At 39.0% G+C, this 72,089-nt stretch overlaps 1 protein-coding gene, 1 long non-coding RNA gene and 1 pseudogene across 4 annotated transcripts; 2 read left to right on the top strand and 1 right to left on the bottom strand.

Annotated features, from left to right (window-relative positions):
* Window positions 1–18,578, top strand: part of LOC122074191 — a 68,461-nt pseudogene extending 49,883 nt beyond the window's left edge.
* Window positions 18,579–30,132: 11,554 nt separating this feature from the next.
* On the bottom strand, window positions 30,133–34,526 carry LOC122073862. The gene is made up of 2 exons (XR_006138893.1): window positions 34,077–34,526; window positions 30,133–30,508 (listed from the first exon to the last, which is right to left on the bottom strand). It is a non-coding gene; the product is annotated as an uncharacterized LOC122073862 (long non-coding RNA).
* A 5,307-nt stretch (window positions 34,527–39,833) lies between these two features.
* Window positions 39,834–69,449, top strand: LOC122073861 (formin-like protein 18). Of its 3 annotated transcripts, XR_006138892.1 has the most exons (18): window positions 39,834–40,377; window positions 42,034–42,734; window positions 46,976–47,197; window positions 47,284–49,040; window positions 49,176–49,302; window positions 49,439–49,510; window positions 49,905–50,003; window positions 50,210–50,251; window positions 50,699–50,779; window positions 50,873–50,923; window positions 51,028–51,109; window positions 56,749–56,843; window positions 58,845–58,916; window positions 59,253–59,369; window positions 59,776–59,844; window positions 59,956–60,022; window positions 68,555–69,087; window positions 69,210–69,449. XR_006138892.1 is itself a non-coding variant. In XM_042638532.1 (17 exons), exons 1-17 carry the CDS (start codon window positions 40,305–40,307, stop codon window positions 68,830–68,832), a joined length of 4,005 nt encoding a protein of 1,334 aa, XP_042494466.1. In that variant the 5' UTR covers window positions 39,834–40,304; the 3' UTR covers window positions 68,833–69,449. The 3 variants fall into 3 exon arrangements, 2 of the variants coding, with proteins under 2 accessions (XP_042494466.1, XP_042494467.1); XM_042638532.1 differs by having other exon boundaries at window positions 68,555–69,449; XM_042638533.1 differs by lacking the exon at window positions 42,034–42,734 and having other exon boundaries at window positions 39,838–40,377; window positions 68,555–69,449.
* Window positions 69,450–72,089: the final 2,640 nt, after the last annotated feature.

Genomic DNA, 72,089 nt, shown 5'->3' with positions numbered 1-72,089 from the left:
TCTGGCCCAGTCAACATCGGTAAAGGATTCCAACTTCAGATTGCCATTGTTGGAAATAAAATTCCCTTTTCCTGATGCTGATGTCAAGTACTTCAAAATCCAGTATACAGCCTTGAGACAGGCAGTTTGTGAATCATGTAGAAACTGGCTAACAACTCTTACAGCGTAAGCAATATCTGGCTGGGCAGGGGAGAGGTATATCAACCTTCTCTCAAGTCATCGATATTTCATTCTATCTACCGAATCACCACCTTTGCTTCTGAGTTGATGATTGACCTCAATAGGAGAATCTGCAGGCTTACATTTAATTATACCCATCTCACTAAGAAGGTCTAGGATATACTTCCTTTGGGAAATGAAGATACCGTTGTTGGATTGGGCTACTTCAATCCCTAGGAAGTATCTGAGAGGCCCTAAATCTTTAGTCTCAAACTCTGTAGCCAAGTGAGCTTTCAATTTGGAGATTTCTGTATCATCATTGCCCATTATTACTTTATCGTCAACATTCTTGTGTTTGACAAATAAGGTGTGATCAGCATGACTTTGCTTGTTATCCAAACTTCTGCATAGCCTTCAGGAACCAGCCAAACGACGCCCATGTTGACTACTTAAGACCATAGAGGGATTTCCATATCCTGCATACCCTACCAGTTGTAGATGATGCAAAGCGTGGAGGGATATTATGTATACCTCTTCTTCAAGATCCCATTAAGGAAGGCCTTTCTTACCTCTAGTTGTTGGAGAATCTACCCAAGATTTGTAGCACATGATAGCAACGCTTGAACAGAATTCATTTTTGCAACAGGGGCAAGACTGGGAGGCTCATTAATGCCCCCAAAGTATGGGTAGAATCTGATGGACAGATTATCTTTGAGTAATATCGATTTCATCCAAAAGGGCCCCAAAACAAGGCTGCCACCAGCTTCTATATTGTGGTTTCTTGCTGTAATTCAAATACCACTAATAGCAGCACTTAACATCAGTAACAATAGATGAAATGCTTCCCAAATCTCAGCATCAAATAACTTCCAGAAAGCTTGAAAAGACAGTAGCAGAAATCAGTAATTACTTGAAGAGAAAACAACATAAAGACACGGATATGACCTTTGATTTCCCATGAACAGGCCTAGATCAGAATCTCTCTAATCCCAAGAGTTTCTCGTCTTCACTGAGTCTCACAGAAGCATATTTTCTCCTCATCAAAGAGGCAAAGCCATGGCTTCATTAATCAAAATCGTTGGATGGGAAAAATACCCTATAAGCTGCTCTTGAAGAGGAAAATTTTTCCTATTTAAGAGACTTTTCTAACCCATCTTACATCACCAATAGGAAAAAAATAAAAAGAAACTGCTCTAGGCAAAGGTCTTTAAGTGAAACAAACCAACTTAAAATAAAAGACTTAAAATAAGAAAAACAACTAAGTAGGCCATGATATAGGCTGGTAGATAGGCCCATTGCCGACATGGAAGAAATAGGACCCCTTCTTTTAAAATCAGGGCCACTAACTAAGTGGCATGTGTCGTGGTTTTCTTCCTCTTACAGGAGTAGGTAAGAAACTCCCCCACATAGACTCTCCCTTCCACATGTATTGCTTGTAGAGATCCAAGTTGAGTCTCTTGAGATCGTCTGTATGGATCCAAGTGCAATCAGCCTTCAGTCGTCCCTTCTATTTGACATATCTTCAATCTCTTGCTTGAGTGGTGTAGCAAACTAGGGGAACTGAAGAGAATGCTCTGTGTCACCCTCATCTAAATGGTGACCCACATAAAGAATCAAATCTGTGAAGACATTACTGATAGTCATATCCGGTGGCAGGTCAAGAGCATGAGCAACAACAACAAAAATAACAACTCAACCTTATCCCAAATAAATGGGGTTGGCTACATGGATCCGATCAAAGGCAGTAGAAGAAAAAACAAAAGACGTGAAAAATAGGTAAAAACTCACCCCCCAAGTGGGGTCGTTTACATCGATTCTAGCCCTCCAATCAGGTCTATTTGAGGTCATATATGGGATACGACCTAAACTATGCATGACTTTCCTCAGCACTCCTATAGTCATTTTAGGCCTGCTCCTAACCTTCAATCTGAATTAGATCATTCATCAATACTGGCGCATCCCTAGGTCTCCATTGAACATGTCCATACCACCTCAAACAGCTTTCTTGGAGCTTATTATGAATCGGGGCAACTCCGAAATCAGTCCTAATATGATAATTTCTTACTTTGTCCTTCCTAGTTTTGCCACACATCCATCCTAGCATCCTCATCTCTACTACATGTAGCTGCAGATGTGGCAAAACATGTGCATTAGGGTTATTCTTCTTCAGCACTTAGACCATCTTCTGTGGTTGAAGCTTGTGTTAGTGCTAGGAGCATACGTTTCTGGAGTTATTTATACTATCACCATATATGTGTTTTTGAACTCGACATAATGCTGATAATGACGATCAGTGTAGCCCTATATAAATATATATATATATATATCTTTATAAGAGTAATGCGTCAGCATCCATCAAATATGGACCTCAGTGATGTGCATAGTTGTCACGGCGTCAAATCGTTCCAAGGCGGTCGAGGGGTGACTAATCGATTTGGCGATGAATCGCCCATTATGGCGTTGCCATGGCGGTTAAATCGCCCATGTGTCATTTTTTATTTTCCCTATTTTCTAAAGTTATTTAGTAAGCTACTTTTTTATTTCCCCTATTCTCTAAAGTTATTTTGCATGCTACAAGCCTACAATATATACCCTATAACATATAAAACCAACATTAAGCAACATCAAATCATCAAAAATCAACGTAGCCCTATCAAAATCACCTTGCATTTTACAAAAAATCGACCGCCTAGTGAATCAGGTGTGACCTGGCATCCATGGCGGTGCCATGGCGACACCTATCAGCCAATGGTGACCGCCATTTGTGAGTCACGTAAATCGTAGCACTGCCATGAACTTTTTCCGTCAGGACGCCAAATCGCCGCCTTGGTGACTCCATGTCAACTATGGTGGTGTGCTAGATAAAATCATCCAGCTGTCCTTTCAACTCAACATGATCTGTGGGAATGAGACATTGTGGGAAGATTTGGTAACACTAACCCTGGTATGATATCAATTTCATGTTGGATGTCTCGCTTTGGGGCAGCTCATTTTGAATCTCCTTAGGTGCTAGATCTGCAAGATCAGATAACAACTCCTGAATGGGTTTTGGAAAATTAACTCAGGTGGAGCCGTGGAGGAGTGCTACCTTTGTGACCAAGGCTAAGACAAAAAGCTGGTCTCTTTGCTGGTTTGTAGGAACTCTCTCTGTGGTAGTGCTAATAGCTTAGTTCCACTGGACTTTCATTCTCCAGTTTTCTTTCTTTCTTGTTGAGCACAGGATGCATTGTGCTAGTGTTGTCATTATTTTCAATACACCCAGTCAAGAGCAGAGAATTTCTAAGGTTGACTGAGCATGCAGTACAATTGTTGGCCAAGCTTGCAAAAGCATTGAGAGCAAGCTAGTGTTGTCATTGTTGTCATTTGTCAACACACTAGTCAAGAGCAGAGCATTTCTAAGGTTGAATAAGCTAGGACTACAGTGGATGGCAAAGCTTTCAAAAGCATTGAGAGAAGTGATTTTAAGGTTGACTGAGCAAGGCCAAGCTTGCAAAAGCATTGAGCGAAGGGAGCATATTGTCAAGTAGGTTGGAGACCAGGGAAGCCATGGATTGTGCTAGTGTCATCATGGGCTTCATATTCAGTTGTCAGTACATTGGGCCGCATATGTGGAGATGTGCGAGATGACCAGAGATGATATGGCAGTTTGTTTTTGTTGGGTAGCATCAGTCAGTAACAAATCGGTGACATCAGGCAAGATTGATGAGTTGTCATGAGTTGTCGTTGTTGGAAACATTTTGTTCTTGTGAGACCAACGCATACTCACAGAGAGCATATATGATGAGGTAATAGAGAGTGAAATGGATCAAGGTGAAGCAGCCTAGTCAGTATAGGTAAAACTTCAGAACACTGGTTTTTGCATTGACATCTACTTAGTTTATTTTTCGAGCCATTTTAGAGATTGAATCTGTTGAAGCTCAAATGAAAAGTATTAAAGGCCTTCAAGTCCTCTTTCTAGTGTCTTTGGAATTAGGTAAAAAGACATGAAATATGTAGAGCTTTGAGTCCTCTTTCAGGGGACGCAAATTTCAGGTCATTCAAGCATCCCATTGGCGCGCAAAGCAATAGAGGCCAGCGGGAAAAATGTTGAATATCAAGATATCCCAATGGGAATGTGAGATGAGATTCCAGCAGTAGTGATGTGTTGGCAAGGTGTTGCAGTTAAGAATTCTCTGAAGTAGGGTTGGTGGAAGTTTCCACTAGCAATGATGAGCAAATTATTGAAAATTATCATCTTGCTTTTGCTTCATAGAGTCATAACTATGAAAATCCTGGGTAGCTGTTTTGGGATCTTCCCTCTCAAATAATGATGTCTTGTTGTCAAAGTCTGAAGGGGTTTTGAATTTAAAAAGAAAAGTCTCTAAAGTATGTAACAAATTTTTATTTTGGAGAATAATGTGTCTGAAGTAGTAAGGAAAGAAAAAGAAGTGGAGAGAATACTTGGCTGCTGCATCACTCCTTGTTCTTCCCTTGTGCTTTAATGGTGATTTGAGGAAGGACGGATGAGATGTATTTGCTGCTCTTGTCACTTAACAATAGACAGTTCCTAATGTACCCCTAACACAAATATTCTAACACTCCCACTCAAGCTGGTGAATAAATTTCATACATTCCCAGCTTGCATAAGAGGGTACTGAACTAGTGAGGAATGAGTCCTTTGGTGAGGATGTCTGCCAATTGATCACATGTCCTCACAAAGGGTGTGCAAATTTTACCAGAATCAATCTTTTCCTTGATGAAATGCCAGTCCACTTCAATGTGCTTTGTTCTATCATGTTGTAATGGGTTGTGAGCAATGCTTATGGCTGCTTTGTTGTCACAGTAGAGTCACATAGGTCCTTCAGTGTCATGCCCCAACTCGAGAACCATCCGACGCAGCCAAGCGAGCTCACAAACAGCATGAGCCATAGCTTTATATTCAGCTTCTGCACTGGATCTAGCTACAACCGACTACTTCTTGCTTCTCCATGTAACCAGATTTTCACCCACAAATGTGCAATAACCAGATGTAGATCTTCTATCGGAAATGGATCCAGCCCAATTAGCATCGGAATAGCCTTCAATCCTCAAGTGATTGTTCATGGCATACAAAAGTCCTTTTCTTGGAGAGGTCTTCAAGTATCTGAGGATACGGTACACAGCGTCCAAGTGCCCACTCTTGAGTGCATGCATAAAGCCATAAACTAGCTCACAACTCCCACTGCATAAGAAATGTCTAGGCGAGTCAGAGGCAGATAAATCAGTTTCCCCACTAGCCTCTGGTGTTTCCCTACATCAACAAAGGAAGGGCCACAATCCTCTCCTAGCTTATGATTCTGCTTAATATGAGAACTTGCTGGTTTGCAACCCAGCATTCCTGTTTCCTTCAACAGATCTAGAACAAATTTTCTCTGGCATACATTGATTCCCTTCATAGACCTTGACACTTCAATACCCAAGAAATATTTCAAGTGTCCTAGATCCTTGATCTCAAACTGTTTAGCTAAATAAGCTTTCAGCCTAGTTATCTCCTCATTATCATTTCCACTTACCACAAGATCATCAACATACACAATCAGTGCCGCGATGGTTCCATTACCTCTCTGGGTAAATAATGTGTGGTCTGCTTGACTCTGGGAGTATTCATTTTTCAGAATGGCCTGTCTGAACCTCTCAAACCAAGCCTTTGGTGACTGTTTTAGACCATAAAGTGCCTTCTTTAGGAGACACACCTTCCCATCTGCTGCCAGAAACTTGAAGCCAGGAGGAGGCTACATATACACTTCTTCCTCTAAATCTCCATGGAGGAAGGCATTCTTCACATCTAACTGATATAGGGGCCAATCTCTATTTGCTGCCACAGATAAAAGAACTCTTATAGAGTTATGTTTGGCCATAGGAGCAAAGGTCTCCTGATAGTCGATTCCATACACTTGATTGTACCTTTGGCCACCAATCTTGCCTTGTACCTCTCAATAGCACCATCTGATCGGTACTTGACTGTATAGACCCATCTGCATCCAACTGGGATTCTCCCCCTGGGAAGGTCAACCAGTTTCCAGGTACAGTTCTTCTCAAGAGCTATCATTTCCTCTAACATGGCTTGTTTCCACCTAGGGTCTGACATAGCCTCAGTAATAGCTTTGGGGATGGAAGCAGAAGAAAGAGCAGCTATAAAAGCAGCACCTGTAGGAGAGAGAACATCATAGGAAACAAACTGGGCTATAGGATTAGTACAAGCTCTCTTACCCTTACGAACAGCAATAGAAAGATCCAACTCCAAATGAGAGGAGGAGATGTTACCTGACTGAGGAAGAGGAAGCTCAGGATGTGGAGACAAGGAGGACTATTGGCAGGTCTTCTTTGTCCTTCTTGTGTACACAATAACAGGTGCCTTCTCCGTACAAGGTTTATCCACAATAGCAACATCATCCACCTTTTTATTTTTACCAATAGCAATGGAAAAAGGAGTAAGAGGCATCGGAGTAAGAAATGGGATGGCATCAATAGCCTTTTCACTTTCATTTCCATTCTCCCCCTGAAAAGGATTTTGATGAGGTGCAAAGTAAGCTGTAGACTCAAGAAAGGTGACATATTTAAAAAGAAATCACCTACAAGAGGAAGGGTGATAACACTTGTAGCCTTTGGTGGTGGAAGAATACCCAAGAAAGAGGCATTTTAAAGCCTTTGGATCAAGTTGTGTGAGAGGATTTGTTAAAATGCACATAACAAACACAACCAAACACCTTTGGTGGGAGAGTGAAAGCAGAAGACTGAGAGATAAGAGTGCAATTGGGTTTTGAGACCCAAGAATTTTGGTAGGCATGCGATTGATGAGGAAAGCCGCAGCAAGAATGGCTTCAGACCAAAAAGTTTTAGGAACATGCATACCAAATAAAAGACTTCTATTAACTTCTAACAAATGACGATTTTTCCTCTCAGCTACCCCATTCTGTTGGGGTGTATCAACACAAGCAAGCTGATGGATAATACCATTGTCAGTAAAAAAAGTCTTGTAGACCACCATACCTGTACTCCCCCCCTTTATCAGACCGGACAATTTTGATCCTGGTTTCAAACTAGGTGTGGACCATTTGATAGATCTTTTTGAAGGCATCATAAACATCACTCTTATGTTTCATAAGAATGGTCCAAGTACAACGAGAAAAGTCATCCACAAAAGAAACAAAATAGCGATGGCCAAATAGGGAGGTAGTAGGACTAGGTCCCCAAACATCAGAATGCATAATATGAAATAGGACAACAGATCTATTACCTTGATAAGGATAAGATGAGCGACAATGTTTAGCAAAAGTACATGGTTCACAATTAAATACATGAGTAGAAGAAAAAGATGTAAAAAAATGAGGTAACTGTTTCCTTATAACAACAAAAGATACGTGTCCCAAACACTGATGCCAAAGCATCACAGAGTCAATAGAGCTGGCATCACTACGACCACATGCATAGGACTGTGGTGTAGACAAAAAAGATAACTGCAGCTCAAGACGGTATAGGCCGCCCTTGTCACGTCCAATGCCAATAATCCTCTTCGTCCCCAAATCCTGAAAAAGGCAATGAAAAGGAAAAAATGTGATACAACAATTCAAGGTTTTAGTTAAAGTGCTCACAGACAATAGGTTCAAGGTAAGGTTAGGGACGTGAAGAACATAAGCAAGTGAAATGAAAGAGGTAAGAGGAATACTGCCTTTACCAGAGATAGAAAAGGTTTCATTAGCAACCTGGACCTTATTCTTACCAGAGCAAATGGAGTAGGAGTCATAGTAAAGTGCCGTACCAGTCATGTGGTCAGTGGCACCAGAGTCGATGACCCACGACGAAGCTGTGGAAGGTGCCAAGGTGGAGACATGCATAGCAGATGCTAAGGCATCCTGTGAGGTAGACGGGTTATCAAGCTGAGACATGAATCGGCAAAGCACTGCAATATCATCCCTAGAGAAGAAATTGGTATCTGTTTGTATGGGACCTCTAGTATCAATCCCTGTCATAGTAGCATGGGACTTAGCCCCACCTCTACGGCCACCACGTGTGCCAGTAGATCCCCCATGTGTACTAAGACGACCATGAAGGACCCAACCTCTCTCAAGTGTGGCCAGGTTTTCCACAATGATCACACTGCCGTCTATCCCTGTCATCTCCACGGGAGGGCCCTTGATCTCGGCCGCCTCCACACCAGTCTCTGTGAGTAGTAACCTCTCTTGGTTTCCTCACTCAAAAGGTAGCTACACACCTCATCAAGTGTAGGTAGGGGTGACCTGCCCAAAATTTGTATCCGGATCTACTCATATTCTGAATTCAACCCTCCTAGAAGCACCAGAACACGTTCTTTTTCAAGAGATCTATAAACCTTGGCTTCATCATTAGGATTGGTCAAATAAAGATCTCGATAATGGTTATACTCCTCCCAGAGTCCTACAACAGTATTATAGTAGTCAAAAATAGACTTAGTCCCTTGCTTCATGGAGAGTGCCTGCTCCAGAAGCTGGTAGACCTTCACAGAGTTACCTACCCTATCATAGGTCCTAGAGCCACTATCCCAAATATCCTTGGTAATTTCCTTCCTTATAAATCTCCTACCTATATCAGGTTTCATGGAGAAAAGAAGCCAAGTCATAACAGTAGAGTTACAGTTTCCCATTTCTGGTATCCGGGGTCTGCGACAGCGGGAGCCTTGATAGCCCCAGTAATATATCCTAGCTTCCCTCTACTCCACAGGGATAGCTTTATAGAATGTGACCAATCCAAGTAGTTGGTACTATCCAACTTCACAAGGAAAATTTGGGTGTTAGGATTGTCGAAGACAATCGAACAGGGGTTGGTACTACTCGACCCATCCGATGTAGCTTCCAAAGGTTCCGTGAGATCAGACATAATGTAAGGATTCCCTCAAAAAACACTCCAAGGGGAAATCCAAGGCAAGGGGGAACACCAGCCCCAAAGAAAAAAAAAAAAAAAAAACTTCTTCTCGGAACTCAACAAAAAAGTAAGCTAGTAAACCATAGAGACTTGATGCAAAACCAATATAAAACCATTTCAACCATGGAGCTTCATCCAACAACCACACACAAGCATTATAGGAGAGAGAACTTCTAGCAAACACAACCAATACATAATCTACCATCCATTTCAGACCATATATTCTGAAAAAAAAAAACAGAATCTGGCAGTACCTGGCAGCGGGTGGAAAATGGAGTAGTGCTCCAACAGCACCCACCGACAGGAAGCAAGGCTTGGGGGGTCAAATATAGACCCCTAGGCAATTCCTTTGAGCCAGTCCAATCTCCCAACGCAGCATGGATGAGAGAGAAAAAAGGGGTCGAACCAGCGAGGGGCGGTAATACTGTTTTGGTCTTCTTCTCTTCGTGTGAGCTCCAATCCGTGTGTGCTGCCTTCAAATCTCTCTCCAAGTGTCTTCAACTGGTTTTCACAGCTTCATTGAGCTTTCTTGTATACTCTTTTACATAGTATATCCTCTAATGGACCCTTCTTTCTTTTAGGGTTCCATAAGAGACTTAAAGAATGGAGCAAGAAAAAAAAGTCAACTCTCAAACCTTTGTACTGCTTTGATACCAAGTTAGAAATGAGGGATGTTAAGGTTAGAGATGAGGGAAGAAGATGGAAGAGAGGAAGGAAGAAGAAGGAGAGAAAATGAGAGAAAGAGAGACACGGTGGGAGCCAAAATCGTGAATGAGCTCTTGCTCATCTCACCCACATTAGATTTAAACATTGTTTAGGGAATTACATATTCCTCCCTAAGGGAGGTGAAAGGTAAATAAGAGAAATAAAGAAAATTACATATAGGGACCACTTAACAATAGACAGTTCCAAATGTGCCCCTAACACAAATATTCTAACAGGGTTGTAGCTCCAAGACAGTTGTGGCTGTCTAAAGTCAGGTGTTGCAGCACCCTCACTGTTGTAGCTGTGTAAAATTGGGGCTGTAGTTCTAGCCTTTGTTGTAGCAAGAGTTGAAGCAAGAGTGGGTGCTCCTAGATCATTGTAGCGATCAAAATCATAGTAGAGTATTGAGCATTATATGAAGTCTGATCAAGGCATTGCTCTATGGATGTAGGCATCATTGCCGAACCACGTAAGACTTGTCTTATGGCTTTGTGGATATTGTGGATGCTTGTCTTGCTACATTATCTATTGCAGGATGGTTTGTGTGTGGATATATGTGGGCCACAGGTGATGTATGGATGTGTGAATATTATGTGCATGTGCTTTAAGTAAGAGTGAAGCCAACGAGTGGTGGAAACGAGCGAGTTGGGATCATTTTTTAGTCATCAATGAATCGTCCCTCTCATTGACATCTTAAGACCAAAATTGCTTCTTCACAAGCTTGGTGATGGTTTTAGTATTATGTGTTACACAATCAAAGAGAAATCAAACCAGAATCTATGAAGAGAAAGAAGAAGAGGAGATTGAAGAGAGATGATGGAAAAGTTATTAAATCTAAGATAGACAAAGACTGTAGAGTTCTAGTGTGGGTTATACCTTTAGTTATAAACTCATAAATACAATTGTAATTTGAATAGGAAACTAAACATAATCTAAATAGGAAACTTACTCTTCTTCTCCCCCCTTTAGGGAGAAAAGAGGGGACTCCTTCCCTTGCCTCGCTCTCCCAGCAGCAGCAACAAGGCCATGTTATGTCTTCTTCAACCTATTCAACCACCGACAATGTCTCTGCCACGTCTTCATTGCAGCATCTCCTTGATGCGAGCATCCCTGCCACGGTTTCTTCGCCACTAGCAGTTCCACTACCTCAATAGTTCCCTACATCCATCTCTCTGACAGCACCACCCCTCCTCCGGCATCAAACGCGCTTCACTTAATTCGTTCACCCCCTCTTCTGTTCATCCCCTTCCCCTACGTCACCGTAGCCAGCCCTCCTCCTGCCTTGGCCTTGCTAGCCCCAGCTCCTCTGAGGTCCAATTACCCCTCCCATCTCCTTTCCAATGAACTATTGGTCCATTTGGAATTCCCGGGGTCTCAATCAATCCAAGATCTAATCCTGCATCAAAGCCTTCAGCTTTATTCTCTATTGTCTCCTCGCCCCTGAAGCTAATGCCATTCACATAGCTTCCTCCATTGCCCCTTTTTTGTCTCTTCTCTCTAACTATTGATATAGCCCTGATGGTATAACTTGGATTTTGTGGAACCCCTCCAGGGTCCAAATATCTGAAATATCTTTGTCTTCGCAATTCACCACCTCTCCATCTTAGGCTCCACTAGTGAAAGGCCCCTCTTCTTCTCCGCTACCTACGGTCTAAACTATGCTCCGATCAGGTCCCCCTATGGGATGACCCTAGGCTTCTCACCTCTCAAGTTGTTTCCCTCCCTTGGGGCTAGGGAGGAGATTTCAATGTGGTCAAATATGCCCATGAAAAGAAAAGGGGCTCTTCTATTGATGCCTTTTAACTCTTGCATTGAGGACTCCAGTTTAAATGACCTCAGATGGTCTGGCATCAAGTTCTCCTGGCATAACAAGATCGTTGGTGTCAATTGATTGCTTGTAAACTCAACAGATTCTCATCAATGAAGCCTAGCTTTCCTCTGTCCTCTCTTCCTATGCCACTTTCGAACCTCATAGAATTTTTTACCAGAGCCATATTTCCCTGTCCATCCATCCCTATGTCTCCTTTGGTCCTAAATCTTTCAAGTTCTTTGATATGTGGTCCCTCCATATTGGTTTCCTCCTTATTGTTAAGATGGCCTGGGAGAAAGTCGTCCACTCCTTTTTCTCCCCCCTCATTGCCTTTACCCATAAGCTAAAAAATGGAAATTAACCCTAAAGGACTGGAATTCCTCCACCTTTGGCATCATCTCTTCATATGTCTCCACTTGTAGGAATAATCTAGAAACCATTCAATTCTACCTTCAATCTAACATCTTCAATCACTCCCTTGCCTTTGAAGAGAAAGAAACCTCCCTTGAGCTTTCCTCCTTTCTGGCTCAAGAAGAAAGCTTCCTCAAGCAGAAATCCCACATCAAATGGTTAGACCTTGGAGATTCCAACTCTCCTTACTTATACAAATCCATGATAGCTAGGATTAATTCCAATTTCATTCCTTAGCTAATGGCCAATGATAGGTCCCTCCTTCTGGACCCTTCTGCCAATAAAGTTAAAGTTTTGTCCTACTTCTCTGATATCTTCTATCCCCATCCCTCCCCGTCCCTATGCCTTTAACCCCCTTCCTCAACAAATTTAATTCCTGGCCACATCATCCCCTCTGACCTCAAAATCCTTATCGTTTTTTGTGCCCATAAATCTAACTAGGCCCCTGGCCTTGACGGTTTTAGCATGGACTTCTTCTCCTCTTGTTGGATATCTTTGGTGTTGACCTCTCTATATCCATCAATAGCTTCTTTTCAATCCTTCCCAAATCCATAGCATTAATCACCTATTCCTTTGCCTCTTCCATGGCCGACTTCAGACCCATTTCCCTTTGCAACCTTCTATACAAATTTATAGCAAAGATCCTTGCCAATCGTCTCCAAATGAGAGAGCAACCCAATGCACGAGGTTCCCTCTACTACAAGGTCTGGGAGAGGCAAGTGTACGCAGTCTTACCCCTGTTTCACAGAAGAGGTTGTTTCCAAGTTTTAAACCTGTGACCAACATGTTGCAATAGTGCTTCGCTAATTGTCTCCATCTTGTTATTATTTCCGTTGTCAATGCCAACCGTCTACTTTCATTGCTGGTCAGAGTATCACTGCCAATATCATTCTTTGTCATGCAATTGTGTATGGGTTTGATAGGAAATCCCATTCCACCGCTACCCTTCTCAAAATTGACATTCACAAAGCATTTGATTCCATCGACTGGGATTTTATTTCCAGAGTCCTTATTAATCCCCCTTTTTTTTTCTATCAATTGGATTCACTTTTGTATTTCTTCTTTCAAATTGTCAGTCCTTGTTAATGGTTCCCCGGATGGTTATTTTTCCTTTGTGGGATTCATCAAGGATGCCCTCTATCCCCTTTCCTCTTCTGTCTTTCCCTAGAAGTCCTCTCCAAATCCATCAAATCCCACATTGACAATCTCCTCATCTCTCTCATTCCTAAGTGTAAATCCTTCAAGCTTACTTATCTCACTTTGTTGATGATCTTATGATTTTCTCCAAAGTTGATCAAGTCTCCATTGAAACCATTATGTCCTCCCTCCATCTCTTCAAATCTCTCTCTGGTCTCTGCATCAATCTCCTCATATCCCGTCTCTTCCTTTTTGGGTTTCTGATTCTTCCAAAGCTCGTTTGCTTGAGTTTACAGGATTCCAGCTTGACCTTGGCCTTCCCTTCATCCCCTCTAGGCTGACGGCCCATCACTATCCCCTATGCAGAGCCAAATCCGAAAACATGTTGGACTGCTAGGAGAAGCCCCCTAGGCCTTCAAAGAGAATGGATATGGATTGACTTGACTTTCACCGGTAGATCTATTTGTGATACCTCTAGGAAGCTCGCCTTTGGTGCTGCCATTAATCATATTTGGATGCAACATAATCTCCGTAGATGGACTTCCAACTCTAAATCTTTCGATAAGATTTGAAATGTCATCTACTTTGACGTTTCCTCCAAACTTGGTAGGATTACCCATGGTTTGGTTATTGGTTCCCCAAGGAACAGGCTTATTGTTGTCTCCTGGGGTATACCTTTGTCTATTTTGATTCCCCCTCTGCCCTCAAGGGCAGTTTGTCTCCCTTAGGGGCTTTGTATGCCCCCCCCCCTTTTCCTTTGGTAATACATTATTTGTTCAACCAAAAAAATATCAATCAAAGGCATAAAGCAATCAAGGAAACCATAATAGGGACACTCCCCTATCGTGATACATATCTTGACACTCCACCTCAAGCTAGATTATACATGTCAAAAGCTCCAGCTTGTAACAACAACAATAGACAATAAAGGAAGCACAAATCTTGAATGGCAGTTATTGACGTCAATGAGCTTGGAGAGAACTTCAATCAACCATCATAAATTCAGTAGCAATATCAGCTCAAGTACATCAATCATCAACAGCATCAGTAGATAAAAAAAATATCATGTAGAACCATAAGCAACGAAGAAAATAGGCAGCAGAGCAATCCAAAATATCATAGCAGCAACAGCAGCATCATGGCTCTTCCCAAGGAAGGCAGGTAGTAGTTAAGGAAGTAGTAGGTAGTATAGGTTACTGCAAACCAAGGTACTGTTACTGGGGACCAATTAACAGCATCAGGTTGTTGAGGACCAAGTAAGTTGCACTGTTGCTGAATATAACCATTTGTAAATTTAGAAAACTTGCTTTCTTCTTCTTCACGATAAATAGAATACCAAGGAGGAAATTCAATCCAGCCGCCTAACCAAGGTTCCAAACCTCACAAAAATTTGGGAATAGGATCACCTCCCCAGCCGTGTTGAATCAAAGTGACCAATCTTCAAACGGAGGAGCTGAAAAACTTGAACTACACTGCTGCATTCAAACCTGGTGCAAGTTGTAGAACCAGATTTGGTTTCAAGTCAATATCTCACAAGAAGTGTTCCGGGAAGGGATACTCCAGGGCTTGGGCTGCCTATAGGTAGGAAATCCTCGACTAGAGTTTCAGTTCAAGCAGATCAGTCAAGAGGGAGATCTATCAACCTCACTAGCTGCCACTATTGCCAGAAACAGAGTATTTCCAAGTACAGGGAAGAACCAAGAACAAACCCTAGTAGAATGGGGTGAAAGCGCTGCAACAGCACTAAACGATACCATAAACGACACCAGATAACAACCCCCCCTTTTTCTTAAACTATAAAAAGAAGAAATCGGAAAGAAAAAAAAAAAACTCTTTTTTTTGTTATTTTTATGGTTCTGATACCATGTTACAAAATCAAAGAGAAATAAGAAGAGGAGATTGAGAGAGATGATGAAAAGTTGCGGAACCCACAATAGACTTAAATTGTAGAGTTCTATTGTGGGTTGTGCCTTTATTTATAAACTCTTAAATACTATTGTAATCTGAATAGGAAACTAAACTTAGTCTAAACAGGAAACTTAGGCTAGGAAACTGACAACTAACTCCCCCTAACTCCTACTAGCAATTAAAGACAAAGCAATGAAGGAACCATGATAGGGACACTCCCCTATCGTGGGACATATCTTAACACATGTTATGCCTTCTCTGTTGGGACATTTAAAGAGTTGAAAAATATATGATTACCCTCAAATGTACAAGTGCATTGGTTATTCTTGCCTCCAAGCATCACATTATTATTGTAAAAGCAAGCCTGCCAAGGAGAACGTCTATCAACTGTATAGGCATAACGTCATACTAGACTTCTTCGTTGAAGGAAGCCAAAAAACGCTTTTGGTTGACTTCTAAAGTGATTCCATTTAGGAGAGAAACCATGTAAGGTTGTGGGTGTTTTACTTTTCGAAGATTTTCTCTTGAGACAAAGATATATGAAATTACGTTCACGCAACTACCATTGTCCACAAACACTTATGCTCCCCTGGGTCTACTGACCATTCTATTGTAGAAGATGTAATGTCGCATCCCGTCTTCTCCCTGTGATTGAGCATCCAGAATACGATTGACAATGTTAACTTCATAATATCATCATCATCCTTAGTGGCTGGCAGTTCTTCAATATCATCATCTTGGAGGAGCCCATCATTAATCTCTCTGTCTTTATTAGATTCAAGGACAACAACGATAAAATTTTTACTCTCTGCTTTCTGAGGATAGAATTTTGCAAAGTTTCCATACTTCTTGTAGTAATAGCACTTCGTTTTGCTGTTGGCATGCATAGGAGCTTTCCCTTTATCAACTGTTGTGGAAGTGTTGCTTTGCCTACCCATATATTGGGGTGGCCAAGTAACATCCAGTGGTCTCCTGTACTCTCCTGCTTGATTTCCATAAGGTTTAATGGGAATCTTTAGTAGGTCCTCTATTTCTGTAGAAACCTCATTTTGTGACCCCTTGGAAAGCGTGCATGGTGGCGATTAAGTCCCTATGGGCGTGGGTGTGTTTCTCTAGAGTAGCTTAGTTTCACTGATGCCTCTTGGTTCATTTCGAAACATTCTTGGACAATATGGCATCAATGTCCAAAAATGCTGTTGGCATGGTTTCAGCGGGTTGGACCAATTGGACGGCTCATTGACATTTTGAGCTTTAAATTGATTATGTTTTACGTAGAATACGCCAAGCAAATTGGTTTGGACCCTTAACAGTTTGGGTGTGGCTGAATTGGAAGTGACAGGGCATTCCAACGAGGAGTCCACATGCAATATATAAACATTGACCTTCACTGATGCCCGTTGACCATAGACCAATCAATATTGACTTTTCCCAATGACCATTGACCAGAGGCTACTCACAGTCAACTTCGGTAGTATTTCACCCCAGATAGGACTCTTATTGACTTCCCTACTTGTTCTAGATGTTTCTTATGGACTTGGGGAAATGTTCAAACACGTCCTTGGGGTCCTTGGCAAGTTGATTTGGGCAAGGAAACCTTGCCTGTCCCAAATTCCTTCTCTCTTTGAGTTTTAGAGGGAGTTTTCACCCGTATTTGGCCATTGATGCCGTAATGGCCATATCTCACTCAAAATCCAATGAGGCTTGTTTCTGCTTGACCCATAGAGGCTCTAGGAGAGTCTTAATATATAAAAGATGGTCTTTCCCACATTGAGGGGGATCCCGAGCTTCAGTTATTGACAAGGGAGGAAAGTTCGATCGAAGTAAAAGGATAGGAAAGCCACACATCCAAAGTCGCACGACTCGCACTACAATGGCAACTCAAACTATTCAATTCATTCCATATCTGGAAAAATCGATGGATATATCCTAGCATATAAAGAAATAAAAAACACTCCTAAATAGAATGTAACTGACACTAAGTTGAACTCAAACTCTATCTCATTTCTTAAAATAGAAGTTTACAAAATTATCCCAATAGAGATATAAGTCCCTACCAACCCTTGTTGATCCAAAAACCCGGGGTTGGTTGGTTTCCATTTGGTCTGGATTTCTTGATCCGGTCATGCCAGTCTAACCATGATAGGACTATTGCATCAGGTAGTATGCTCAAGAAAATTGCTGGTAATCTGTTAACAGGGGAGATGTTCCTAATAATGGAATGGTTGAGTAAGAGTCACGTAGCTTTACCCTAATTAGGCTAGGAAGAGGGTAAGATGAGGTTACATGAGGTTACTTGTTGATTTTCAAACTCACATAAGGAATAAAGACTTGGCCTTTTCATTGGTCAGCGAAGTTCCTTTGAGCTGTTTCCTTGGGAAGTCTGTGCGAGAGAAATGCAGCATAGTTTAGATTTATATATGTATTGTCAAGTAGAGCCCTTTGAAAACCTTTTACTAATTTTCATGGACATGAAGCAAAGGCAAAACAGGAAAATGATGTACCTAATTGAGGTGTCTAGGAGTTGGATCTGGTTGACTGTGGGATCTTAGGATATGTGGATGCAACTGTATGGACCAGCCAAATTGGCACAATAATACTGTTGAATGTTGATATTTCTCAACATCCTTGGTAATCAACCCAATCATTTACATCCATATCTAGATTTTCCTTCAAATGTTTGGTGCAAGGTTTTCCTTGCTTCCCATTGAATGTCTAGCTTTATGTACTTTTTTGCAAGTATCTATTCCTAGTCTTTACTCTCTTCATATGTGCCACTTCAGTTGTTTCTACTCTACTCAACTTTGGGAGGATGTTTGGACGGGCCCACGAGGAGAACTGTAAACAGATTGAGCTTGACAAGAAGAGAGTACAAAAGGAAGCAGAAAACGAGAAGATGAAAATTAGTGGTTCAAAAAAAGGAACCAGAAAGTTTGTGGATTGAACTTGAAATTAAAGGAAGAGAACACAGAAGGAAGCAGAAAATAAGATGGAAACTGCTGGTGCCAAAAGGAACCAGAAAGCTTGTTATTAACTCCGATTGAGAGTGGCAACATCAAATGAAGTCAATTGATCAACTTGAGCAAATTCCCTTCTTGGTGTGAAAAATTGTACACTGTCCATCATAATAACTAAAACACTCCATATGACAATAATGCATAGGCTCTTGTTGATAATAAAAAGGGAATGAGTATCTAATGACTAGGCATAAGGGATGAATGGGATGAGATATTTATGATTATCCTCAAAATCCATGAAGGCTGAACCTATATTTTAGAAGGTAATCTTTCTTATCACAACCCCCCCCCCAACCCCCACACCCACCAAAAAAAAAAAAAAACGGAAAAGAAGAAGAAGAGAATAAAAAAAGATGTTCTTCTGTTCTTTTGCTCCACGCCATTATCTAAATCTGGTTGTCTTTTGGAATCTAGAAGGGGGAATTGGTACAGTCCTTTTCAGATTTAGATAGGCGAGTTGTATAATATTCATGTTCAATCATTTGTAAAAATGTATCTGAATTTTTATTTTTTTTTCTGTCCCCCTTTTTGGCTGATTCATATTTTTCCTCTATTCTTTTTGCAATCAGACCTTTTGTCTGTATAAGAATTATAGTGATCTAAATGTCATGTTGACATCTGATGCAATTGTTCCAAAAGCAATCCTAACCTTCCTTTCTCGGGGTTTACATTTTGGGCTACAAGATATGAAAACAAAAGTTGATTCAAGGTTTGCTTTTCCCTCTCAGTGCCCCCTACATTTTTTTGGTTAGTTGTACTGTTAGGTTGTGATGGTTTGTGATTTTAAATGGCCTCGTAACTTGGCAGGGTATTCCATGTTTGTGAAGTGTGGGCAGCATATCCCCTCTCCCCTTTGGATTCTGCTCCTCTCCAAGTCTAAGTTACCCAATTCTTGCCCAATGCTTTCTGTGCGCATGACACAAGTATATTTCAGAATCCAATTGTTGTCGGGTAGAGAGTCATTTGAGGGATTAAAATGTTTTTGAATTCTAAAAAAAATTTCCACAATCGTTGGATTTTGATATGTCATGTGCATAGAGAGAATTGGGCGATTAACAATTAGAGAGGAGCTAGATCCTGCCCCACAACCCCCGACCCTAAAGAAAAAAAAAAAAAAAAACAACTTACATATGTGTTTTCTCAGCTCTTTTTGTCAAGCACTCATTAGGAAAAGAAAATGAGAATATTTTTAAATTCTTTTAGGCTTGAAAATAAATCTCTCTAACTTTCCCGTATGACTTTCTCGAATGTCTTCTAGTGGTTGTAGATATGAGCCCTTGCAGATTCCTTTTGTTTTTTACAACAAAAAGAACACTTGATTTTTTTTTCCCCTTGGGAAGATGGATAGATTTGAGTCACACACAGAAATCTTCATCAAAAGTAATGCCCTCTACTATTTAGTCTTAGGTGTGGAAACAAGTGTTGGCACAGATTAATAAACGATTTATTATGAATTGTTATAAAAGGATTCCAAAGTATCAGCTTATGCAGTCAATTGAAGATGTTTTTGCCCTTCTACCAAATAGGACTAAACTATGAGCAGGGAAAGATTAACGATCTAAGTTTTTCTATTACAATAATCCCAGAAAAGCATTCAAAAGTGGAGAGGATATGAATGAGTTGAAAGATCTCCCAGGGCCATGGCTTCCCATCTTTTTTAAACAACCAATCCTTGATCTCTTGTGAATCTGTCCAGATCTCTAAGAATCCTCGCCATCCCAGTGATAATGCTCTGTCAATCATTTGCTTGATCCCCTTGCTCCTGCTTCTTGAGGGCTTCCTGTATAACCATGGTTAACAGTGGCCATTTTGAAAGGAGTCTGGATCCTCTATGGCGAGCTATAGAGGCCGTTGAAGGTCCCAACCGTTGGATGAACCATGGCATGTCTTGGAGTGTATGCGGGCTCATCCGATGGCTGGGACCCTCACCGCCCTCTACAGCCGCTAGAGGATTTTTTCACTTTTGAAAGAGTTATTAGAAATAAGAAGTGCACCCAATCCTACATCATTGGTGGAGGGGTCAAAGCTTCTGTCAGTAATGAGTATAGACTTGTCATTGGATGGTAGGTTGAGATAGAAGGCAAGGTGGTGGGGGGTCACTACGAGGGTTGTGGTTGTCTAATACCTGGTTCGGGTTATGTTGGTTTAGCTTCAGTTCTGCTTCCCAGTGCTAGATGCTGGACAGCAATAAAGTAGGATTGAGTTTAGTGTTTCTCAATAGGTTGGAGTTACGACCATACTAAATGAAGCACACGGTGATTGAGCATATGGAAACCATGCATTTGAGGTCCTGAATATGAAGAGTATTAAGGGTAATAAAAATTCATATTTAGATCCTCTTTAATTTTTAATTGTACAATTCTTGTGTAATTTTTTTTGTGCACGTGATATTTGTACATTTTTAAAATGCAATAATTATGAAAATTTAATAATAAAATAGATTTGAATTCTAATAAAAAGGGAATGAATATCTAATGACTTGGCATAAGGGATGGATGGAATGCGATATTTATGATTAGCCCCAAAATACATGAAGACTCAACCTATATTTTAGAAGGTAATCTTTCTCATCACATCACCCCACCTCCTCCAAAAAAAAAAAAAAAAGGAAACAAAAGATGTTCTTCTGGTCTTTTGCTCCACGCCATTATCTAATTCCATTTTTGTCTTTTGGAATCTAGAAGGGGGAATTGGCACAATCCTTTCAGATTTCAATGGGCTGAGTTGAAAAATATTCATGTTCAATCATTTGTAAAAATGTATCTAAGAAATTTTTTCCCTCTCCGTTTTGGCTGATTCATAAAAAAAATATATATATATATATATATATATATATTTTTTTTCCTCTTTCGTTTTGCAATTAAACTTTTTTGTCTGTATAAGAATTATAGTGACGTAAATGTCATGTTGACATCTGATGTAATTGTTTCAAAAGCAATCTTTTCCTTCAAAAGGATTTACATTTTGGGTAGCAAGATATTAAAGCACATGTTGATTCAAGGTTTTGTTTTCCGCTCAGTCCCCCCACATTTTTTTGGTTAGTTGATGTGAGGTTGTGATGGTTTATGATTTTAAATGGCCTCGTAACTTGACAGGGGTATTCCATGTTTGTGAAGTGTGGGCAGCATATCCCCCTTTCTTCTTAGGATTATGCTCATCTCCAATTCGTAATCGCCTAATTTTTGTTCAATTCTCTTTGTTCGCACAACACATGCACATTCCGAAATCCAACTGTTGCCATGTAGAGAGGTGATTGATTCCACACGCTTGACCCAATGTGGCGGGTCAACCCAGCAGGGTTTTCGGGTTGACTTGGTGAATCGGTGAGTTAAATTGGTTTGACTCGACTGAGTCAAACCTAACCCTGTTTGACCTTTGGCCCGAATACCTGACCTGTTGATCGGCCCGAAAACACAATCTGACAATCTGATTTATTGACCTGATTTTTACTCGAAAACCCAAACGGCTGACCCCAAATGGGTGAACTGGGTTGAACCAAATCAAATCGGACTGGCCGGTTCACCAGAAACAAACCAACCCGATAATGATTTCATTGCATTTTCAAACAGCGCATGAGGGCACGTGGAGTGGTATTTTTTACCCCCCCTTTTTTTTCTTTTTTTTGTGTTGGGTCAAGTTTTTTATGCTCTTCAATTCGATATATAATATGCCTACTTTTGGTTAAAATGTTTTCTCGATTTTGGGAAAAATTGTATGTATAGGTACTTCTGTAATTTTTTAGTATTTCCTTAAAGAAAGAGGAATCAAAAGGACAACCTATCATGTAACAGTTGCATATTAGCAATAGAAATTTATGGGTTGTTGTTGACCTATACATTTTATCTGCACATGTTTCATGGTTTACATTTAACTTAAGAAACAATCCCACATTTTGTTTGCCGGAATATGATTGTAGACTATTGCAGTGATATTGGATGGAACCCACAAAAGTGGTAAAATCCAGCCTTATTGTAAAAGTAACAAACCAAATGTTTTCTTGTTTGAAAAGACAAAGAAAAATGGTTGGCAAGAAAGTTGATAATGTTCGCCCAAAGGCGACACTGTCAAAAATCAATAAATGTTAATACAAGTGTAATAAGAAAGGAAATTCTCAACCTAGAGGGTACTATCCATCCAAAGATTGTGATGTTTTTCGAAGGTTGGAGACCTCTCGCAGTAATGGCAGAACCTTGAGTGAACCAGTGCATTTCAAACCCAAAGGTCAGGGATGTAGTTGAGGTTGACACTCTTTAAGTAATTAATAATTGAGTATTGTAATGTTAAACTTTATCAAATATGACATGCTTGCTCTTTTACATATATTCTTTATATGTTGAATGGAACATATTTTTTTATTGAAATATTCAATAGGATGTCTTCCAACTTTGGTGTGCTTGACATTCATAGGCTTATTGGTGATAATTTCAAAAGGTGATTGGAGGACTTAGAGGTCTACATGTGTCTTAAGAACCTAGACCTGTGTATTAAGATTACCAAACCTATAGAATCTACTGAGACTAGTACCCGACTCAGATAGGGGATTATGAGAAGTGAGTTACTGCAAGCAGGAAGTCCTTGGCGGTTATAAAGAGTGCATTGCCTAAGTCTATCAAATATGGTGTGGAAAGAAAGGATACTACTTTTGAATATCTGAGTGCTATAAAGGTAAAAGTTGACAGCTCTAAGAAGTCACAAGTTGGTGATCCCATGAGCAAGTTGACTAGAACTACTTTTGATGGAGTAGGGAGTGCTAGGGAGCACATACTAGGATTGGTTTGCTAGGAGAACAAGATCAGGGGCACAAGCATCTAATGACTTCATAGTCACCATTGCACTGAACTCTCTACCTGACAGCTATAAGACCCTTCAGACCACTTATAATATCCTTAAGGATAAGGGGGGTCTTGATGAATTGATCAATGTAGTAACCTAGGAAGAGGGAAGGATTAACAAGAACAAAGTGGAAAGTGCTTCTAGTGCAAGGTCAAGGGGCACATGAACAAAGTAAGACTTCATCTTCACTAGGGCCCAGCAAATGAAGCAAGAAGTTCTCCAATAATGAAAAGTACACTCCATTCAAGGGAGGTAAGAACAAGAAAGGAAAGCAAAGCTTCAAAGAAACTAGAAGACATAAGAGCATGAGTGGCATAGAGTGCTTCTGGTGCAAGGTTAAGGGGCACATGAACAAAGATTGTTTCAAGAGGAAGACCTATCTCAAGAAGAAAAATGATGATGGGATTCCTAAATAAAAGGGTGCCAAGCAAGGATGAGGTGACATTGTTTGTGGAAATGGAGCTAAAGTTGAAGTGGAAGCCATAGGAACAATTAGATTTTTTTTTTTATTCTAACTTATTTATTGATTTGAAGAATGTTGTTTATTTTCCCTCTATGGGAAGGAATTTGAAATATGTTTCTAGACTTTGTTCCTAAAGTTACTTTGTTATTTTTAATCAAGCTGGCTTCTCTTTGTTATGTGATTCAATATCTATTGGTAGTAGTTGTCTTATTGATGGTCTTTGGAGATTGAGTTATAATTCTCTATGGGTTCTAAATATGGGACTGAAACGTTCTCTAATTTATGAGAAGTCTTCAGTTTTGTGGCATAGACGGTTGGGTCACATTTCTAGAAAGAGGATGGAAAGGTTGGTGAAGAAAAGGATCTTGGATGATATTGATTTTTCAAGACATGGGAACCTATGTAGATTTTATAAAGGGAAAAATGACTATTTCTAGGAAGAAGGATGTTACTCATAGTATTGAAGTATTGGACCTTATTCACATTGACATCTATGGGCCTTTTCCTATGCCTACGCTAAGTGGCCAACATTATTTCATAACTTTTATAGCCAATGGGTCAAAATATGGGTCTGTTTTCCTTATCAGTGAAAATCTAGTGCTCTAGATGTTTTCAAGATTTTCAGAACTGAAGTGAAACTTTTTCACTCCAAGAAGATCAAAGTGGTCAAATCCGATAGGAGTAGAGAATGTTATTGAAGAAGTGGTGACTTTGACAGTTACTTGGATCATTTGCTAAGTTTTTGCAATAGCACTTGTAGACACGTGCGTTAGACACTTGCGAGTGTGGGGGTGTTAGGTAGAAGCCAAACTATTCAATCCTTAAGGAAAAGTTTTTTTTACTCCAGGACTGTAAGTTACCATTTTTGTGATATCCTAAGAGGTCAAAGGGGTATAGATTCTATTGTTCAGGTCCATGGTATAGAATTGTAGAGACCACTCATGCTAGATTCATTGAGTGTTATGGAAAATCAAGTGTACCTCATTTTTTTTTTTTGGAGGAGAAATTTGTTATTTCCGAGGAAGTGCTTAATGTGGCCAGAAATTTATAGCTAGACCTTGATCCCATCTTGTCTCAGGGTGTCATTACTCCGATAGAGATTGGTTTGCCAACTGAGATAGATGTTACAATTGTAGATCCATAATTACCCACTGACACTATTGATGTTGCCAATCTTTAGCCAAAGCCTATAAGGAAGTCCACCAAAGTGCATAAGTCTACCTTACACTCTGATTATGTTTCTTATTTGAATAAATGTGAGTTTGATATTGGACCGTAAGAAGATTCTATCACCTTTTTGCAAACTCTAAATCATAAGTATTCAGATAAGTGGGTGGAAGCTATGAAGGAAGAACCATTGTCCATTAGCAATAATGGAGTATGGGAATTGGTGCAAATTCTAGAGGATTGCAAGGCTATTGCGTCCAAGTGGTTTTTAAGACCAAAACTAATTCTCAAGGAAGAGTAAAACGCTACAAAGCTAGACTTATGGCAAAAGGTTTTACTCAAAGAGAGGGAATAGGCTACAAGAAGACCTTCTTACATGTTTCTTTAAAGAGCTCATTTAGAATTATTATGGCTATTGTTGCTCATTTTGACTTCGAGTTACATCAAATGGATGTGAAGACAGCCTTTCTAAATGGTTGATTGAGTAGGTTTACATGAGGTAGTCAAAGGATTTTGAAGAAAAGGGTAAATAAGACTTTATTTGCCAGTTAAAAAAGTCTTTTTATGGACTGAAGTAAGCCTCAAGATCAGTACTTGAAATTTGATCAAATTGTCACCTTGTTTGGTTTTGTAGAGAATCCAATAGAACAATGCATATATCTGAAGATCAGTAGGAGCAATTTTATCTTTTTTGTGCTTTACGTGGATGATATTTTGTTGGCTAGCAATAACAAAACCTTATTACTAGAGATCAAGGGTTTTCTGTCTAAAAACTTTGAAATGAAAGATATGGGTCAGACTAATTATGTGCTTAGGATTGAGATTAGTCGCGATAGGCAGCACGGGCTTCTTTGGCTATCACAGAGGGTATATCTTGATAGAATTATAAGGAGATTCAGCAAATCTAAGTGTTCAAGTGGTGAAACGTCTATAAGCAAAGGGGATAAGTTGAACAAACAACAATGTCCAAAGAATGATGTTGAGAGGAGTTCAATGAATGACAAGCCTTATGCTTCAGCGGTTAGAAGCCACATGTATGCACAGGTTCGCTCTCATTCTAATATTGCTTTTACAATTAGTGTCCTTGGAAGGTTTCAATTAGATGTTGGTTTGGCACATTAGACTACAACTAAGAAGGTCATGCATTATTTTTATCAGACAAAGGACTTCAAACTAGTGTTCAATAAGTCTAAAGGTTTGAAGTGGTGGGATATTCTGATTCCGACTTCAGTGGATGTACTGATAACAGAAAGTCTACCCCTAGATATATTTCTTTTTGATGGGTGAGGGATCCATTTCATGAAAGAGAGCCAAAGAAACTATTATAGCTTCTTCCATTATGCAAACTGAGTTTATGGCACTCCATGAAGCTACTAAGCAGGTAGTGTGGCTGAGAAATTTCATCTCTAAGTTGAAGGTTGTTGACTCTATCTCTAGGCCTATGCAATTGTGGTGTGACAATATCTCAAATCAAGTATCTTCTTGTCCGTGAAAAGGTTAACAGTAATTAGAAGACTATTGTTGAGCATATTACAACTGAAGAGATGGTTGTTGATCCTTTAACCAAGGCTCTCCCAGTGGGAGTTTTCAAGACTCATGTTTCAAGCATGGGAGGTATAGAGTCTTTTAATATGCTTGTTTAATAGGAGTTTTCTTTTCCCCTTTGATTTTATTAGAAGCATTGTTTTTGCCTGACTATACATTGTGAGCACTGTTTGTTAAGCATATTTCTTTTATTATAGTATTCACTTCCATTTTCTTATATTGTTAATGTGATTACTATAATTTAGTTATGGCATGTCACGGTTAATGGCGGTTTTTAGCCAAGTTTCATGATTTATAACGGTATTTAGCATAAATCCATGGAAGTGGTGGTTAGCTACATGCGGTATGTCAAAGTGAGATATTAACTTAAGGATATGGTGATTTCCCTAAGTATTAATTAATATCAAAGTTCTCTATCTATGAGGTTTTCAAGGTAGGCCGATCTTTAGATCAGGAAATGGACCTACAAGGAAATTGGTATTTCATGTGATCACAATTATGATATCAATTTCTTGTACATATTCCAGGCGATTTAGATTATGACTTTCTATTATTCGTGATAATGGATAGTTGTATGCCATATGATGATGTGTATTCTCTATCGCTGTTCAATATTAGAAATTATTAATTGAATCAAAGTCATTTTTGGGATTTTGGGCCAAAGTTAATAGAAAGATATCAGTATTTATATAGCTCAAGTGGGAGATTGTGAGTTCTTTTTATATGGGCTTAACCGATAGTGATTGACCTATTGGGCTCAGACTATTTTAGGCACACTCTAATTGGAAGTTACCTAACCCATTCCATTGTGGGAGTGGATTAGGGATTTAGGGATTCTATTATAAATAAAATGCCAGCCAATGCTCTCTGCAATCGTTAATTACCACAATTATATTGTTTTGGGAGCACTACTTCTCTCACAAGAGATAGTGCATACAAGAGAGAATACCAGGGGTAAAAGGCTACAGAAAATCGTTAGTAAATGGATTCCACCATATAGTTCTTTATCACCATTCGCAAGGAATTCTTCGTTCTTGGTTTAGGTATTCCAATCATGCTCAATTGGTATGTTATCTGTCCCATTTAATTCATATTTGTATTGTGTTCATTGTGGGTTATGCATTAGAGTTCTATGGGTTAGAACTCCGAAACAATCACATGATTGTCGTAGATGAACTAAATCTTGAATTGCAATAGTTGAAAGAGGATGTCCACAGTTTAAAGATTAGAGTGAAGAGGTTGTAGAAGTGTGTTGGAACAATATTGTATTAGCTTTGATATAAGTTGTCTTTGCATTATTGATTGTAAGAGGTTTTTAAAAGTTTAAGCAGTTGATGACCTATCATTATCTATTTTTGTTCATCTTGTTTCTCAAGATTTATATTAGAATTAAATTTTGACATTGATTCATCAAGACTTAAATCTTGGGAAAGAATTTGTCCAATTATTCTGATTGAAGGATTCTCCCTTATGTAAAGAATTTTTTTTCTAAAATAAAGATTTTTTTTTCATGAATCCATAATTTTTATTGGCTTATGAAGTTCCTCATTATCTTTAGTGAACTCACTTATGAATCATTCTATTGGGATTGTTTAATCTTTTGGATTAATCAACCTTAGTTGGATTGCAGTATTAAAACTCCGAGGTTCATATAACTCGACGAAACCTTTTTCTAAAGATTTATGTCTAATTGATGTTTGTGTTGTTTTAATTAGCTGATGAATTGTTTTCTAATGAACTGCAATATCAAAGAATTAGACTGTAGATTTAATTTGTTATTATAATTTTGAATCTACCAACTTGGTTTGGGATCATCAATTGAAATAAAGTAATTTAGCCTAATGTTAAATCAAACTACATTATTTACTAAATTGGATTCTATCCCACCAATCAGTGCTCTAACTAGGTCTTTCCTAAAGCTCTTGCCTAACGCTACATCTAATATTGGACTATCAATGCTTTACCTAAACAAAGTAGTCAATGTAACATGAACCAACCCAAAATGAGTATATCGAACTTCGGGATATTTTCTCATCCATTAATTGATTTTATTTTTGTCAAATAAAATCAACTCTACAGTCCCATCTTTGAAAACTTTAACAATTCAATTGCCACTAGATTGTTCAAAGATTCAAACTGAAAAAGGGTTAAATATGGAGATTTTATAAATTTCTTTATTTTTTTTTCTATAGTATTTGTAACTGATTTTCAATAAAGAGAAACTTCTCTCCCATTATTCCCTTTATTGATTATAAAAATTTTCACGAAACATGAAGATTTTCTCATCTTCACTATCATTTGAATTTTTGACTTCATATTCCATTTCATAAAGAATCTTATCTGCATTAAAGATTTCTTCTCCAAATAAGATTCTTAATTCTAGACAGATACAAAAAGACAAAAATTGTGGAAACCTTTTCCTTTAACATTGCCATCAGGAGAAACTAACACTTTCAAAGGAAAGATTTGCCAAGAGAAACAAAATCTAGGTCTTTCAATTACATCACAAAGAATCTCTTCTATCACCATCACCACATGGCAACCACCACCACCACCCTCTCCCAAAAGTAATATAGAAAATGTTTTCTTAAAAATTGAACTACCAAATGGATTTCTTATTCTTGAAATATTTCAGATTAATTAGTGCAACCAAAACAATTTCACTAAAAATCTCATTATTGACTATTTCATTAATTCAATTCTAAAATAAAATAGAAATTATACCAAATTTAACCTTATTATTATTTTTAATGAAAGCCTTAGTTGTTGACACTACCTCTATCACTACTTACTTTCATTTTTTTTTTCTTCTAGAGATATCACAAGTCATAACACTAAAGGCTCACCTCTTAACCTCCAATTCTGTTAAAATGAAGTTTTCAAGCCCACCAAAAAAAAAAAAAAAAATTGAAGCTTTCGAGGTTTAGTGGATACATCCACTCCCTTCTGCCTTGTAAATTTATTTTCCCTACTGAATGGGTTTCCCCAGTTAGTTCTCTTTAAATAATGATTTTCTTTTTCCCAAAAAAAAAAAAATTTTTCCAATTATTTAAATTTCAAACACGTGGTGAGTTAAATGGCACTGGATCTTGCCATTTGACATTGTCACATGCCTTAGCTCTACTTGGTCTCCCTCTTGGCGTGTAGCTTCCTTCCACTTTTGGTAAGCAATGGTTTAGTCAATTTTTGTCAAGATCTTTTTTTTTTACAAAAATTTGAAGGCGTCTTATTTTTTTCTTTAATTATTTTTATGAACCAATTTTTTTTCGTCCAATTTTCTCCAAATCAATATGCTAACCGATACCTCAAAACCATGTTTCCTAATCAAGAGGCTCGAACTTGAGACTCCTAGCGAGCATGTGATTTGCGCACCATAGCTACACCGATTGCACTAGGCAGTTTTTTTTTCTTTTGGACAATATAAAAAAAAAAAGGGGGTTTAAGGGTTTACAATAGAGGCATCGGTCAAACTACCATTTGCCATATTCTTTAGGTTGGAATGGGCAGCGGTTCTATTACCATTTGCCAATGTTGGTTCTGCAGTGGAAGCAAAGGAAACATGTTCAGAAGTGGGTACTAGCCTACACTTTACATCAGTTAAGACTTTATACATTTTCAAAAAAGTGGGAGCCATACTTAAAGGCCATAGAAAATTTCCTAGATCAAAAGTGAGCTGCTGAAGTATCTCTAACTCAGTCCATATTTCTATGAGATTTACTCCTTGACCTATGGCATATTCTGCTCCAAACAAAAGGGTCATGGCACTTCCTTCAGTAGGGTTTCCTGTCATTAATAATCTGTAATTAGTAACTTTTTATCATAACCATTTAGTAAGCCTACAACCATCCCACTAAACCATGTTTCGGCTTATGTATAACCACGCAAATAAAAATATGGTTAGGATGATTATAGGCTAGATTGTGAATGTTTGGGGTGATGCATTTTTCGAGTCAGATTCGGCTGCGTGGAACTCACGACTCAAGTTATGAACCCAATTACGAGCTGGATTCAGAATATCATGGGGGTTGGGTTTAACCTTCTTAAATATTATATTGTTCCTATGGTTCCAAATAAAATAGCAAACTATAATAAAGCTCTAAAATAAGTGTTCCCGATCATGTCTGGTCCAGTTGTCAAACTTATAGAAATACATGATAATATCCTAAAAAGTAGGAGCTTGGAGAACCATGGTATTTAGTCCTAATGGGCATACTGCCCAGATGCGTTTAGAAAATTCGCATGATAGGAAAAAATGCCACATTTTTCTTGATTCAAGTTACAAAGGACACAACGATCGTCCAAAGGTATCTATTTTCCTAGCTTATCCCTTGTTGGAAGTCCATTGAGGGCAACTCGCTAGAAAAAGTCTTAAATTTTGGATGGAAATTTGTCTTCCAGAAAAAGCGCCACCAATGTGAGCATAGAGAAGAGCATGAACACCTGTTAGATAATCCAATAATATTAGCCAGTAGGTGATTCATTACTCACTTAGCAGCCAGTTTGGCGGAAAGGACTCCTATTTTCGATTTAACACACCTCCATTGGTCCTGTATATGATTATTTTGAATAGAGAAAGTGAACAAGGAGAAAAGTACTAAGAAGATTGACATCCCAACCATCATTTATCATGCAATCACTTACCTTCTCGTTCTGCAAAGAATTAGGAATAGAAATATTTGCAGTGCCCAGCGATCTTGTGGACTGGAATTTGTGAGAGCTAGTATCTATGGGTCCCAAATCAGGCCTGTGTTCCTGCCATTGCCATTGATGTGTGTACACGATCGGGATAGAATAGGGAGAACAGTAGTGTTACTATTCCACGGCCAAGACCCTTTCTTTTTCAAGGTAGAAGGATGGAACAAGCTTCTATTTGGGAAGTATCTACTTTTTAAAATACGAGCTGAAAGGGAATCAGGTTCAGTCATTAGTCTCCATCAAATTTGCATATTAAGGCTTTGTTTTGGGTTTCTGAAGATTTAAATCCCAATCCCCCCACGATCTTGGGTTTACACATTCTCCTCCACCCAATCAGATGGGTCTTCTTCTTGCCTGTAATGTCACCATTCCAAAATTTTGAATAAATTGAATCAAGATGACATAAGGTAAGAAGGAGTAGAGGCGAGAATGGAATGAATCAGAACCGATCTTCCTACAAAGGTAAGTTGATTTGCCTTCCACTGAGTCAACTTGTTTTTCACCTTGCTTATCATGTTCTGGAGACATCCTCTTTTATTTTTGTTGTAATAAAGATGGGTTCCAAGAAAAACTAAGTTAGAATCCATTTCCTTCATGTCCATGAGGTTACAAAACCGATTTCTATTTGTAGCAGAAACATTGGCACTAAAATCCATGCAAATTTTGGTGGGATTGACAGTCAATCCAGAAATGTTTGAGAATAGCTCCAAAACAGCCTTAATGGAGGATAAGTCTTCCAAGGTAGCACGGCAAAAGATAAAAGTATCATCATCCAAAAATAGATGTGAGACTTCAGGGGCATTTCTAACAACCTTAATTCCCCTAAAAAAAATTAAAATCTCGATAGCAAGTTAGGAGCCTGGACATACCTTCCATAGCCAAAAGAAACAAAAAAGGGTTGAGCAAACAACCCTGTCAAAGACCCCTAGAGGGTTCAAACCACGACAATGCGGAACCACCGAGCTTAATGGAAAAGGTTGTGGTACTAATGATATAGCTATTAAGGTCACCCCATCTATTTCCAACCCCGAGGCAATCGAGAATACCCCGAATAATACCCCATTCAACCCGATCATATGCTTTAGCCATGTCTAATTTGATAGCAACCCATCCAGTCTTACTCTTAGATTTATTCAAAAAGTGAAAATTTTCATGGGCAATAATAATATTATCATGAATTTGCTGGCCAAGAACAAAGGCAGATTGGAAAGGGGAAATTAGATTGTGTAAGACCGAGTGGAGTCTAGTAGCCAGAATTTTGGAAATAAATTTGTAGGCTACACTACAGAGGCTGATAGGCCTGAAATCCTCAACCCCGGAAGGATTAGGCTTTTTTGGAATGGGACATATTAAAGTATGATTAAGACCTGAGGGCAATGTAATGTCCCTAAAGAAATGAGAGACAAGACCGATTACATCATCCTGGACTAAGTCCCAAAATTTTTGGAAAAAAATTGCTTGAAAGCCATCTGGACTAGGGGCTTTATAACCGACAGCATTTTAATCTCTTCCAAGTCCGGGACTCCATCCAAAGAAACACGGTCCTCATCAGATAGAGAATTGGGGAAAAGACATTCGATCACTGCAGGATTACCTGGGTTAGATGTTGAAAGAATGGATGACAAGTGTGAGGCAAAGGCATATGCTATTTCATTGGGGTTGGAAACCGTTCTTCCATTAGAAGAAGTGATAGAGGAGATACTATTAAAATGACGCAAAATTCAGGTTATCGTATGGTAAAACCTAGTGTTCCTATCACCTTCATTGATGTAAAGGTGTCGAGACTTCTGAAACCAAAAAATCTCTTCGGCTTTCAGCACCCAAGATAATTCATTGTGAATATCCTCAAGAGACGTATGGTCGAAGGGGTGAGAGTCTTCTAAAGTTTTAATAGCCTTAAGAAAGGTCCATTTCAAGGTATCAATGTTGCCGAACACATTCCTGTTCCATTTAGAGAGCAATCTGCTGAAGGATGCCAGTTTAGTAGGAAGAGAATCATTTTCCAATGAAAGCCATGATTGGATTTAAAAAAATTCTTAAATTCAAGGTGACAGGTCTAGGCATCTTAGAAATGAAACAAACGCTTCAAACAAGGTGGTGGGTAAAGTGATGAAAGAAAGATTGGATTATGGTATGACCCAAGAGAAGAAAATTTGGATAGCTTAGCCCCGGAATGCATACTTGCCCAATGATGACACGCAAAACACCTATCCAAGGCTTCTTTAATTAACATGAGAGGTTTCTGAAGATTGGACCAGATAAAAGGACAACCACATAATGAGATTTCATGGAGGCCATGGTCATCAAGGAGGGAAGAAAGTTTAGATGAAAAGGGATCCGGTTTGAAACATTTCCCCCCCAGTTTGTCATCGGGATGTAATAATTCATTGAAATCCCTGATCAATAAAACAAGGAGGGAAAGTGAAGAAAGAAATCAGTTGAGATCTTCAAAGAACGGTAATCTATGTTGGGATGCAGGTGGTGCATACAGACATATAAGGACCCATTTCCCAATAGGAGAGTTGATCTCAAATGCCATGAGGTTGGCATTGATACAGATGATTGAGAAAAGTATCTATCTAGAGAAAAGAACCCACATTCCTCCTTTGAGACCTTTTGAACCCTTTTGAGCCCTCACTATTGTGAAAACAGTCTCTATTATAATTGTTAAAGAAAGGGTACAGACGAAAGGACGAGTGATTTTTAATTTTCGTCTCACACAGGAAAATAATGTTTGGGTTGGTTTTTTTGCAATAGGTAAGGAGGGTGGATTTAGTGACTCTACTATTTAAACCTCTAATGTTCCAGTGTAGAACTTTGATGCCCTGTGGCATCTGCAGAGACCCCCTCAAGCTACTCAAAAAATTACTAAGGAACCACAATAGCAACAACATGCGGAAGAGAAAGGAAGGAAACGAAGAAAATGGAAAAAGTGTAAAATACCACACCCAGTTAAACCCTAAAGAAATACCCAAAAGGTGCATAAATTCAAAGCATCACAACACACCAAGATTACAATAGAGAAAAGAAAAACAAAAATAATCATCCAAAGGGAGGGGAACCGGATCTAGAAAAGATAGAAACAATAACTCATTAAGAGGGAAAAAGCGATAGGTCACAGCAATAATAAAAACCAAACCAAAGAGAACAAGAAAAATATAACAAGTGATGCCTGCTAATTTTACCTAGGAATAAATTAACGACGAATATAATGAGTGTGAAGTTTGAACCAAGCAATAATTAAACCAAGACAAACACAAAATGAAACCGAAAGGTACGTAGCAGATTTAAAGAAAGAGGAAGATACAGTTACCTGGTTGGTGGTTTCATGATTTGCCCAGCTTCCAAGAGTTTCTCCCACAAAAGTATTTTCTAGATTTGCAGTTGTAACCCTGTACAGTGGCGGTTCTGTACCATCATCCCTCATTCCAATCGATTCAATAATGTGCTTAGTGAGAACATCCTTGTTAGAGGAGGCGAGTGCTTTCTGAATACTGGAGATGAGTTCAAAGTCAGCATCATACTCCTCTCATAATGTAGGTCGTCTTCTTTTCCGGGAAGAAGAGGGAATCGAAGCAGTGGGTGGTTCAGACTCTGGAACAGGGGATTGGGTGTTGGGATAGAAAGTATCGAAATGATGGGAAATGTATCCAAACTGGAAAATAAATTGTTTAATGGTAACCGTTTTGGCCCCATTGAAATGGAAGTATGGGTATTCCTCATCATGAAATTTTTGCTTTGTTGTAGTCTGAGTAGTAACATTGGTCGGGGACATTGTTAGAAAAAATAGGAACGGAAAAAAATAGAGACGTATAATATGGGTTTTAAATAGATGAAAACAATGAACGGTACGGTAAAAAAAAGGGAACGACAAACGAATAGTACAAGTATTAAACATGTAGTTTTCAAAAAAACGAAACCAAAAAAACAGTAATATACTCATGTAATTTGAGAGATTATTACCTGTATACCTGCATCTAATGTTATAAACTAAAACTACATCAAACATTCATGCATATATCATCCAGAGTATAGCATCCAATGTAAATTTCAAATTAAAAATTAATACAACATAATAAAAATCTACTTCTCAATAAGTACATGGAATAATGGAGGAACTGAACAGAGAGGGTTCTAAACAAAAAAAATCAAGAAGACACAATGAGATGGCATATAATTGGAAGAATGCACCACAAAGAAAATTACTAAGCTATGGCATTTCCACAGTCTTGGGGACAGCTACAATGAGATCAGCCATATAATTGGAAGAACAAGGTGTTTCTCATTCTTCTACAGGGTCCAATGCTGGAGGGATCATGAATATTCATATGCTTTCTCATTCTTCTGCAGGGTCCAATGCTGAATTCATTCTGTAATCGACTATAAAAATGGGGATGCATGGTGTTACAAATATGTTATGATGATTGATGATTGTAAGTTTGTAACAAGTAACAGAGGGAAGAAACAGGTAAGAGAAATTAACAAATTATTATGGATGTAACAAGAATTTAATAGGTAAAAGATGAACTACATATCATTTTGTAATCGACTATTCTTCAAGAACCATCAAGTAATGAAACTAGTAAGAGAAGAAATAATTCTATAAAAAGAAAAAAAAGATCAGTTCATCTTTTGCCTTCTCACAAAACGCAATGGGAGAGTTATCTTCTCTCTCTTTTCTTGTTTAGTAGAAGAGAGGCAAAAAGAAGCTTGGAGCCTTGGATTTGATTTTAATGGTGGACCTCAAGTAACAAAGATGAACTAGAAGACGCTTCGATTTCAACTTTCAATCCTCCATTCCTCCCCGAAAGACCCTTGGAGTTTCGATTTCAATCTCGAGCAAAATAGCAGATTTGATGAAGTCTTACGACTCTTACGCTTGAGATTCAAGCGTTCAACAACATTTGGGCAATCTGATATTCTAATGGGTCTGAGACTCTGAAATCCGAATGTCTGAAACCCTAGTGTGAATTACAAGTTCACAACAAATGGTTTTGCTTTGTTTTTGTTTTTCTAATGAATATAGTAAAATTCCTATTCTACCCTTAAAATATGGAAACACATTTTAAAATGGCCATTTTAAACGAATTTTCTTGTCGTTTCCATTTTTCCATGTATTGTGTGCAGCATACGGAAAAACGAGTTTAAAACGGCCAAAAACGGCAACTACTTTTTAAATGCATTTGTGCTAACAATGCTTGGGGATGGAACATGGACTGGGGTGCAATGCATAGCCTCCGTAGCGACAATGGAGAGACCTGGGGTGCCTATGAACTGAAGATCCGCAGGAGAACCAACCCCAGGAATGTCGAAGAAGCTATCGGGAAGGCTTACCGGGTTCGAAGAGGGATAAGGAAGTGGAATAATAGGATTCGGGAGTGGAGAAGACATGGTCCATAAGGAGTCAACAAGCAGTTGTGGTGGTGAAGATGTAGTGTTTGTATAGCAGTTCATGGTGGCAATCCCTGCACAAACCACAACCAGGTCATGTTCCACTTGTGATATCACAAGCCCAACTAAAGTAGAAGAGCATGGTATGGTGGGGGGGGGGGGGGGGGGGGAATAGAAGAGGGTGATGGATTTGATGATGGGGTTGGGATAGAAGAAAGAGAGGAAGAAGGTAGTGACTAAGAGCCACCAAAGACAGAGCCCAGAGGGCTAGGTGTGAAGAAATTCAGGGGTTGTGATATCACAGGAGAAAATACATTGCACATGGGAGAGATGGGAGAAAAGTGTACCATCAGGGGTTGTGTTAAAGCATTACAGTATGGGCCCGAAGTTGGATACTCCGCTTTGGGCACCTTCCTTAGGGCAGGGCAATTGGTTATTGCGTGAGTGATTCTCCCACAATGAAAACATACTGTAAATAATTCAAACTTGAAGGTTACCGGGATGGGACTTTCCTTCTTCCAAGGCACTCAAGCAGAGAGATGACTGGCCAGCTCTTATGGAACGCAACCTTCACACGAGCCGTACCTTTCGGGAGACCCAGGGGAATGTAGTCCATATTAGCCTGATTCATAGGGCCAATAACCAAAACAACTTCTTTGATGAATTCCAACGAAAGGCAATGATCAGGGATGTTATAAACATGCATCCAAAGGTATACATGTTCCATCTCATTCATAGAGCTATCCGAATCTAGCTCAAAAAAACCAAGTGGCAGAAGGTCCCATCGAACCACCACGAAGCTTGGGAGATAACCATATTCCTTTTAGTTTCAGTAAAGAACTCGGGCAAAGAATGCCCCTTTCTCCAAACAGGCAATAAACTGAGCACTCAGTGGAGCCCAGAGAGAGGATAGGAAACTCATAGGTTATCTCGCTTGGGAGAAGGTGCAACAGCGGCATATCCAAACAGGGCAAATGGAGAGGTTAAGCAGGGTCTCGTTAGCGGATCCTCATGTTGGAAACTAGGAGATTTTATACCCCACACCGATCGGATCAGAGATGCGCAAGCACGGGGTTTGGATGATTGCGGCCGATGCTTCTGGGAGTTTGAATCATGGATTCAAAAGGGAGTGATGAAGGAACTAAAGATGGAGACGAAAGGGATGGGGGAGTCGTCATATTTAGGTTAACCTTCTAGAAAGCGACAAGGTGAAAGGAATAAAGAAAGGTGCAAAAGGAGGGGTGAAAAGGGAAGGTGAGGGTTTTAAAGCGACATCGATAGTAGGGAAGTGGTGAGAAGGGAAAAAATGCGAATCATATGGAGCGGAGACGATCTATGTGAGATGTCTCAAGCAACTTCACTCCATGGGTAAAAAGCCAAGTGATTAGAACTCACTGGGATGTTGGCCAAAGGAGACTTAGGGTAGGCGTGTCAAGAACCCACCAAGACGAGTTTGAGGAAGATTAAAGAAAAGACACAAAAGAGGGGGAGAAATGGGAGAGCCTAGGTGACTTTTGGAAGACTCGAGTAGCTCAAGGTATCACTAGTGCTAGAGGGTAGAGAGGCATCGCGAATCGCTAGTTCCCAGCAGGCAACTTATGGATACTCCAGCGAACGTGTTAGGCAATTGTTGTTTGAAGCATCAACATTATTGCATCATGGCCTTTATGTATTCCAGCAGCTCAAAATGAGTTTAGCTGGGAACTTCCTATAGTGTTTATCCCGATACTTGCAAGAATATTTGTCTTCATTCCAAGGCATGAACATGCTTATAGGGGGTCTTCCCTTAGTACGAAGTGTAGATGTGCCATCTTCCTAGCTGTGGTATTGCTCTACTAGAGAACCAACAGGGCAAAGGGCGCTTTTGGGCATTCCTCATACTTGAATTCTATCGAGATTGTCACTCCCACTACCATAGAAAATAACAGGAGTATCCCCACCACTCCCACCACCACAGTAACTTAGAGTCACAACCTCACCAGTATAGCCAGTATAACAATGATGAGAGTCATGATCGTTAGCACCCTTAAAAATAACCGATGCCTTACCACTTGGACTCCATTGGCAGTAGGGGTGAAACAAGGATGGGTTGCACTGGGTTTCTTAAAACCCCAGCCCGACTTAGCTCCCCAAAACACAATCCAAGCCCAACCTAACCCAACTCTGCCGAACTCACGCCAACCTAACCTGACCCTAATTTTTCCATTTATGTTCTATGCAAAAATAGATCATATGATTAATACACAATTAAAATTATTAAGTGTAACACAATATTAAATGTTTAAGACACATGACCATAAGAATCAATGACCTAGCTTTCATTATTCTGAATAAAAATGATAGGATGACATACCTAAATTATATTATATAAATCAGGGTTGGGTTTGGATGGGTTGGGCTGGGCCTAGGTCTCAACCCAGGCTTGATTCAACCCTAATCGAGGGTCAGTATTTTTCAACCCTAACTTGCCCTCAGGGTCAGAAATCATTGCCCAGGCCCTGTTCGGGCTCAAGGCGGGTTTGGACCGTCAGAGCCAAACTTACACTCCTAATGCACAGTTTGAGATATAAAACCACCTGAACTTTCTGAGTTGCTTACTTTAGCTTCCCCTCGCATGGGCTAGTAACACCTAAGAAACCTATAATACCTATGGGAAAACGGTTCGGGGGGAAGTATGGCCCCTGCATCTATCGGAAAATGGTTTCAAATGTGGCTGTGAGTGGGTGTATGTGTGTTTCCTCTCTAGGAGTAAGTTGGCCGTTGGCCCTACAATGCCGAGTAAGGGAATTAGGGGCGGCTATTGAAGGATAGACTAGAACAAAAAGTAAAAAAGAAAAAGAAAATAGTATAACCGGTCCACTCCCCACGAAATGAAAAATTACATTTTTATGAATACTTCTCGTATATATTTTTTTTTGCGTACGCGTACACACACAGAGAAACCGTACTCTCACCTTAAATACTCCCCCAATACTAATATTTAACGGCCCCGATCACACGTTCGTTTGGGGCGTCTAGCTTTCTCAATAAGAAAGCCAAGAAGTATGCAATAAGCCAAAGGAAGTCTTTGCAGACAAAAACGTGTGCACACCGACAAGGCAATAAAGAAAATAATAAAAAATAAAGGAAAGATATGTGAGTTCGTGCCCTCATCATGCCTACAACAAACACGCTTTTTGGCTCCTAATTACGTAGTCAACGTTTGATTTCTATTCTCCGTGAGCTCCATAATCCACACTTGGTTTAATTATTAATTAATTAATTAATTGAAAAAATTTATCTTTTTTTAATCATTACATAATCCAACATTAAGATTTCTTTGATTTGGAACTTTAATAAGTATCTCATCTCTTCATTCCTTTTAGACCTTTTGATCGCTTCGCCTGACACGTCACTTCTCTACTCTTTCTCTGAGACCAATCCAACTAAGTAGATCCCAATCCGATGGTTCATGATATCAAGTTTAGTGGGCCAAATGTCTGACATGGATCACCTCCTTAATGACTAAAATGCCCTTATAGAATTAGTACCACTCTGTCGTCGTAACTGAAGGACACGTGGCAAAGCTGTTAGAGTTGCAAAATCCGACCTTTTGTTGGGGAGCGAGCGACATCGGACATCATTATCGTTCACTGTTGTCATTTATCAACCGATTCCTGCACCTAGAGAGAGAAAGTAGAGAGATAAAAGAGAGAGAAAGTAGAGAACTGATCCTTAAATCCAATTTACTAACAACCTCTTTTTTCTGAAAGAAACAAACTAGGAAAGACTTCCTTTATTGAAAACGAAACAAAGCTCTCTCTCTCTCTCAATCATTCCTCCCAACGAAAGCGAAGTCTGCTAGGAAAGAGGGAAAAAAAAAAGTAAGAAAAGAAAAGAAGGAAACCAGGGGGAAGTGTAGAGGAGAGAACAAGCGAGAAAACAATCCCGTAAAGCCGCAGCAAAATCCATTTTCCTGAATCCACACTCCCTTCTGTGATGATTTTATTGATTCGAAGTGTCTTCTCATGTGGATTTCTTTATCTGAGCTGCGATTGTTGAATCAGTTTGGCCTATAAAGTGTTAATTAATGTGGTCGCCATCGGAACTATCGATTCTTTGTTTCCCTTGCTAGGGCTTCGGCTTCGAGGATCATCGGATCTCTTCTGAGATGGCGTTGTTTCGGAAATTCTTCTACCGGAAGCCTCCCGAAGGACTTCTGGAGATTTCTGAGAGACTTTTTGGTACGTTGGAATTGGTTCAGTTTTGTTGGTGGATTCACCTTTGACCTGGATTTCGATGGAATTTTGGAACTTCTTTACATTTGTTTGATTTGGGTCTGATCGTAGTGGCGATTTTCTTACTTTTTTGTAGTTAATTGGTGATGGTTTTCAACGAAGTCTGCTCGATTTAATCTTGATTTGGATAGTTTAACTTTGTATGTGCTATCAGGATTGAAATGGGAAATTGTTGTATTCTCCTTCACTTGGGATAAGACTTAGTTTACTAGTTGTTGTTGTTGTTGAGTTCTATTCCTTCACCGACCCTGGCTTTTTAGTATTGTGTTAGTTGCGTATCTATCGATTTTGGTTCTGAACAGAAAGATTTGCTTGATGCATATGTGGTTGGTCGACAGTATTAGACTGACGAAGAAAAGAGTATAGTAGTGCGACATCTACTTCTGGAACGTAAAAATAAATATGGAAAGAAATTGAAAATTCTACTCCCGTTGATAGTTAACTGAAGCGTAATCTACTTTATTATGACTTAAATTAGGTACTTAAAAATGGCATACATTGTAGAAAGTCAAACTCTGTCAATGTCTGTCTGGCATGGAATATCACCACGGTAATAGGCCAATAAATTTCTTTTCTTTCACTGCTTTTCTTGCTGAATGTGAAAAATTCCAACTCTGGTTCCAGAGCGAGAAGAGAGCGCAGAACTCATTCCACAACAATCCCCTTATTAACTTCTCAGATCCCCTCTGCCATATTCGACGTGGTGGAGAGCTCTAAAGCTTGAACAACCTATTGTTGGAAATTGAGCACTTCTATCATATTGCCAACATATTAGGAAAGTCTTCTATAAATCTTCCTGTGTATGTACACAATAGGACCTCCTGTTGTATATGCTTTTGTGAATTCATTCATGTTCAGTGTGAAGAATTTTGGGGAGTGTGGTTAACTGTCTGGGAGATACCAGCCCAGGCAAGCTATAGGCTATGGTTATGTGGTTGCATGTGGCTGTAGGTGTGTGCTTAGGGTATAGGGTGATGACGGTGTGTAGTTTCAGGATAAAGCTTGCCCATCCAGTTGGAGTGTGTTATATAACATACTGTTGTACTAACTTCTAAGTAAGTCATTTTGTTGGCTATTGCCTTGAATTGTATGGGTGTTTTAAGTTTTAACAATGCTGTAATCTATATGGTCTAATACAGAGAATTGTACTCACATGAGTTTGTGTGCATTTTTCATATGCTGATAACTGCTTCTGCTTACATTCCTTAATCGCATCAAATTATCTGCTGGAGATTTCTCCTTCTTCCCAAACACCCCTCATCATATGTCTAGGAACAAACCCAGAATTTTTTTTTTTTTTTAATAGGAACAAACCCAGATTTTTTTTTTTAATAAAGTCAATGAAGATATTGCTTCTTTCGTTGATTCTCTCTATTGATTGCCTTTGTAAGAAGATAGAATAGATAATTTTTTGTAATCAAACAAAAGTGATCTTCGATAATCTGATCCCATATTTTAATGCTTAAGTTAAATTTTCGATTATGGTAATGAAAACTTCATTTAGTTTGGCCTATAGAGAATGAGACCATTGTTTAGCTTCAATTGCATTCAACAAAAGTATTCATTTATATAATTTGTAGCCTACTTTTTGTCCACATACAGTGTTCGATTGTTGCTTTTCCACGGATGTTTTGGAAGAAGACGACTATAAAGTCTACATGGAAGGAATAGTTGGACAACTTCGTGACCACTTTCCTGATGCTTCATTTATGGTATTTAACTTTCGAGAGGGAGACAGGCAAAGTCAGATTGCCAACATTTTGTCCGAGTACGATATGACTGTAATGGACTACCCCCGGCAGTATGAAGGTTGTCCATTACTCACAATGGAGTTTATCCATCATTTTCTGAGATCTAGTGAAAATTGGCTTTCTCTTGGGGCAAAGAATGTGCTGTTAATGCACTGCGAACGAGGTGGATGGCCAGTGTTGGCTTTCATGCTGGCTGGACTTTTGATTTATAGGAAACAGTACACTGGGGAGCAGAGAACCTTGGACATGATTTATAAACAGGCTCCCTGTGAGCTTCTGCAATTGCTTTCACCACTGAATCCACTACCTTCACAGCTGAGATATCTTCAGTATGTCTCGAGGAGGAATGTGGCCTCAGAATGGCCTCCTTTGGATAGGGCACTTACATTGGATTGTGTTATTCTTAGAATAATTCCTAAATTTGATGGAGAGGAAGGTTGCAGGCCAATATTTCGAATATATGGACAGGATCCCTTTATTTCTACTGATCGGACTCCTAAAGTTCTATTCTCAACACCAAAAAAAGGCAAACTTGTCCGGCTTTACAAGCAGGTTAATATACATTCCCCTTCAGTAGTTTATTTTCATTATTTTTCTTTGCCCTTTTCCTTTTAGTCTTCCTTGTTTCTGCCATATTAGAAAGAAAATCCTCTTTTCCCTGGCTTAATTCACTTTCTCTGACATGTGAAGCCCTCTTTCTCATTCTATTTGTGGATTGTTTTCCATGGCTTTGGACCTTTCATTCTTCAAGTTCTGCTGTTATTAAAAAACAAGAAAATTTCAGATGCTTAAATTGTGGCATGATGTTTGTTTGTATATTTCCTTACATGCCATATATATATATATATGTATATATATTGGTCATAATGCTAGAGGAATTGTTAGCGCAGGGCATAGAGGGGGAAAGCATAAGTGTATACCGTAAAAGTGAATCAAATTAGGTGCAGCGGGAGTGTGGTCTTTTCGCACACCCTCTCTTTGGGTGTTTCCTGCGTCAGCAGGACAGGGTTCTTTTTCCCTAGTGTATATAAGAGAGAGATGCTACTCTAAATGTATGTTGGTTGCGTATGGGGAGATCATGCTTTCAAAAGTTATCCAGAGCAAAATGACCAAGAATATTTAATGGTTTGGCAGAGATATTTTCTCCCCATCAGGGGCTTAGAGATACTTTTAGATACGTAAACACGAAAGGGTGCAAAAGTGATGTAGATCGCATGGCTGGTTTAAAGTATAACAGAAGAAAGAACCAGGCCGGCCAGCCAGCCCAATCGGTCTTAGATTGGTTCTAGGCTGGACCTGCAAGTAGACCAATCATTTGAGGAGTTTCCAAATCATAATTCTTGGAACCCAGCTGGTAGATGTGTGCAGAAGAAATTCCGGAGATTTTCATGATCCTTTTACAACTATCGCCAGGTTCAGTTATGGACCCCACTTGGACAGCTCACCTGGTGGAATAAGGAAGATCTTTTGGAGTTTTTTTTATTTTTTTTTCATAGTTTCTATTTTTAGTTTTAGAAAGTGGATTTTTTTTTTTTTTCATTAAATAGAATCTTAGGAGTTTCTATTTTGTTTGGATGTTACTTTATTTATATTCTAATTTGTAAAGAAGAGGGGATTTAGTCACAATTTGGCAGCCTTCTATAGGCATGCACGCTGTTTCCATTTTTCCTCTACTTGTAATTGCAGGTTACTACAACGATTTGAAGTTTGAGAAAAGAATGGCTGTTGTGCTGTGACTGTGTAATGTAAGACTAAAATCACAAGTGATCCTAATCCCAGACAGGATCTCAAAATCTGGCTGAATAGAGAGAAATTCGAGAACTCACAAGCCGTGGCTCAGATGGAGGTGAAACTATAAGTGGATGAAGGTCCTATATGTGTTAACAAACCCTCAAAAGATGAGATAATTCTGATGGATGAATTGAGAGTTATGTTGTCGACATGAATTAGGAAACTTTTGACTACTTTCTATATTTTGAGATTTCAGCCTCCGATGAAGCTCAATTTTGGAGCAAAGATCCTTCATGTGATGCCCAACTATCTTTCAAAATATGAGCCTCAACTGATGGCTGGTTGGAAAGTTATGTTCGAAGAATGAAAAAGGGAATGTTATGGAAGTTCGGCAGAACAACAGCTATAGGCCTTCAAACTGGTCTTTCGATAGTGCTTCTAGGCTTAAACAAACTTTCTTTGATCACTCAAATACACTCGCAACAAAGAAATAGAAGGAAAATAAGAAAAGAAAGAGAATTCTATGGTGGGGTTGAGAAGGGGGAAGAGGAATTAGTGAATGGACATCTCACCCCTCAGGTTTTAGGTATCTCACTTCTCAAGGTATAACTATCTCAAGCATGAGTAAACACTCAATTTTGATAAACTTCAATCTCCCTAAACACTCAATTTTCATAAACTTCAATCTCCCTTTTTTCCTTATAATCAATGGCTTTAAATAGCATTACATAACTTGGACATAAAGTAATAAAAGAAAAGGAAACTACTAATGATTAAGACCCACAAGTCGAGCCAATGGCTTACACTGATCGTAGGTCCCATCCATGGGGATCCACCGTAGTGTATCCATGGCCCAATCATGGGCTGGTCTCAATAAACACTGTTTAAGTGGATTCCAAACACGCGAAGCTTTCCAGCTCCCTCCATTTTCTCAGCCAAACGGCCTGCGATCAATACTAACGTGGAGTTGTCTATGGACTGAAATAGGACTTTCTAATTTGTGTTTAACTTGCTAACCAAGCTCAACAAAAATTAGAAACTAACAACTGAACAATAAAATAGAAACTAGCCTAAATCATAAAAATAGAAACTTCTTTGACTAACAAAATAGGAAACTAACTTGACTAACTTGCTTACTAAGTAAATTAGAAACTAACTAAACTAAACTAAATAGGAAACTAAAAATAGAACATACAACGTGAACAGTATTTTCTGACTCTTGTTTTTGTTTTCTTCTTCAACCTTTGATCTACATCACTATGAGATGCAGTGACTGTGAGATGCTGTGGGTGAGAGATCCTGGGCTGAGATATTCCCCTATCTCCTCCTATCAATCCTTCTTCTTCCCCCTCCCCTTCCCCCTTCTATCAACCCATATTCTGAGTTTTATTTTCCAACGGTATGAGTTTCATTCAATCCACTATTGAAGCTGTTGGTCTGGTCAGCAAAATCATTATTGATCTCCTAAGTTTCTGTTGGCTGTTAATCTGTGGAGCCTTCTAAGTTCCTGCGATAGAGAATTATTGGGGTTTTTTTCTCAAACCCTGCTGGTGATTGATCTCATCAAATAAGAGGATGTCGAGGCTGATATTTGAGGGATCAAACCTCCACATCAAGACCTCAACTCGATGGCTATTTGAAGACCATCCAAGGTTGTTCAATTGTGTTCTTGAAATCTGACTTTCAAGCCCTTATTCCTGCAAATATATATATATATATATATATTTTTGATAGGTAAAAATATTGTATTATAAAAGAAGGAAAAATAAAATACAGTAAATGGAAACCACACTCCCTATTTAGACATACCTAAATGAGTGGAGATAGGCCCCAAAAGCCAAGTGGGACAGGCCCCACCAAATAATCTGAAAATATAAACCAACAGATTACATTCGGTAATATCTTATTCCTGCAATTCGATATATCAGGTTTAGGGATATGGCTTTGTTTATGTAATTGAGTACTTGAACCAGAGTTTTATTAACTGTATTTTAAGATCCTACCTGGGGTTAGGTCTTGTGACTTAGCCTTACATCAAATAGCCTGGAAAATTTTCAGGTTATGTTGTTCTGGTGATCTTGTTCTTTCAAGTGTGTCAACTGGGTTTATTTATTTATTATTTTTTGAAACACTGGAGTTATATTATTAAGAAATAAGATCAGGGTGAGCTTTGAATCTTTCTTTTTGTTGTTTTCACAAGCACGCACTCACAGAAATGAGATTTTTGTCTTTTTTATTTTTACTATTGATGCTTGCCCTTGAACTTGTCTTCAGTCTAAGATGTGTCTTAGGACATCACTGGATTTGATGCTATTATTCCCCTAAATTATTCCATTATTATACTTTTTTATGTCTTGTGGCAAAGAAGGGAAATTGTTTATGTTGGCAGAAGTCAATATCAGGCTGTCCTTAATACCTATGCCCTGCATGTGGAACACATTCACATGCCTGGGGTTCATGTGTTATTCTCCCCAACTTGTGCCATTCATGTTTTTCATTCCAACTCCTGTAAGGATTATGTGGAACATATCAACACAGTCTAGCCCATGGCGCCAAGTTTGGCTCAAGAGATGAGTAGGGCTGGCAAACTTGAGTAAGAAGATGAGTAGGGGCTGGCAAACTTGACTAAGAAGCGCAGCATATTTTTTTTCTTCTTAAGGACTTGTGGAGATAGAGCAATATAGTCCTGTATGCTTAGCAGGGCTTTTGATTACAAAACATGTAGAAAAGATGTTGTTTTGGTTAATGAATTGTGAAACTCATTTTTTTTTCCTTTCATGTTTGGAAGAATGGGTATGGCTTTTAATAACTTTGAATGGCAAAATAGACTACATGTAGATGACCCCATGTAGATGGGACCAGATGTAGCGGAGTTGATCATTCATGTTTGAAAGACCAAAAGGCATAAGGCCCATGTGACAGTATTTCTCTATGTGAAAATACCACTTCCTGCTAGAATTTCCTGCTTTCTGTTGAGATTTCTGGGATATGAAAAAGTTTTAGGAACAATGCCTTCCTTTCATGCAAGCTGATTTGTGACTGTCTATCACCTTCTGTTGCAGGCAGACTGTGAACTAGTTAAAATTGACATCAATTGCCATATTCAAGGTGATGTTGTGCTTGAGTGTATTAGTTTGGATGAAGATCTGGAGCGTGAAGAGATGATGTTTCGTGTCATGTTTAACACTGCTTTTATTAGATCAAACATCCTGATTCTTAACCGTGATGAAATTGATATATTATGGGATGCCAAAGATAGGTTTCCTAAGGATTTTAGAGCAGAGGTATGTATCTTTCTCTCTCCTCAATGGGTTTAGCTTTCCATTACTATATTCCTGATGTCAAACATATTCCGTTGTGTCTTGGTAAGGTTCTTTTCTCGGAAATGGATGCTGCTGCTTCACTGGTCACAGTGGATTTGCCTGCTGTTGAGGAGAAGGATGGCCTTCCCATTGAAGCATTTGCTAAGGTTCAAGAGATCTTTAACAGTGTAGATTGGTTTGACCCAAAGGCAGATGCAGCCCTAAATGTGCTTCAGCATTTAACCGCATCAAACATTCTCCAGGAGAAGTTGGAGACTGGTTCTCTCCAAAATGCTTTAATTGATTCTCAGTCAAGTCCTCAGACACTTCTTGAGAAACTGAAGCCTGTGGTGTCAGAAAATAACTTCAAGAGTTCCATGTCTGTGGCAGTGGAGAAACAGTCCATGCCTTCTGTCAAATCATCTACAGATTTAAAGTCAATGAAAAAGAAGGTTAAGCCCCAGGACTTGCAGGTTGCTCTTCAACGGCCTGGTCAATCAAAGATCATATCGCAACGAATACCTCAGACTTCTGTTTCTAATCCAGTTTCACCTTCTAATTCTTTGCAAGGGTCACCAGCGTCCATGTCAAGATATCATACTGAACCCTCAGCTCTTGGTATTACGGCTCTCTTGCATGATCATGCTTCACATGGAAGTGCAGGAGACACTAATCCGGAGACAACATCTCCACCTTCCCCAGCTCCTTCGATTGCCACTGTTTCACAATTACCAAAACCTGTGGGGCATGTTAATTTTTCAAATCCACCACCATCTCCACCACCTACTTCGGTGGCTTCTAGCAAAATAACTTCTGCAAATGCCCCTCTTCCACCACCTCATCAATCGTCAGATTCAGAAGCACAGTCTTTGTTGACCCAGCATCCTGGAACCTCTTCAGCAGGTAGAGTTTGGTCATCGGTTCCTCCTCCCTCTTCAGGGACGTCATCTACCATTGCTAACTCAGATGTTAATCTTCCTTGTCCTCCCCCTGCAACCCAGTTGTCAGGTGCCACTGTTAAGAAATCATTGTCAATCCCTTCTGCCCCTCCTACTACTGGACCTGTGACTGCTTCCTCAATGCCCTCTCTACCTGCTCCACCTCCTCCACAGCCATCTATGAAGCCATCTTTTTCTCCTCCTCCTCCACCTCCACCTCCACCTCCACCTCCACCTATGAAGAACCCAGCTGCTTCTCTGGCTCCTCCTCCTCCACCTCCACCACCACCACCACCAATGAAGAACACAGCTGCTTCTCTGGCTCCTCCAGCTCCACCTCCACCTCCAGCACCAATGAAGAATCCTGCTGTCTCTCCTCTGCCACCCCAACCTATGAAGGCAGGTGTTACAGCTGGCCCTCCTCCTCCTCCTCCTCGTCCTTTACATTCGGTCATCCCAGGTTCTACTGTTACTTCTTCAGCACCACCACCTCCTCCTCCTCCAGGCTCTGCATCAAAGATTCCTGACACTCCACTACCTCCTCCTCCTCCAGGCTTTGCAAAGATTCCTGGCACTCCACCTCCTCCTCCTCCTCCAGGTTTTGCATCAAAGAGTCCAGGCACTGCCTCTCAGAATTCTCCTCAAGTTCCACCCGTGCCCCCTCCTCCTGCAGGGATTCAGAGAACCACTAGTTCTTCTTCACAATCTCCTGGACCACCTCCTCCTAGTGCTCCATTTGGTGCAAAGGGTCGAGGTCTATTACGAACTATGGGTGCTAAGAGTCAATCCAAAAAGGCTTCTCTGAGGCCATATCATTGGTTGAAGTTAACACGAGCAATGCAAGGAAGTTTGTGGGAGGAGACACAAAAATCTGGTGAAGCTGCCAAGTATGTGTTATTTTCCTGGATGTTGATGCGCTATTTCATTTTATGACTCATATACTGCTTCATCTGCAAAATCTCATTGGGATTTATGTCTCCTTCTATATTTCATTCTTTTATTCTTATTATTTTCTTCTATAGGGCTCCAGAGATTGACATGTCAGAACTAGAAAATCTCTTCTCTGCAGCAGTTCCAAACTCTGATCGTGGAGGTTCAGGCGAGAAATCCAAGCGTGCCTCTGGACCTAAATCTGATAAAGTCCATCTGGTAATTGAGTTATTGGTTGTTACTTCTGTTTCTTGTTTTTATTTTTCTGTCTTGTCTTGGTGACAATTAATTCTGATTAGCAGTTACAAATTTTTTTCTCTCACATATCCAAATCCCTATCTATTGTTTCTTGCAGATTGAACTAAGAAGAGCTTACAATTGTGAAATAATGCTTTCAAAGGTTAAGATGCCACTGCCTGATTTGTTGGTAAGAAAGTAGATTCTTTTTACAGTTTCAAACAAGTGCTTATGCACATTTATTTATTTGTTTACTTAGATTTGGTAAGGCTTAGATTAGTTAACCATTTTAGTTTAAAATGGAATTCATGTAATATAAAGGTGACAATCACATTTGTGATAGAAAATCTATGAATAGTCTTTCTGTAACTGATATGATTTGGTAATTTGAGTTTTGATCGATTTAGTCTTTATCTCCTTTTTACTTCATTGTTCTTACACCTGTTGTCTTCAGTACATGGGGATTTATGTTATTGCAATCTAACAGATACAGATTACGTTTAATTTCTGAGCACATGATGTAGTGGTAGAGCATTTTACTCGATGGTTCCTCTCACTTTTGCGTTTTTATGGATGTTTTACAGAGTTCAGTGCTTACATTGGATGACTCAGTATTAGATGTTGATCAGGTTGATAACCTCATTAAGTTTTGTCCAACAAAAGAGGACATTGAACTACTTAAGGTGGGAGGAATTTGTTGACTTATCATTGTTATTACATCATCATTATTAGTATTAATAAGGATTATTATCATTATTAGTGATGGTTAAATTTTTATATAAATGTGGGAGTATCAATTCCACCCATTATTTAATTTATCATTTTGGTCTAGACTAAATAGAATTGTTATGCTCTTCAACTTATAATGTACTTACACTTCCATCCTCAGGGCTATAATGGAGACAAGGAAAACTTAGGGAAATGTGAACAGGTTAGTGGACTTCTGCTTCCTTTACTTTCTCTTCTTATCTCTTAGTTGTTCTTTCTGTAGGAATGACTGTCTGTGAATTGGTGAGTCTTAACTTCTCTTTGAAGATGCTGTGGCTTGCCGAACTCAGGATGGGCCAGGGAGGGAGATAATTGAAGACAGAATAGGGTAGAAAAAGGAAAATGGGTTCGGTATTTATGAGTTGTTTGTAGATAGAAAAAATCTTTGCCACACTGATATCTTTAGTTCTGCGGTGTCTGGAATTGACTACTCAACTGAGTGGTTGTCCTTTGTCGTGTTCTGATACATTCAAAGTTAAAACCGTTCAACTGCATGCATATTCTCAGGAATTCCATTTGTACATGGTTTGAGAAATATGCTTTCATTAATATCTTTACCTTTTTGTTTGACATCCCTTTTTGATTGGCATAATACACTTTTTTGTGACAGTTCCTTTTAGAGTTGATGAAAGTACCACGGGTGGAATCTAAACTTAGGGTTTTTTCATTTAAGATACAGTTCTGTACCCAGGTCAGTGCAGATTGTAATTGTATCATAGTTATGCTGGGTACAAATTTCTGTGGCATCATTCAATAATCTGCATTGCCCTTTTTTCTTTTCCAGGTTTCTGACCTCAGAAAAAATTTGAACATTGTCAATTCTGCATCGGAAGAGGCAAGTTTTCCCCCTTTATTTTTTTCATCTTCGAACGTCAATTAGTTCTGGTGTTTCTGTTAAGATTCGCATCTCATTAACCACTAGACTTGTGTGCTTATCAGATCAGGGGTTCTGTCAAATTGAAGAGAATCATGCAAACAATTCTTCAACTGGGAAATGCACTGAACCAGGGCACTGCAAGGGGTGAGTTGGTAATCGATTGATCTAGAATCTTGCAATTAGTCTGTACATTTTTGGCACAAATTGTAATTCCTTCCCCCACCCCTCCACACCCCCCCCCTTTTTTTATGGTTAATGCGCTAAGCTGAGGATTGATACAAGAATGAAATTGCTCCGTTATTTATTTGGAGCATCGAGCTGCAAATGGTTTGAAACTTCCTTGAGGCTAGAAAAGGAACTTAGAAGGTGTGTAAGGAGGATTAATGGTTAGGACTTAGGAGAAGTTGATCTTCCCTTCAAGGAATTGTAGATGGGAAACTATAAAGTCTCCTGGCTGTGAGCAGTAACCTATGGCTATCTCAAGCCATGAAGCTATGATTTGGCTAGGTTTGTGCATAGTGTTCAGGTGGCTGAAAAGGCGAAGTTGAATGTAATACAAATTGATTAAGGAAACAAGTTGGAGAAGAAACGAACAAGTAGAGAATTAACTGGCACATGTGGAAAATTAATTAAGGTAGAAGAAAATAAAATTTTTCTCAAATTTAAATTGCTGTTTACTATTACAATGGAGGTCACCTTGAAATCCTAGCATCCTAGTGGATGTCTTCTCATCCAGAGAGAGAGAGATGATGTTCCATCTCCTTGTATCCTAATCCTACTAAGATTTGGTTTAAATCCATTCTATATGAATTAGACCTGGACCATAGGTTTGAGCTATCAAATTATCAATATACCCATAACCTAAAGTACACAATTTTTTCTTGTGCCAAAAAAGGAAAATGAAAAATTCAAGTTAATCAAAATAATTATTTTCACTAGTACTCTTGCTCCTATAGTTTTGTCTTTTCCTCAATTTGGGATGATCAGCTGGATGGACTAGTGGTCCAATGTTGGCTTGCATGGCAATTGGCCCTCAAAACAATGATTGGCCTTATCTTGTCCTGGTTCGTGGAGCTCGGAAAAGCAGAACAGTTGTGAATTACCTCAAAGAAGAGGCTAGCCGCAGAATGAATCCCCTTCAGCCAATCCAAGCTGTTTAAGGCTGATGGAGAATCAATTATTCGTCTGTTTCATATTGTTTAGTGGCTTAGTTAATTGAGGATGAATTCTGGGATACTTTTTTTTGTCCTTCATGTCTTTATGATGATATCTACTAGCTGTTTTCGTAGTGGATTTATACCCTTTTTAGTAGGAGTGCAAAACACTTCTGGAAAATGCATTTGAATAGTATAGGAGATTTGGGATAGAAGTAGCGTTTTCCAGGGTGTCACTCTGTTTATGTTATCATTGGTTGGTTGCCAATTGGATATCTAAGATATTTGTTCGATTTATTTAATTGCATGCAGTGGCAATGTTTTTGTACCCATTTGAGGCCAAGATCAATGCCTTGTTCTATACCCTTGTTGCTGTTGGCAGACTTGCCATATTTAATGATTTCCTTGTGTAACCCTTTCTTGCTAGTGGTTGCAATTCATTCATGTAGAGAAGAATTTTGACACCCGCTTCTTGTAAGGTTTTATTATGATTTGTAAGATTTTATTATTGAATCTTTGTGTTTACTGCTTTCATATATATTATCAGTTTTCTCTTACATCCAGCTATAGTTTAAACCTGAAGTCAAGGACCTATATCAATGTACATGGAAAACTTGTGGTTGTTCCTAATCTTTTCAATGTGGTGCTGCCCTCATTAGAAAGAATTGAACTTTCTATTGGCAAAAGTCCTGTTTCGTGGTTTCATGTAAAAGAATCAGATTGGTTGGGTTGGTTGATCTGTAGGCAGAGACAAATCCACTGTTGAAAGACTTGGCAGGGACTCATCCCAGACTGGCAACTTTAAAAGTGGTCCCGATGTATTATTCTCTTCCTTTGAACTGACAGTTCTATTGGTAACCCATTCAGAATAAGCTGGCTGCTTTGACTAGTCAATAGACTACGGGGTGAAAAAACCCTCTTCATTTGCTCCCGTTGACGACTACAAAAAAAAAGTAGTTATTCCCCCAGCTGCTGTTGAAGCTCCATCTATAAATGGATAAGACTTTGGTCTAGTGTATACGAGTTGTTGACGTTTAAGGAGCAATGCTGCAATTCTTGTGTTATCAGGAGGTTGGTATTGCTCCTTCATTTAGTTTATAGTTTAGTAATGTTTTACACACATAAGAGTTGCATTTTTTGCTTTGCCACCCGATGCACATCGCATGCAGAATATTTTTGTCCTTAGCTACCTCTCATCAGTCGACTTTAGGAGTGTACATAACTCTCCAAATCTGCAACAATTCGCCCTCGTCAGCTTCCAGTTCTCCCTCTTCATGTTCATCACCGCCATCATCATCATAGACCGGATCTCCCTCTATATTAACCAAATCATCCTCTCTCCTTCTACTGGATCAACGAAATGATCTTGTGTGTCGAATCTCTGGTGTTGAATGTAAGGGCTTCCGCTCCTGTTGGGATGAATGGAATGAAGCGGCAAGTAAACTACGCCTTAATAGGGATCGAGGTAGTTTTTTCCTTATACACCTGTCATTTCTAGTGGATTTAGTGGTAAATTAGTTTTATGATTTGAGTTGGTGTATTGAGAACAGCTTTCTCAGCCCCCTTGTGGGAGGGGGTCACTTTTCATCTTCAATGAATGTGCTTGCTTTTCTGTCTCTTTGATGGATTCAAGATTTCATCTTAATAGAGGGTGCTGACCTGCTAGGATATACTCTTAACTCCTTCAATATCGCACCTACTACCAAAGACTGAACCAAAGAAGGGATGGGTTAGACATAGCCATCTCTCCCTCACCCCTCAGCTCAAACTCTTCATCCTGATCCAGATCCAACTACAGACTTACTAGAGCTACTACATATCCTAGAATTGGGGGAAGGGTGCTTTTGCTTCAGTTGTTAAGCATAATGTGACTACATCGAACCAAACTCATTACTTAGACCAAACAGTCCTTTTTCCTTTGAGAAACAGCTGCTCTGCTCCCTCCTTCAATACCAAAGCCTAAAGCTATTCCTATTGTGCCTTCCTTAATCCCGCAGGTGAACGGTGCTGAGAATGGTTCCTGGAAGCGTACGGCTGAGAACTGTTACTGGAAGCCTATGGAATTTAACTATAGGTACAGGGGGTCTTTTTCGCACTTGAGGTTGAGCTTCTCCCCCATCTCCTTCCAGACCATATTCTTACAGCTCCCACTATCGGTGATGACATTGCAAACTGTTCCACCCGACATGCGTAGGAAACATGTCCCAGTTCCTTACCCCCAATTACCCAGCGTCACTCCTTATCCCTGACCCATTACCATACCATTAAAGCCCTACCTTACCATTCAACTTCCACAATATTAAACCCCAAAAATAGTGGTAAGTGCAAGTCCGAATTAAAAGATTAACTATTAGAATGGGTTACCTATCCTTTTCTAAATCACCTGGCATACGCCCCAGCCCTGTTCCGAACAGGACATTCAAAATTCCAGGAGACAGGCATCCCGTCTATTCTGGCTTCTGAGCCGAGAATCCATTTTTTGATCTGGACGGAGAGAGGTAGCTTGCCTGCCAATAGCTGCCCCTCCATTATAAATGACTTTTTTCCTTTTTCACGTTTGGGGAGGAAAACTGAGAGGCAAAAGTTCTAGCATCATAGCAGCTGGGAAGGAACTTCTTGCTTCAGCTACTATTACGTGGATACCCCATATGCTTGACTGATCAGCTTAACTCACCCCATTTACACCTTGGTTAAGCCAGGATCAGGTGTGGTCAGCTTATACAGATAGGGATCAAGGGAGTCTGATCAAATCCTGGATCCTGAGATTTGGATCCTTGCTTCTGTTACTATCCTGCAGGTATTTGAAGCCTTAAGCGTAGCGATTCTCTGCCACGAATATGGCTGACTTGGCCGGTTGAGGCCATCCTTCTCCTAGGGGATATTCTCTGGATAACCATTTGTTTGATGGACCTTGTCAAAGTTGGCCCTATGACCTGTGGTTGCGAGGAATCCAGGGTTCAGCCTCTTCCTCTAGACCCTGAGATAATATATTTAGGGGCTTTTTTTTTTCCCTTAATGTCATTTTTTATATAAAATAGATCTAGAAGAAAACCAAGCAACATCAACCAAAGTTTGGCTGCGTAGTTCCTGGGCAAGGCTCAGGCTTGCCTAGGTGTTTTAAAAAAAAACACTATTGCATTTTCGACCGTCAATCACAACTTTCAACGTTCTTGAACTTCTTAGATAACAAGATAGGAAAGAGAATCTTCACTGGCTAATGGGCAGGGTCCTACTGGACTGGATTGCATGTTGAAAGATGGTGATGTTGGGAAACATGTGGTCTCATTGGAGTGCCATGGGCAGGGTCCTACTGGACTGGATTGCATGTTGAAAGATGGTGATGTTGGGAAACATGTGGTCTCATTGGAGTGCCATCTCTGCTATCCTTTCTCAAAATTATACCCCAGGTTTTTTTTTTTTTTTCTGGGGGGGTGGGGTTGTAATGAGGAACCCAAGCCCACCCTATTTTTTATGGGTAGACCGGGTAAGCCCCAGGTCCATGTAAGACTAGCAACCCACATGAACCAGGAAAGGCTGGGGCTTATCACCTATGAGCAAGGATTAAAGTATCGGTATCGATCGTCGTATCGGTTGACCAAAATTAAGATACGTATCGGAGGGTATCGTATCGTGTCGGAGATACACTAAGATATGCATATAAATGGATATGAAACACCTTTTTAAACACTTTTGCATAAAAATTTGTTAAAAAAAGCTATTGATAACATGTATTATGCATAAACACTAAATTGAGGGTATCGCACTAAGAATTCAAGGTTTGTAGTTGTCCCATAAATGTAAAATCCTTGTTCCCAACCTTGATTTCCACTTTAGTTAGAGAGAAATATGGTTGGCGGTAATTTTAGAACAAAAACCCCTCAAAAAATCATGTTTTCTGAAAAAATACCCATCTTGGCCATTATATGACCATAGAGCACTGTATCGGTACATACCGATACTCACCGATACTCACCGATACGTACCGATATGTACTGATCGATACATATCGATACTCACCGATACGTACTGATACTCATCGATATGTACCAATCGATACGTAAAAATACTCACCGATACATACCGAAATATATACTTCACCTCGATTTTATATTTTCCATAGAGTATCAGTACGTATCGATAGTGTATTGGTGCATATCGATATGTATCGTAGGATATATTGATACAAAATGATTTTAAAAATTTCATGTATCATATCGGTGTGTATCGTATCGGTCGACTAAATTTAAGGTACGTATCAGAGGGTATCGTATCGGTATCGGAGATACTTTAAACCATGCCTATGAGAACTATGAAACCACTTTCAGTTGGGAGTCTCCAAGGGTTGAGAAGAGTTGAACTCCCTTGGGGTTGAATATAAACACTGTTATGTCTCGTCAGAAAAGCTTGCTTCTTTCTGTCCATAGATTGCTAATATGAATCCCTAATTACTATGGAGTTGATTTTCAGTCACGTACTCTTATGCCTGCATGTGCCTTCTGTTTGACCTAGCATGTTCACATCTCTATTCCGTGCTATACCCTCTAAGCCCTCGTATATATATATATATATACACACATATATTTTCCTGTATGCTTTGTCTTTTTGCTAAGTTAGTCTAAATGCGTGTAGGTTCTGCCGTTGGATTTAGATTGGATAGCCTCCTTAAACTCACTGATACTCGTGCCAGGAATAACAAGATGACTCTGATGCATTATCTTTGTAAGGTACAACTATTTTATCTTGGCCATTATTTGTCCTTCCAGATTGGTTTCCTGTTACTGTAAAGATCAAATAAACTAACTTTTATTTTTAATTGACTTGTTTATGTGTAATAAAATAAAGTCATATTTGGTTGTTATTTTTATCTGAAGTTTTTAGTGTTTAAAGATGCATCTTTTTGCATCTCTGCCGAATTGTATGGAGTTACTTGTACATGACTAGTATTGTTTCTGTATGTTAAGATAGGTTATACAGATATCCATTTTATGCTTGTCGAAAGGCATGCAATGTTCTTCTGGTTTTCTTGTAGAAAGGAACTGGGATAGAACTTGATGCCCTAAAGAAGTTAAAAATCTGGTTTTGCAAAATCTATTTAAAAGTTCATACTTAATTTGTCAAACAAGTTAATGAAGTCTTTTCTTGCTGTGATGCTCTCAAGATGCTCTTTGTTTCATATAGATCTATGACCTATCTTCATATTATTATTTCATTTTTCTACTTTGTTTGCTGAAATTTCTGTGCCGAAACCTACCTTAATCATACCATTGATAGTAAACCAAGAAAGAAGGGCAATAAAAGGGAAGAGGAGCTGCACTATGTCCTCCAAATCAAGAGACTCAGACTAGAATGTAGAAGAGCCTAGAACAATGTACTCATGAGAAAATTGACTTGCTTGAGATACTTACGTAGGAGCCAAAAGTTTAGTCCAACCATGCTAATGGTAATTTTCTTGTCATCCGCTTTGTTTGCTGCAGTAGATTGTTAGTGTTCTCTTTCTTGCATAGCAGTTCTTCTAATATTGAAAGAATCCTCAACTGAGTTTTCTTTTTTCTTCTTCAATAGTAATTTTTCTTACTTAAGCAGTAATTCGTTTTTTAAATTCTAGCATGACCTATGGGAGGGTGAAATTTTCATCCTACCTATTCCTAAAAGCGAAACCTGGCTGTTGAAAAATGGAAAAGCTAACTTAATTTTTGACTTTGGTTTTGACCTTGTTCTGACAAAATTGATTAAATAGGTCACTGGTTGTCCAAATACACTTTTCATCCTTTCATACATGGGAGGATCGAAATTTGTTCCTGCCATGGGTCACATTATGCTTTCCTTATGGTATGATTTGTTTCTGAATTTTGTTGCCTTTTGTCCTTGAATTGGGGCTTGAGAGATATTTGTTCTTAACCCAGTGCCAAATATATGTTTCCACACAACTTCCTGACCTGGCCTTTTTGGTCTACCCTCCACTAGTTAACAGTGTATTCAGTGGCCCTTATTGTATATGTGAAACCAACTCAAAACAACTTCCCTCCACTCATCTCCTATTGTTGCGACCCCTAAATTACGTCAAATATGTTTTTTTCTTATGTTTATTTTGTCACTAGTCTATGTCAACCTCCTCATATCAACTCAACATATTTTATTTTTTATTGTTTCTTTGTCGTCCAGTTTGCACCTCCTTACTTGATTGCTGGTCTTATATCAACATAGTTGTCAAGGTATTGCCTAGGCTTCCAGGCACCCCTTGCTGGATGCCTAGGTGCCTTCTTGGGTCACCTGGACATCTAGGCCCCTCCAATGCCCTGGGTCACCTAGTGGCCTTGACAACTATGATATTAGCCCTATAAAATTTTTCTCTAGGTCTTTGTGAAATGTATTGATCATGCATCACTCTAGAACGACTTCTCCACTTCATCTACATTTTTTCTGATTTTATGTGCCACATTTTCTTCAATTTCTCCTTTATTTATAGATGAACCTAGATATAAAAAATGATCACACAAAAGGATCCCCCTATCATCATTCCTAACTACATGCACTGAAGTTACTCCTCCCAAGAAAAAGAAAAAAAGGATAAAGATTTAAGAACTCCTATAGTGTTGTTGTAAGAAAAAAGATGTTCTGTTTCTCTATTATTCTAGGGCTTGAAGCTTCCTTGATAATTCTCTCTATAGAATTTTTTCATGCAATACGACGATTTTTTCCATCTTTTCCTTTTTGACAAGCTGTAGGTTCTCGCTGATAAGCTACCGGAACTTCTAGATTTTCAAAAAGACCTCGTGAGCTTGGAAGCTGCATCAAAGGTATTCTTGTCGTGCCATGACGATTCATAAATTTTTTCTTGGAAATGGAGAAAATGTTTTCTTTATAATCCATATCATCCTTTGTTTAAACCTTTTCGCCACAAGATGGGCCTTATATCTCTTTATATTACCGTTTGGTCTCTTTTGGTTTTAAAAAACCTATTACACCCTACAGTGGAGGCTCCCTATGGCAATTCAACAAGTTCCTATACTTGATTCTGTGCCATAAACTCCATTTTATCCTTCACGGCATTAATTTTTGTAATAGCTTTTAATAGGGTCATGCAGAATACGGTTACCACCGGCTGATTCAACTTTTTGATAATTTCCTTACAGATACAATTGAAATATTTGGCAGAGGAGATGCAAGCCATTAGCAAAGGGTTGGAGAAAGTTGAGCAGGAATTAACTGCCTCTGAAAATGATGGTCCTGTATCAGAAACTTTTCGCAAGGTAAACCCTTTTTTTCCCATGAGTTACTTTGTCCCATTATCTAAAAATCATCTTTTGTTGGTGAGTTCCTCCTTGAATCCTGCATCCTTGTTGACTGACTTTTGCTTGTAGAACATTGTGGCCAATTCCTTTTGGGCATGTTATATTTATTGGATTTTGTGATTGAGCGCTCTTCATCTGAACCATTTTGAGCTAGTGGCCTTCAGAGTTCGAATATGTCTGTTGATTTTAATTGCAGATGTTGATTAGTTGCATTTATAATCTCCTATGGACGGAGTATGATTAATTAGAAAAAAGAGAAAACTATTTGTCTCTTTGATCAGGGGAAAAAAGAGAAAACTCTCTCTCTATGTGCATGTGGTATTTCCCCCTCTCCCATTCTAACCAAAATTTTATTATTTTGCAGATGTTGAAAGAGTTTCTTATTGTTGCTGAAGCTGATGTTAGGTCTTTGGCTTCACTATATGCTGGGGTGGTATGTTTCTATTTTTGTCTCAGAGTAGAATTTGAACTTTCCAATCATTTTTTATGGTTTTATGCATTTTATTAGTTGCATGACATATTTTCGGAGTTAAATGTCTTACAGGGTAGGAATGCTGATGCATTGGCCCTTTATTTTGGAGAAGATCCAGCTCGTTGTCCATTTGAGCAAGGTACTTCATCTTATTGGTTTTGATCAACCTGAGCTGCTATTATAATTTAGGAGTCCGAAAGAGTGACAGAGAAGCATTAATAAATATGCTTCTTTCACATGCTTCCAACATGGATTGGGAGATTGGATCAGTTTCAGTGGTGGCCAGTCCGATTCCAATATCATTGGCTTTAAATCAAACACCCTTACTTTTTATGAGGTAGTGATGCAATCCCGGGTTTGAAAACCCTGGTTTGGATCGCTTATGGGCCCACTAAGTGTTAGACAACTCAAACAATGAGACTGACGGCAGTTTTGTAATTAATCTGAGTTTTAAGGTCTATTTAGGAGGATAAAGAAGGGATTGGATAGGAATTATCAATTAAAGCATAAGGGTAGTCTTGACATTAGGATACAATACGGACATAAGAAAATAGACTAGAAAGAAGGGTATTTTAGGAAAAAGGAAAAGATGGTGACAAATTAAAGAGCAACACCAGATCTTCTTCCCCAACCTCATGATAGAACAGATCTCACGTCAATATCTAAATTATAGGATTCAAAATCCTATGATGGAACAGTTATGGTGAAACCATAAAACAGAGCAGGAAATATATATATATATATATATCTCATAATATGAATGGATTAACAATCGACGAATATTAGATTGCAAGAAAGAATATCTATAGAAAGCCAAATATGCACCTTGAAATCAAACCAGAGGGTATCAGGAGGGTTACGGCAGAACAGGTTGGCAGGAAATTGTTCAGAAAACCGGGATGCTTCCAAGACTAAACAGGGAGGGGGGAAGAAGGAGAAGAAAGACAAGAACAAGAGGAATAAGATCAGAAGGAACAGAAAGAGAGAAAGAAGGAAAGTAGTAATGGTGGAGGGCCAGTAGAGAATTGGGAGAAATCTGAGAAAGATCTTAGAGTTGCAAGGGCAAAGAGGGTGATGTAGATACAGTTGCACTTACCTGGTTGGACCAGCAGGACCGACTGTGGAAGCCAAGGGCCAAGAAGAACCGGTCCAGCCCAAGTTTCTGATCCAACAAGGGCTGATAGTAGTTAGTTTTACATTATGTCTTTTATTTGTCTTTGAGTAGGATACGCAGGAGGTAGAGAAGTAGGTTTATGTTTGGAGTCTAAGTAAGAGTTTATTTCAGTATTAGAGTCTAAGTAGGAGTAGTCTTTTATTTTCCCTTTATATACTTACATAACTCAATGTTTAATTTTTAGAGTGAATTTAATTTTTAGATTAGTGAATTTGTGCGTGGTGTGTCCCGTTCCCCCTTTTATGCGATTTTCCCTCTTCTCCCTAAGGCTACTTCCATCAGAGGGGTCACGCTGACGCACGCACAATCACACTTCACTCACATGTTGGGCACAATCCGATCAATTTTCTATTCAATTCTGTCCATCTCGTTTGATACGTGCAAGTATATAAAGAAAAAAAGCAGTGACTCTTAATTAGATTCAAAAACTAGAAACAACTTGTAACCAAACTCTCTCTATCTCCTACATATCTTACCCAAAGCAAACATAAGAAAATAAAAGTCATAAGCTTAAACTAAACTACTTCCAACCCTCATTAAGTGCTGGTCAAACCAGTTAAGTGCTACTGCATCAATTCGCCTCTGAAAATAACTTTGGAGGTGGACCAAATAGGTCATCTAAGTCAACACGATGGAGGAGGAATGATCCCACTACCTTCTTGAGCTTAATGTCAGGGACATCTTTAGTGGGAAGAAACTTTTTTTTCTTTTTGGGTAAATGGGAAGAAACTTCATTGCTTTATTTATTTATTTATTCTTTGCTGGAATGAGTAGGTATTCATATACTACTAGTGTTAAACTGTTCGGTTCGGCTTGGTGCAAGATATTTTAGGCAAAACCAAAACTGAACCTTTTAATAAAAGGTTTCAGATATTGAAACCAAAATCTTTTATAAATGATTTCGGTTTAAATGGTTTTCTTAGGTTTTCTAATTTTTTTTTATCCAAACCTCTTCTGTACCTTTAAATTTCTTGTTGAAGTGGATATAAACTTAACATTGGATTGGATTGAATTGTTTATTGTTATATGCTTTCTTTTAAGAGTTGTGTAAACTTTATTTTTTTTATTGAAATGGATGTAAACTTAACATGGGATGGCTTTAAACATACTATTTATATATTAATCGGTTCAATGGTTTTTTTAAACGGTGTGCCATTGGTGTAAATGGTTCGCTTTAAATTGTTTAACTAAACGGTCTCAATTTTGAAACCAAAACCAAACCATTTATTAAATAGTTGGGAAAATTTCAAGTACCACCCCTAATTCAAAACCTAATTCAGTGTCACCCCCACGTTTTGAAAAAAAAATATCATATACGTCCCCCACTTGTATAACTAAATTACACATGTCCATTCCGTTAGTTGAAACTCGTTAAGTGGTGACATCAAGGGGTTAATATGTACTAAATGGACAAACTACCCTTGGAGAAGGGTAAACTTACCATTCTACCCTTCATTACAAAAGCCCCCAAATCAAGATGAAATCAGATAGAGTTTCCATGTCTTCGTTGCAGACCCTCCTCCGACGAACTGTTATCCTCCAACAAGGTAGCTCCCTTGTTTAATTGTTGATGCGAAAAGCGAAGTGAGATTACTGAGTTCTAAGGTTATCAGGGGAATTTGGTAGAGTTCGTTTAATGTTTTCTCCTTAAATTCTAGGTTTTGATTGAAGATATGGGCACTGGAGATGCTGCTATCTACTGCTATTGATAATCTTAGGTTTTGATTTGTTATCACTTGATGGACGTAGCTCCTGTTATTGTCCACAAATGTAATGGACAATAAGGTAAAACTTGTTTCGCTTTTATCTACAGTACCGAGATCTTGCGAGCAGTGAGCTAATTCAAATTTTGAATCTTTCCACTTCATCTTCAAAATATGGTTAACAGGTTAGTTTCGTTTGTGTTTCTCTGCTGCCAAAGAGGATCTAGCTTCTGATAATGGCTTCCTCTTTTCTTTGTTTTTTCCCCCTTCCATTTCACCTGCTAACGAATCGTTGAATAATTAAACGGATGTTATCTTAAGAGTATGACCCAGGCTTAGGTTTCCAAGGGTTGGAGAACGCAATGAAGGAATATTTACCAACTGTTTTGTTTTCTTCATGGTGAGTTGTGATTATTGGGCATAATGACATTCTTAGGGTTCTTGGTTATTTTTAATGAAGTTATTGAACTTGTTTGCTAGTGTTCCTCTTGATTAACCATCTGTGGTTAATCCCAATCGATTTACCTTGGAATCAACACTGATCGATCCGAAGTGGTTGGTGAAGAAGAGGAAGAAGTGGTGGGTTCCACATAAGTTTGTGGGTTTCCAACGGATGGGAATGAGTTATTATATAGAGGAACATAACAGGGTTAAACAATCTTTTCCAGTTTTTAAAATGTGTAAGTTAACACCATTATTCGAGAGAGGTAAGGTAGATATTTTTTCAAAAAGTAGGGGCTACACCGAATTATGTTTCAAATTAGGGGTTGTGCTTGAAATTTTCCTTGAATAGTTTTACGGTTTTGGTTTGGTTTTGACACCCTTATCACATGCCCACAATGTTGCACCTTTTACCAACAGCCACAGTCGACCAAGAAGAATATGACATCTTCAGAGAGAAGACGTCACATTGTATTGTATCTACAAATCCACCAATAGAGTAGGTGAACAAACACTTATCAGTAATCTTGAGATCAGTGTTGTTCACCCATTCAACTTTGTAAGCCTTTGTATGTGACTTTATATGCAATCCCAACTTATGAACGTCTTCAAAGACAACATTAGTGCAACTACTACATCGATCACCATGCTATGTAACTGGCCATTCCACTTGACGTGGGTTTGGAAGATACTATTGCAACGCCAATCTTCATCCTCAATGACCTTGTGAGTGGTCAAAATAGTACGAAGAGCATAACAAGGGTATCACTCCACATCACTGTCATTGCCATTGGCTTCACCTGGCTCATGCTCCGCCTCTAAATCAACCATCTTAAAACTGAGCTGCTCTTCTGGAACTTAAGTTATAAAATAGTCGTTCTCAATTTAAGCTGCCAAATGATTGGGACACTGAGCATTGATATGTCCGTATCCTTTGCATGTAAAACGCTGAATGGCGGCCTTTGGCATCACAAGAGATCTATTGGAACCACACCAAGGTGGGGAATATGGTCGCTTAGGTTGTGAAGATGCCATGTCAAAATCACGCTGAGGTGGAGAATATGGTTGGTTAGGTTGTGAAGTTGCCATAGATGAATCTCTAGCATGTGATTTGCTGAATGGATTTTTTTTGGTGTAAAGACTATTGCTGACTGGAATGTTACCCCTAGGAAAACGGTCTGTAAAAGTCTTTTGAGTATGGCCACTTGTACAACATCCTTCATTGTAGGTAGTCGATTGGATGCTGGTGCAACATTGATCTAAGGGTGCAAACCATGGCAGAACTATCCCACCAATACCTCTTCATCCCACTAATCAAATTGAGTGGCTAAATAATAAAACCTGACAACGTACTCCCCACCTGTTATTCTTTCTAGTCTCAATTGTGCAAACTTGAGGTGCATATGCTGTTTGTAGTTGGTAGGCAAGAATCTTCGGTTTATAGCTTCACTCAACTCAACTCAGGTAGTGACTAGCCAATACCTTGAGTCTAATTATATTGCTGGTGCTTGATTCAACAAACTTGAGCCTTGTCTTTAAGCTTAGCCTCTACAAATGCGATGTTTCTAGCCTCGGTCAACCTATACCATTTGAAAGAGATCTCCGCCCAATCAAGGTATTGCTTTGGGTTGTTATCCTCATAAAAAAAAAAATGTCTAGCTTCGCTCCTCTTTCTGCTCGTATTGACCAACTCCATATGGTGGTGGTGGTGATGATGGCATACCAAGAGACAAGTCCTGTGGGATGGAGTTGGAAGAATCCCCAGTTGCATGGGACACTTTCCTATATAGAAGCTTGCATGGATGTCATCATTAGCATGGAGAGAGTTGACGGTTGTGGTGAGAGTATCGACACGTTTAGTGACAATGTCAACTTTTGCATCAGTTTCTCCTTTATAGGAGTTGAGCTGTTGGAGAATCCCATATTGGCTGTAGTTAAAATATGGATGGAATCTCCAATTTTGGAGTTACTAGGGGCCCACACGACCAAGAGAACACTCAAGTCAAGATATCTGCACAACAATAACTGAGTTTTAGAAGAGAATGGCACTACTATACATATGAGGAATCTTAAATGACTTTAAAGAGGAAAAGTGTGGGGGATGTAATTGGAAATAAATATGAAAGAATGCAATGTCGAGGTGACAATAGAGATATATGGATGGGGGGTAATTCAGGAAATAAAAATAAAAAGAGGATCTAAAGGAAATAAAACACTAAATGTGGGGGCAATATAGGGAATAGGGTTTTAAAAGGGGAGCTTATCGTTGAGGGAGGGGTGAAAGATGTAGTTGAGTCGTTTTCTACCTCTGTAGAATTTGCAGTGGGTGTGATGCGAGGAAGTAGGAGGGATCTTTATGACTTCATTGGAGGTTGGTTTCGATGAAGCTGACCACTCCGGAGGGGTGTGGGGAGTTGACTCGCTACAAGGAAGCCGACCAGGGAGGACTGCGATGGGTGGAGTCCGAATGTGACAAGGAGTTTGAGTTCAACAAGGGATGGCGTCTTCTGAAACCAGTTATGAAGTCTTTTTTTTTTTTATTCCTCTCTCTCTCTCTCTCTCTGCTCTCATAACCCTAGGGCGAGGGGGGTCAATCAAAGTTGAGGGAGAAAATAGGAGGGCGTTCGGGAGGGTTGTCATTGGGAATTGAGGGGAGGGATAACTGCGGGAGTCAAAGGGGTGGCGTTAGGGCTCTAGTTGAGGTAGTAGGCTGGGGGGTTGCACATGGGAATTGCAGGGATGGGGTTAAGGTTTCAATGGAGGCAGTATATTGGGGAGGAAAGACAGTGAGTTCTCTCTCTTTCTTTTTTTTGAGCACTACTGCTAGGGTGTCGTCGAAGGGAAAGGAAAACAATAATGGGTAATGCTTAGAAGAGGTGATTTAAGACTAGAATCACAAGTGATCCTAATCCCAGGTAGGATCTAAAATTCTGGCTGAATAGAGAATATTTTGATTACTCAAAAACCATAGCTCAGATGGAACTGAAACTTGGAGTTTATGAAAATCCTGCATGTGTCAACAAACCCTCAAAAGATAGGCAATTCCAATGGTTGAATTTAGAGTTATGCTGTCGACATGAATTAGGAATCTTTTGACCATTATTCAGAAACTAGGGTTCCTGGCATCGGATGATCCTCGAAATTGGAATGAAGATCCCTTGTAACCTGTCTGGTAATCCTTCAAAAGCCAAGCTTGAACTGCTGGCCGGTTAGATCTGGACTTCGATCAAAGTTTCCAAAATCCTGACTCTTGCTGCATCGATTTCCTCTTGGGTTATTTTTCAAGCTGTACTGATGGTTGATCTTCTGGACTTCAACTAGTCTACTAATGACTTACAAATCACTCTCCCTCAATAGTAGGATACAAGAGAAAATAAGAAAATAGAAAGGGGGAAGAAGATCCCCTCAAGTTTAGGCATCAACTGTATCCCACAGGAAAACAGCATAAGCCATCTCTAAATCATTCTTCACTAACCTGTTCCAATGAATTACATTGGTCTCTCTTAAATAGTTAAGCATAGCCTTACAAATTAGAAACAAACTAAAAAATAAAACTAATGTAAAATAGAAACTAATGACTTTTACTAACTAATACTGACTTCTCTCTAAGAAACTAACACAACACAATAGGAAAACATTCTAGAAGACTAAATCTGACTTTGGCTACTTGACTATTTGTTAATACAAAAAAAGGAAACAAAAAGGAACCAAGCTACTGTTCACGTGAACAGTAATTCCTGGTTTTGAGTTGGCTTGATGGGCCAACATTGAGGCTGGCTGGTCTGGTTTGATGGAACCAGCAGCCCCCTTCTTTTGCAAGCTCAATCTACATCAAGAGGGAAGACAGAGATTGATGGAGGAGGAAGATGGATCCTTCGGCTTTGATGCCAAGTTGGTTGATGGCGAGTAGAGAATTGGTTGAAATCTGAGGAGGAACTCAGAGTTGCATAAAGGGGTTGGGGGTTGGGAGGTGGGGGGTGGGGGAAGGGGCGAAACGGGTAACACACTCACAATCACGCTTCACTCACACATTGGACAATTAATTTTATATTCAATTCTGTCTATCTCGTCGGATACATGCAAGTATATAAAGAAAAAAATTAAAGACTCCTAACTAGACTCTAAAATTAATACTATCTTGTAATTGAGTTCAATTACATCTTTTAGATATTGTACCCAAAGCAAACACAAGAAAATAAAAGACATAAGATGAAACTAAATTTCTTCCAACCCTTGTTGGACCAAAAATCCGGGTTGGACTGGTTCTGTCTGGGTTTAGGTTTCCAAAGCCGGTCATGCTGGTCCAAACAGTCAAGTGCTACTGCATCAAGTACCTGATAAGGGAGAGAAAAGGTTGGATCGAAGGAAATGGTTAAGAAAGCCGCATGGCCACAATCGAACCACAGTAAATACTCAAAATATTTAATTCATTCCAAATTTGGAAAAATCGATGGATACATTCTAGCATATAAAGAAAATAAAAAAGACTCGTAACTGGATTGTACAATGGAAGCTGACTTGAACTCTACTCTATTTCATAATAAAATAGAAGTTTACAAAATTATCCCCAATATAGATATAAATTCCTACCAATCCTTGTTGGTCTGAAAACATGGGTTGGGTTTGTTTCGCTTTGGTCTGGGTTTCCAGATCTAGTTGTGTTGGTCCAACCATGATAGTGCTACTGCATCAGTTAGTGAGGAAGGGTTGTAGGTATATGTGCGTGATCAGGAAAATTGTTGGTACATGTGTTAACAGGAGAGATTTACCTTAGAATCAAATGTTGGAGGAGTCATGTAGCGTACCCTAAATAGGCAGGGAAAGTGTAAGATGAAGTTACTTGTTTGACTTCCAAATTCACATAAGGAATAACGACTCAGCCTTTTCCTTGTTTAGCTGAATTCCTCTGGGTGTTTCTTTGTGAAGTCTGTGGGAGAGAACTGCAGCATAAATTAGATGCATGTATGGTCGAGTAGAGTGCTCTAAATACCTTTTACTAATTTTATGGACTTGAAGCCAAAGGCGAAACGGGAAAATGATGTGCCTAATTGAGATGTCTAGGAGTTGGATCTGGTTGACCATGGAATCTTAGGATATGTGGATATGTGGCTGATATGGACCAGCCAAATTGGCACAGTATAACTGTTGAATGTTAATATCCTGCAACAGATTTTGTGATCGATTCGATCATTTACATTTATCTAGATTTCCCTTTGAATATTTGGTGCAATGTCTGCCTTGGTTCCCGTTGAATGTCAAGACCTATATACTTTTTTGGGCCGTCTGTTTTTCTACTTTCTTCCAAGCATGTATCTATTCTCGGTCTTCACTTTCTCCTTATTTGCCACTTCAGTTGTTTCTACTCTACTCAACTTTGTGAGGATGTTTGGACGGGCCCACGAGGAGAACTGTAAACAGATTGAGCTTCACAAGAAGAGAGCACAAAAGGAAGCAGAAAATGAAAAGATGAAAACTGGTGGTGCGAACAAGGAACCAGAAAGTTTGCAGATTGAACTTGAAAGGAAGAAATCACAGAAGGAAGCAGAAAATGGAAAGATGAAAACTGGTGGTGCAAAAAAGGAACCAGAGCGTTTGTTACGGACTCCAATCGAGAGTGGCAACATCAAATGATTTGATGGTCTTTATAGATACTCAGTTGATCAAACTGAAGAATTTCCCCTTCTCAGAGAGAGGAAGAGAATGTACATTCTCCATCATCATCACCAAAACACTCCGTGGAAGATAGAACAATAATGGCAGTACTTAGACTATTGTTGAGGATAACAAGGGGAATGAATATCTGATGATTTGGCACAAGGAATGAATGGGATGAGATATTTATGATGAGCCGCAAAATATAGGAAGGTTGAACCTGTATTTTAAAAGGTAAACTTTCTTGCTCCCCTCTCCCCAGCACCCGCCAGAAAGAAAAAAGAAGAAAAAGAAAAGGTTCTTTTGTTCTGTTGTTCCACACTATTGTCTTAGTCTGGTTTTATCTTTTGGAACAGAGAAGGGGGAGTCGGTGTAGTCCCTTCCAGATTTCAATAGGTGAGTTGTAAAATATTCACGTTCAGTCATTTGTAAAAATGTTTGAGATAGAAAATGTTTTTTCCCGCCTTCTTTTTGGCCGTGATTCACATTTTTTCTTTGTTCTTTTTGCAAATTAATTAACTTTGTTCTGTATATTTTTGAATTATAGTGATGTAAATGTCGTCTTGATATATTTCATGCAATTGTTCCAAAAACAATCATTTGCTTCCTTTCTCTGGGTTTACATTTTGAGTGGCAAGTTTGTAAAACAAAAGTTGCTTCAATGTTTTGTTTTTCCCCGTGTGCCCTCTACATTTTTGTTTAGTTGTCTTGTTGGCGTGCAAATTTGGTGGATGTGTCCAAATAATAATTTAACCATGTTTGAAATTTTATATTAGGCTAAAATTTGTGGACATTTTTTCTCAGCCGCACAATGAATTCATCTCATGTATCCAACAAAGGAAACCCCACATGCACGCCCTCTACTCACCCCATCCTCCTCCCTGCTTAAGCGGTTTGGATGCCCCGTGATGAAGGAATTCCAATTCACTAAGTTTGTAGGGAAACTCGTTTCAACATTTATACTAATAACAAAAATGAAAGTTCGAAATTCTAGCAAGTGAACTCATAAAAAATCAAAGAGGAGTCAGTGAAAAATTGAAGGGATGAGAAGAACATAATTGGGATAGACAAGCAAATTTGAAAGATGGCCTGTGAAAGAAGTTTCCAAGTCTATTTGAAGGTTGGCATGCCAAATTATCATTACAATTGGTTCAAAAGTGACAAGTGTAATTTTCTTTACACTGCCAACAACTCTAGGAGCTGGTTGCTTGGCAATATTCTATTTTCTTTGTCATAAAATCATTTAAGACTATAGAATTCGTTTCTTTTGTTCTTATATTCGATTCTTAGTGCTTCAAGATGGTCACCTGGAAGGCCTTCGATTCTTAGTACTTAAGTCCACCCTTAGATTCTTTTGCCACTTTCCGTGTCATCTTGTTTTGTGTTTCAATACATATTTCAAGTGTTAAAAAAAAAATTATATCCTAACATACTTAAAATTCTATAGTTAGAGTTTTTTGAAAAGGTCAATTAGGTATTATCTTTTACATTATAATAAATAAAAATGATTTTCTAAATTCTCTCTCCTCTACAGCTTTATTAATAATGCTTTCCTAATTTCATTTAGTTCTTTATTTTAGGGAAATTTACATCCACCTCCTCTTGCAGCAAAACAAAACAACATCCGAAACCTTATCGCAACTTAATAGGGTGGATGGATGCATTTCCCCTTATGACATTTATCGCTCGCATTTGTTTATTACAAATAAATCCCGAGAATGTTGAGAGGCTGTTTCAACCGCTTGACCACCAGGTCACAACATTCATACCCTACCATTGGACCAAGGGTGCCTCTTTTTCTAGAGTTCTAATTGAGTTCAAATTGGACTCTTTGAAACTATATTTCAACTTAGAGTACTTTAACTCCGAGAATGTCTTTTTTTAGTGGTTTAAATGGTTTAAACTTGATATAAGTGGATCAAACCTCTCATTGATCGGATGAACATCTCATACAATGTTTTTGAGCCGTTGAAATTATTTTAGCCACAATTCATTTAATATACAATATATTTGGATGAGTTTAGTAAGAAAAATAGATATCTCCTTAGCTATAAGTGTAGACCCTGTCCATGTTCTAGGGCATCAAAAAATAGAATGGTAGAGATCATATCTTTAGAAAATGAGATTTTCTTGTTTGTTGAGTCTACTTAGAAAACATATGCACAACACATGCATGGAGATCAGAGACGCTTGCAATACAATTACTATGGATATATGAACAACATACTTGAATTGCTAGTTTATTTGCATGTTTACTAAAATTTGCTTTTATTGATAAACGCTTCAATCTTGTATCAAATTAAATGAGGCATCGAACAAGTAAGGATTTAACTACATAACTTCATAATAAGAGTAAATTATTGAATAGACTGTTGGATAGCCTCTATGGTCCTTAATTCTTTTCTAAATTAAACCCATCTTGGTTTTTGGCAAAATGGCATTGAACAAGCAAGGATTTAACTACATAACTTTCTAATAGGAGTAAATTATTGAATAGACTATTGGACAACCTCTATAGTCCTTAATGCTTTCCTAAATTAAACTCATCTTGTTTTGGTAAAACAATCAAACAACTAAGCAAAAGAAAATATTATATAGAGAAATTGAAATACAAGGAAAGCTGCTAATGAACATTACTTATAGTTAGTGTTCTAAAGTTAAAAAGCATTAAGCAATGATGTATATACCAATTCTGCCCCTGCCTTAATGCCCATAATTCCTTATTCTATTCAATCGCTGTGGGTTAAACAGGTTGGCTTTGACAGTATAAATGGTTCAGTTTTCATGGTGTCAATTCGGTTTGAAACCGACGGGTTAAACGGTTAAAATCGAACTGACCCGTTTAACTAATCAATCTTAAACATGAAATCAGAACCAAACCATTTACTAAACGGTTTTATGGTTACAGTTTCAAATTTACATCCATACTTATAACCTCACCGACTTAGGTTGAACAGTATGAAACTATGGTATAGAAATTACATACAATAGTGATCATCATGTCCATTTCTAAATTGGTCCAAGCTCATACCAAAGATCTCATTAACCATTAGTGTCTTCCAAATGCTTAAGCTTCGACCAAAGAAGCTCATTGAGACTGGGTCTAGATGTCCCAAAACACTAGCACCATTCCTCAAAGCAAGACCCCTTGTCTCCAGTACTCATAAAGGGAAAGAAGATAGAGTCTATTCAATCTATTTTTTCTCTAATACAATAGTTGGAATCCGAAAAGAAAA

This window comes from Macadamia integrifolia, chromosome 3 (assembly GCF_013358625.1).
Source record: "Macadamia integrifolia cultivar HAES 741 chromosome 3, SCU_Mint_v3, whole genome shotgun sequence".
NCBI classification, from domain to species: Eukaryota; Viridiplantae; Streptophyta; class Magnoliopsida; order Proteales; family Proteaceae; genus Macadamia; species Macadamia integrifolia.
This window is presented reverse-complemented; position numbering and strand designations above follow the sequence as displayed.

Excerpts from the sequence above, each read along its gene's own strand:
- LOC122073861 (XM_042638532.1), top strand. The coding sequence starts at position 40,305 with ATGGCGTTGTTTCGGAAATTCTTCTACCGGAAGCCTCCCGAAGGACTT. Across the intron at positions 47,198-47,283 it reads CTAAGGATTTTAGAGCAGAG|GTTCTTTTCTCGGAAATGGA; the intron begins GTATGTATCTTT and ends TGTCTTGGTAAG. Across the intron at positions 50,924-51,027 it reads TCAATTCTGCATCGGAAGAG|ATCAGGGGTTCTGTCAAATT; the intron begins GCAAGTTTTCCC and ends TGTGCTTATCAG.